General features: G+C 37.1%; 2 non-coding genes across 2 annotated transcripts; one reads left to right on the top strand and one right to left on the bottom strand.

The window, feature by feature from the left end:
* Nucleotides 1-7,265: 7,265 nt before the first annotated feature.
* LOC138803119 (U6 spliceosomal RNA) lies at nucleotides 7,266-7,372 on the bottom strand. Its single transcript, XR_011364874.1, has one exon. It is a non-coding gene; the product is annotated as a U6 spliceosomal RNA (small nuclear RNA).
* A 39,073-nt stretch (nucleotides 7,373-46,445) lies between these two features.
* Nucleotides 46,446-46,552, top strand: LOC138803121 (U6 spliceosomal RNA). The gene has a single exon (XR_011364876.1). It is a non-coding gene; the product is annotated as a U6 spliceosomal RNA (small nuclear RNA).
* The last annotated feature ends 25,537 nt before the right edge of the window (nucleotides 46,553-72,089 follow it).

Here is a 72,089-nt window from a genome sequence, read left to right as displayed (position 1 = left end):
AAAACCACACAAATACATTAGTTTTATTCATCCAAATTCTATTCAACTCATCTTTCTTAACATAGTTTGTAGTTTCACTCATTATCTTGTCCTTATTGTAATCCTAACCTAACTGGAATATTGAGGTTAACCCTCACACTAATCATACCCTAATCTTAATTTTATTAGCCGTTTCCTATTTCACATTCATTCTAATTCTAACTTGACTTCTCATTCAAAGATTTACATTCAGTTTGACCCTAAATGCTGCGAGCGCCTTCTCGGCCAGCGAGGAAGAACGACCACCACACCAGGAGTCTTCTCAGATCACACTTTATTGGAGAGCCTTCTTGTTGATAGGAGAGCTTGAGCGAGAGACCCTGTGTACAGAAACGTGGCCGCTTATATATGGAATAGGAACATGGGTTGTTCTATCATTGGTCGTCTGCCTTTCACCATCACCAGGTGCCACGGGATTGGCTGGGGACTCTACGTGGCTCATGCATGCGCAAAGCCCTGGACCCACAGTCCCGCCAAGCACTGCCTAATATGGAGTTGTTTACCTCAAAGCTGCAAGGAAGTGGGCGCCATCTTGTAATGGCGTTCGTCCCGGCTCCCCGCACCTAAATTTTCCATTTCTCTTATGCTTACACTAACCTCATCTGGAACTGAAACCTAACTTTCACCCTAATTTATAATCCAATTCTAATGTTAATGAAAAAGTCTAGTTTTTAATCATTCTCATGAATATTCCAATTTTTGCTCTGGAAATGAGTTTCAGTTTGCCCTAATTCCCACAAATTATCTGACTCTACCCCTGAAGTTATCTTGTTCCCTAACATGAACCATTATATTATTTGTCCTCAAATTGTCTTACCAGGAAAAATACTGTAGTTTCCATTGATCCTACCTTTTCCTGAACCACTGTATCCTAAAACTGTTTCAGATTTACTTATCATCTAGTACTTTACTTAAAGATAACTCTCAACCTAAACCTGGTTGGAAAACTCTCATTAATCATTACAAGAATGGTCACTGAGGAATAAACATAATGATAAACCTCTAGTTACTATTCATTCTCACATATTTGCTTCTCCTTGTTAGTGAGAACCTAATTTTATACTAAAAAATTTCTTATTCATAACAGAAATATAATCATTAGAAAATACTGACCCTAATCTTAATCCAAATTATATGACAATACTAACACTAACACAAGTACACTAGTTTTCACTCATCCTAACTTGTTTCAAATAAGCCTTCCAAACATAGGTTTCAATTTTTTTCCAATATCTTAGTCATTTTCTAACCCTAAACTTCATATTTCTTAACTGGAACATTGAGTATAACCATCAGCCTAATTGTAAGTAGATTCTAATATTAATAGCAATTCTCTAGTTCACATTCATTCGAATACTTACTAGACTTATATTAAAATTTAACTTCAATTTGACCCTCATTCTCGAAATAAATTACAGGTTTTCTGTAAACTCTACAGACTTTCTCACTCTTAACACTGAGTGTATCTTGTTCTATAATAGGAATCATTAGACCCATAGATCTCAAATATCTCCTGATATTATGAAATACATTGTACTTCCATTTTCCCAACTTTTCCTGAATTCCTGGAACCTAAAAAAAGTTCAGCTTTACTTAACATTTGACACATTTCTTTTTTTTTTCTTTTTGTCGGCCGTGGGGCTTGAACTCCAGGCCTGGGCACAATCATCGAGTTCTATAGCTCAAGGTGTAACCACTTGAGCAACAGCACCGTTACTGGGGCTATCTTTCAACTGTGATCCTCAGAAATCAGCTTCCTGAGTAGCTAGGATAAGAGGTACGAGCCACCAGTTTAACCCATTTCTTTATCCTCAACTCCGGATAACCAGAAACCTAATCCTAATCACAGATTGATTTAACACCAAATGGTTAATGTAAAGAAAATTGTCTAGATTCTATTCAATCACACATTTTTTGGCTTCTACTTCTTAGAGGAAAACTAAAATTTACCTTAAAACTTATCCTTCCCTAACCCTAACCAGAACAAAAATGTATCTCACTCTTTAAACCAAATTATATCTGAATGTTTAAAGTAACACAGATTGGTTTTCATTCATTCTTGCCATTCATTCTTCTTAAAATGTGTGGCAGTTTTACACAATATCTTACATCTTTTTCTCATCCTAACCCCAGCTCTAACTGGAACACCTTGCCTAATCCTAAGCCTACATATAACCGAACCATCATGTTAATATAAACCTCTTTTTTTCACATTTATCGTAACTCTTGCTCAGCATATAGGCCTAAATTTTACTTGCATTTTGAACCTACATTTTTAAATTGTTTTTCTATTTCCTGTTACGTTTTATTTTCATTATTTAACAAAAATTATTTTGTTGTAAAGATGCTTTAAAGAGGGATTAGTTACATGTGTAAGTTAAGGAGTTCATTTCTTGCTGAGTATTGTTACCCCCTTCTTTTTTGTTCAGCCACTATTCCATCCCTCCACTCTTCCCTTACTCCTCCCTTCCCATGGTGTAAACTTCATTTTCCACGCAGTGTCTTGTGAGTATCTTTGTTGCAATTGGTCATCCTGTGTTGAACCTAAATTTTCTATTTCTCTAACCCCAATTCTAATTCTGTCTGGAATCCTAACCCTAACCATAATAATAATGATAACTCAATTCAGAAGTTAATAAAAACTACTCAATTTTTTGTTCATCCTGTTAATCCAATGTACATCATGATTTAAGTTGCAGTTTAGCTTAAATCTTCCAAATTTGTTTATATGCACATTTATAAAAATGTAATTTTATGTGAAAAACAGAAGATCTTTGGAAGAAGGAGTAATGAGAAGGAAATGGAATATAATCACATACGTTAAATATATCACTTCTGACAAGTAATAACCATTAACAAAATAAACTAAAAATAAATAAATGACACACTGCTTTCTAATGTTCTTTACGAGAGACATGATATGTCTTATGAAAGAAATACTTTTGTTAGATAAACTTTGTTTGTGCATAATTTATATTGTTATTGGCCAATTATTTAACTTAATGAATATAAATTTATTGAATAAGATTCCATGACAAAAAATATAAAACAGTTACTTAACAATTGTTTGAGAAAAAGTTATTGTCCTGAGTTTTAGGAAACTGAATTTTTATTTCCCTTAAGCAATGAATTAGGTTTACTCATCTAGTATTTGTCATAAGTTTAGAGAACATAATTGGCATGAAAAACAACTAACTGTACATCTTCTTTCTTGAATGAGTGATATTTTAAACATTTTATTTTGTTCAAATGCATACTGCATTTCAAAATAAATGCAATTTTTTCTCCTTTCAGAACAAGTACTTACACTGAAATTAAATATACTAGCATATTAAGGTATTTAAAAGCTAAATTTTCTATGTTATATGTATAGCTCTACATATTCAGAATGACATGATATTTTTTATTCATAAACGTCTAACCTCAGATTTTTGCTTCATCAATATATTGTCTCATGAGGTTGTAGTGAAGGCTCCAGTAAGCAACGAGGTCAAAGCCGTTTCCTGAATTCTAAATTTTAAATCTAATCATTTTTAGGCTTTGATAATATCATTTACTATCTCTTCAGAGCAATTAAGCTAAAATAAATACTACTTTTTAAACTTTTCACACACATTGTAAATAATATTAACATAGGCCAAAAAGAGACTATTTCAGACTCATCATATTTGGTGATCTTACTGTGAAGAATGTAGAGAGTAGAAGGTCCTTAAACTCAATAAATAGTTTTGGTTAAATTAAACCATATATCTGGATTTCTAATTTAGAGGTTACTCACATGGAAACAGGAAAATAATAAAAAAATTTACTTTGGGATCAACAGAAAAAGATATTTGTGCATGTACCACAGTTGCTTTATTAGTCTGTAGTTGAACACTGAACTTCGATCTATATCTTGGCTGTTGTTGTAAATAATATGAATAACAATGAACTACAGATGTATTTACAAGATACCCAGAGAGAAATAATCACATGATTGGTGTATCAGATGATATTTCAACTTTGGATATCTTTAGAAAACTGCATACTACTTTCTACAACGAGAACACTAACCTGTATTTTGAACAAGAGTGTAGAAAATTTCCTTTTCTCCACAGTCTCGCCATCCAACATTATTACCGTTTGAGTTTTTTTAAAGGGCAGGTTTTTACCGTGTGAAGTACCCAAGACTGGCCTAAGACTCAAATCCTTTTACCCCAACCTACTAATCGCTTGGAATTACCTGGTTCCTTGGATATTTTTTATAAGAGTTATGATAGTTATGAAGCAGTAAGTATCTTAGTAATTTTGAATTGCATTTCTCTAATGACTTCTCTTTACAAAGAATTAAGCCAGCATAGAAGTTGTATTAAATACAAATTTGTAAACCCACACGCGATTTTCAGGGCTTTTTGGAAAACATGTCTATTCAGAACTTTTGTCCATTTTTAATCAAGTTTCTTGTTAACCTCATCTTTAATCTCTCTATACAAAATCAATAATTAGTTCAAGGTAGTAGAAAGGAAAACATTAAGCAACTCCTAACATTTTTCAATTTTTTATAACATGATATTGCTTAAATCATTTTCTGTTAACACTTGAGACTCTATAACTCAATTTAGTTAGACCTTTTACAAGGCTATATGTATTTTATTTATTTTACTTTGATTTTTCTTTCCAAAGTCTGTGTGACTAATTTCCTATGGTTTCTTTCTGTCTCATGTTGTTCAGATTTGAAAGTGAAGAATAAATGTAAGGATGCAAAAAAAAAATTATACAGTTCCCCTCCTCTGATGATTCCTCTACAAGAATGAGGAAAGTGTTCATCCTTCTAAGGACCTATGATAGCATATCAAAAAGAGAATTCATTTTCTATGTCTTCCTTATCTTTGTAAATTGAATGATGTAAACACAATATACTGCTCAGATACTTTCATGTTTTTTCAGTTTTGCACATTTTCATAGGGATTTCACCTCAGTCTACAACATTCCTTCATCGTTCTGTCCCTGATATTTTTACACTATCAAGGCATGAGATAACCAGTTTGATTTACAGCATGAGAAGTTATCTACCTGGCTTCCTTGGAAGCAGAGTATGGTCAATAGATATTACTTCTGGTTGCTCATTACATGTAATGGTTTCTGTACACATTCTGTACACATTCTGTACACATTCACATTCTGTTTAGTATTTTAAAAAGACATGGCTAAACTAAAAGTTCATTCATAGAAGTTTATGTTAAGTGTTTCATAAGTTTTATTTCTCTTAATTCTTAAGATAACATTTGCTATAATGCTAATGTTATTGCCATTTTATGGTTGGGAAAAATTGTAATTAAAGACAGTAAGTGCATGTCCCAAAGACACACACAGTGAGGAAGGAAATGAGTCAAAGTTTCCAAAAGTCTTTCAGAAATATCAAAAAGGTGGGTAAAATCTCTCCATTCTCTTACACTTTCAATTCAATATTCATATTGACCAAGAAATAATAGCATAGCAATACTTGCTATGTTATTATGGTGATTGTTTTCTATCACATTTTTTCTTCAACACAGACTATGTTTGTGATATTGGGTTATCATGCACAGAGCAGAGCTTATAAATTGAGGTCCAAACAGAGCCAAATTTTTTCTGTCCCACAGTTCCAGTTTCCTTTTTAAAAAGTCCTAAAACGTTTAAATATCATCACTTACTGTCTTTTAAGAATCCCCAAACGAAATAAATTCACATATAATCACTCTAAAATGCTTTAAAAGTAGGAGATAATAAAACAGGCCCCCATGAAGTAAATTTTCTTCTATTTTAAAAATTATTCTGAAAGCCTTGTGCTGGCTGGTCACACCTGTAATCCTATCTACTCGGGATATCTACTCAGGAGCCTGAGATCTGTGGATAACATTCCGGAGCCAATCAGGGCCAAAAAACAAAAACAAAAACAAAAACAAAAAAACAACTTCATGAAATTATTTTTCAAAATTTTTAATGAACTAACAAAAAGCCAGGAATGGAGATGTAGCTCATATAGTAGCTTACCAAGCTAGATAGGAAAGGCCTCGCAAGACCTTGAAGCTCTGATTTTAACTCTGAGTACTCCAACACACATGCATTGGGTGCGTTTGCATGCTCACGCAAGTTTACTGGTGCGCTGCCGAGATCACACACACACACACAAACACAGCACTTTCAAATTACCTTCATATCAGTGTTCTACATTAATTTCTTTGTTAATGATAATATATGGGTAAAACAGTGGAAATGAACTCTTCCATCTCAGAACATTTTTATATGTTTTTTATTTTAATAATACTGTGCAGAGGGATCACATTTACATGAGGAAGGAAATTAGTACATTTTTCTAACAAGCATTGTTACCTCCTCCTTTATATTTCCCCTACTATCCTTTCCCTCCTACCTCCACAAATACACTCCCCTCCCCATTTTCTATCCCCCATCCTAAATTGTAAAGTTCATTTTTCAACATAGTGTCTTGTGCATCTCATGGTTACAATTGGTTAAACTGCATCCCTATTTGAGCATTTTTCCCTTCCTCTCCCCAAATTTCCTACAAGATGTAGGTGCACCAACTTCAAATAGAGAGAAAACAAGGGTTATAGCGTGGGGGAGGAACATACAATGAAACAAAAATAAATGACATCGTACATTATAAGTAAGTTAGAAACAATAGCAAGAAACATAGAACCACTTGTGTCCCTATCTTGGGGTTCAATTCCCTTAACATCATCTTGTCTGGTATTATGCACATAACGTTTGAGCTTTTCAGCTTATTCCAGACATATATTCGTTATTGAAAATAAGGGAAACCATGGGACTTATGTTTTTTGGGACTTGGCTTACTTCACTCAATAATTTTTTTTTACAAGTCTTTCTACTTCCTAACAAATTGGGAGATGTCGTTCTTGCTGATAGAGGCATAGAATTCCATTGTGTATATATACCACATTTTCTTGATCTATTCATCTAATGGGGGCATCTGGGTTAGTTCCATATCTTAGCTATCGTAAGTAATGCTGCAATAACCATAGTTGTGCTGGTAGTTTTAGTATGGTCTTGTTTGTGATCATTTGGGTAAATCCCCAAAAGTGGGATTGCTGTCATAGGGGAGCTTTATGTAGAGTCTTTTGAGGAACCTCCATACTGCTTTCCAAAGTAATTGAACAAGTTTACACTCCCACCAAGAATGCATACGGTTCCCTTGGGGCCACATCCCTTCTAGCATCTCTTTTTGTAAAAATATGGAATGCTTCACGAATTTGCATGTCATCCTTGCACAGGGGCTATGCTAATCTTCTCTGTATCGTTCCAATGTTAGTGTATGTGATGCTGAATTGAGCAAAGAACATTTTTTATATAAAGTATAGTTTATTGATTTTATTAAGCTAATAATTTTTTATTAAACTAGTAAGTTCAAAACTAGTAAGTTCAAAAGAATTGTTGTGAAATTTTAGAACCATGTATTTCTTACATAAGCACACATTTAAGAATAAAATCAAGACTGACATGTCAAAACAAAGTAATTCCAGATATTTGTTGTTCAAGAAATGTGTAGGAGGAGGAATTCAATTATTCTATAAAAGGCACCTGTCATAATGAACACTCTAGCAAGTGTTAAGGTTTGTTAAAAGTTTTAATGTTTTACACATGTTTAATTTTGGGATTTTGCTTATATATGCCAAAATTAGGATTGTTTGGCAAGTATAAAACTTTTCTATAAAGTATTTAAGATTTATGGTAGCAGATATTAACTACTAAATATTTACATTTCAGAGTTTATAGAAACCTTATTAATGAGAAGTTGCAAAGTCTTTGTGTAAAGATGTAGAGTGAAGAGTTAAGACTATGTTAACTACACAGTTTCTGTTAAAACATTAGGGCTAACTTCCTTTATATGTTAGTGAGGAAAAAATGATGATGTAAGTCATAAACAAATGATGAGATGAGCCATAAATAGTCATCTTAGTGGGAAACTTTAAGACTATGCATATTCTATAAAACTCTGGTTGAACATCAATACCTTAGCCAGTGTTAAATGTACAGAAATATGAAAACATAATAAAATCTAATATGTCTACACTTCAAATACTGAAAATACTGATAATTGTTTTGTTTTTTATTTTATTAATCATTAATATTTAATTATTGGGTTTCTTTATTTGTAGAATTGTTTTCCTTGTTGTAATATAATACAACATTTGGTAAGTCATCATTAGGAGGTACTTTGAGAAGCTTACTGGGATCGCCAAACCAGGTTTTATAGGTGAATGTGAATTTACAAAGAGGAAAATTAAAAACAAAATATTTATTAAAAAATGATCAAGTAGAGTCTGAATCAGGAGTGTTGATAAATGCTTAGCCCTAGGCTGAAGCAGCAGTATTACTGAGTTAAAGCCATAAAAGTGAGAAACTTTTTGTTGTATTTTTTATTTTGACTTTGGTGGTCATGGGGCTTGAACTCTGGGGCCTCAGCTCAAGGCTAGCAGTACCACTGAGGCGCAGTACCACTTCCATCTTTTTCTGCTTATGTGGTGCCGAGGAATGAAACCAAGGGCTTCATGAATGCAAGGCAAGCACTCTACCACGATCCACCTTCCCAGCACCTGAGAGACTATGTTTTCAAAAATCATTTAAACAACATTTGATTTCTGATTTGGGTTATGTTATGAAATATATGAATATCTTTTTATATTTTTGTGAATTGTAATACTTCTAAATTTATACTAACTTTAGCCACTTTATCCTTTTCAAAGTTATGAAATATCTCTGAGAGTTTGTTTTTGTGAAGATTGTTTTTGCATTTATAATTTCTTCTGAGTCACATTTATTTTTATCAAAATAACTTTATATTTCATGTTGATATGTTGTCATACATCAAATATCTTCAAATGTACAATTAGAGTCTAAAGATAGCAGTATGAATATTCTCATACAGCTCTTGTTTATCTGTTATGCACTTTCAGTATTATGATATTTCTCTCTCACTCTCACACTCTCTCATTTCCTCTCTTTCACTTACATGCTCCATGTCTGCTACTTAGAATTTCTGCTGCTCTACTATTATCATTCAGGATCCATGGGTTTTGTGGGAACATGATAGCGACCATCACTTACCCTTGCATTCTTTAAGAGTTATAACAGTGATGTGATATTATTCTCTAACATTTAAATGGCAAAACACCAAATCTATTAATTCCTTTTCAATTTTACTACTATTATAACTTTTATCACATAGCAATCATTGGGATGGATAAGATACTGTGACCTGTGTCCTAAAAAGTTCTTTTTCTTTTACAAACAATCTTTTTCTTTTATTATCAGTAAGTACATGCAATGAAAACAAAGCTATACTATGGAAAGTAGACTAAAGATGTTCCCAAGGATGAAAACAAAGGAATGGGGGAAGTGAGTACAAAGGATGCCCATTTATCATGTACACTTTGTGAGAATGACAATATGCTGGGATCTATAGATTAAATCACTGAACAACTGATATATATATATATATGCACATATATTTATATATGTATATTTATTTACATATGCATATATGTGTGTATATTTCCTTATACATGTACACATGTATGTTACTATACTCACATACATATACACATGTATACATGCACACATGGAGAAAGACACATAATTACAGCCAATACAAGTTTCATTACTTGCTGAATATGCCTTAGACAGAATGCTTGGAACAATATATATTGAAGATGTATTTGTCTCTAAGAGTTTTTTTTACCACTCCTCTTATCTCTTAAAACTGGTAGTTTTAGAGAGATTCGACTTACAAAATGCAGTACAAGTGACAGCAAATCACTCAGAAGTCTCAGTAAGTATAGGTCATGTGTTGTCTCCATGCTCCCTACGGGATGTTTGCTCTTGTAAACACTCTAAACAACCACAGTAGCTGGAGAATACCCAGGTAAAGAATAAAGTATAAGGCTTTAAATGGCATCCTTACTTGAGCTCTTTTCCAACAGCCAGCATGAATTCCTAAAGTGAGTCCTCAGAGAACTGGACTCTACATATACATTTAACCAACCTATATGAAAAGTTCTATGACAGAAATGCTGACTGAGGTCCTGCTGATTTGCTGGCCAAGAAAATAAGAAAAAAAGAAAGTACTTTTTAATGTTTTAAAGTTTGAGAATAATTTGTAATCTGTCAATAAATGTGTAGAACACAATTATACCAACTGACATAAAAATGATGGCGTTTCATTTATGTGCTCTTGGAGTTGGCGAGTGACCTTAGGTGTGTCTACACGAGCAGAATAAGCATAAATCAAGCCAGCATTTCTTCATTTAAGATATAAAGAAAGGATACAGGTTTACCCATTGGAACAATGAGATGTACAAGACACTCGACCAGAGTGGGAGGTGAAGGGGGGAGGTGGGGAGGTGTGAAGGGAAAGGATGGTAGTGGAAAAACAAAGGAGGGGGCAACAATGCTCAATAAGAAATGTACTCATTACATTATGTAACTGTAACCCTTCTGTACAGTATATTTACAACAAAAATATATATTAAAAAGATACAAGGAAAACTTCTACACTTATATGAAGTTGTATTTGTCACTCAATATCAGTAAAGTATTGGTTTTAGGACCACAGGCTTATCACTTTGGATAATCAAAATCTCTACGTGAACACAATATATTATTTAAGTTAGAATCTGCCCACAAGCTAGTGCAGTGAACTTGCTATGAGAATTTTTACTACGTTCTATGTTTATAATGAAAAATAAAAGTATATGCACTATCAACAGATACAAATTTTATTCAGATAAATTTTGTCTGCAGTTTGTGGATGGAATTGGGAAAGCAATTTTGAAAAACAAATTTCATAAAAAAGACTAGTCTGAAAATTGTAACAAGGAGCTAATACAACATCATTGAATAATATGGAACTCCAAGAGAAGTACTTCCATTGAGACAATATCAGAAAGTGTATCAACTCAAAGACTTTTTAGAAATGCAGCTGCTAGAATTCTCATGGAGAGCTTTCATAACACTTTGTGAAGCACAAGTCAGAACCTCACTGAAGTGTAGATGGTTTTCCCTCAACTTTCTGTCATGTTCAGTCATTATTAATGAACATATAGCTAGTCTTCAATAATCCTTTAATAAAATGTTGATGGAGTGTTTATATGCAGAATGGCTGGGAAGGCTAACTTTTTCCAATTAGGACAGTCTATTCTATGATCCAGCTGAAAGAAAGCTAGGTAAGCATCCATTTATAACCTTCTGAATAATTGTGATTCTGCCCTCATCACATATCTATCCATACCTGTGACTGAGTGAGAGGATTTTAAAAGAATTTAGTTATTTAAAATTTATATTTAGGGTTCCGGGAAGATGGCGGCAAAGAACCTGGAGGCTAAACAAGCTCTTGCATAGAAAGCAGTTTTAGGGCTCCAGTGAACAGTCCTAAGCCAGAGAATCACACCAAGTGTGCCATCACAGTTCAGAGAGTTATGTCAGAGAGGGAAAATCCAGGCAAGGAGACAAATCTGAGCACTTGCCAGCAACTGCCGCTGCCACGGGAGCTGCAGCATCCATCCCCACCATACCTGAAAGACAGAGAGGCTGAGACAAACGTGCCAGATGCAGCGGGTGAGTAGATTCTACTCAACTCAAGCAAGAACTGACAAGAAGCAGTCATCTTCATCCTGTAGATCACAGAACAGAGATGACCCAGGAACCAAGACTATGGCATTAGTAGAAGGCTGAAATCCTCACTCCTCCTCATGGAGCAGAGGAGAGAAGGCCACCCCTCCCCCCCACTACCGAAGATCTCCATCTTTGATACTGACAAAGGCCTGTCTGAGCATCTAGCTCCAACTCAGGCCTTGGAAGAAAACAATACAGTCATTGAGTAGGTCACAGGAAGCTAACCTGACCTGCCAGGCTCAGCTTCACCCAGGAAAATCACCCAGCCTGCGCCACCATCCAAAGCAGTGTCTTTCTTCACTGGGTAAACAGAGCCAGAGGTTGCCCCTCCCACTAGCAGCCTTGACAATCAATTGAAATTCGGTAAACATAAATCTGGAGAATGTCTCCAGGTTGTGCTCTGTGAGTGTCTCAGAAGCTAGCCCCTCAGGGAAAAGCTACTGTTCACTGAAAGGCCTCAACTCTACCCAGAACCTAGACTCATCACAGCATCTCCAAACTAGAGAAAACAGCCATCTCCCTCTTTTGTGATACTCAAAGCAGATCTCCCTCCCATTGAACTAGCCTGGGAGGAGGATCAGAAAATCCTGTGTAAAGCATACCATTTTTCTACCTGCTCAAACAAACTGATTTAAGAAACCAGCAAAGCAACAGGAAAATCAAACACCATAAGCAGACCATAGACTCCAGCAAGAGACTGTTATGGACACAAGGGAGATACAGGATCTTCCCATCCCCCCCCCCCAAAAAAAAGGAAAGAACTCTTTTTTTTATAACTTTTATTAAATTTTTTAAAATACTTTTTAATTTTTAACTTAAAATTTTTTCTATTAACTTCTTTTTCTTCTAATATTTTTATTTTAGGGGTATATGTGTGTGTGCTTTTTTCTTTCTTTTTTTTTTTTATCTCTACTCACCTTTTGATCCTTTTTTTCTTCCTTTCTCATTCTTTTGACTTTTTCTTCTCTTTCATTCTTCTTTATGTGACTGAAATGCTGTTCTGCTCTTCAAATATACCCGTAGTCAATTAATAGACCTTACCCCCCAATGTGTACACACTTAATGCAGAAATTTATTACTCAATTCAAAACCTCTTAAACTTAAATTCCTTAATAGCAGTACAACCTCTTTATATCTATATAATATTTTAAGCATTTTTATTTCTAAGTTTTTCATGTCTCCTTTCCATCCCTCTCCTCTTATCCTATCCATGTTCTTCTCTGAATATTGCATTTTTAAATTTGCATAATTTTGAAATGTTTCACTTTTTAATTTTAATTTTTGTTTTTCTATTATTTCTTGTCTCTTTTTTTCTTTCTCCTTCATTTTCTCTCTAATATCATTTATCCAGGCTATTCCCCGCTTTGAGATTAGGACTTAGTTAACTCTCCTTCTACTTTTCCACATCCCTCTATTCCTATTTTTACCCACATCGCTCCCTAAACATTAAAATTTCTGGTTTGCCAAATTCTTCTTTGTGTTTCGTAGCCCATTAATACATAGTAGTTTGAGGTTTAATAGATATTTCTGTTGAACAACATTGTATCTGCACACTTTTGACTGTGAAACTAAAGACTTTTGTTGATGCTTGCCTAAAGATAGTGTTCTAGAACAAAACTGGTGTTACTCTCATCCCAAATGAGCAGATCAAGCCAGAAAAACATAACAAAAATGGCAAGTCCGGGTATGTCAACTCCCACTCATGGTAATCAGGGGACAGGACAGATAATGAATAATCCAGAGGAGAGCTCCCAAAAAGCTCTCTAAACACTACTGGTAAACAGGGTAAATGAAAATATTGAAAATCTGCAAAGGACTCTGTGTGAGCATGACAGGGAGAGAGAGGATGCAAAGCAAAGGTCTATACGAGAATATCCTGAGCATGAAGAAGCTATTCAAAGACTGATACAGCAATTTCATGAGCGGCTTGATAAATCTCAAAGAGAAATAAAGGAATTGCGTGAGATGGCTGAGAACAGACAAAGAGAAAATCAGGAATGGCATGAGCAGGATGAGAACACTCAAAGAGAACTACAGATATTGCATGAAAGTGAGGAAGCTAAAAAAGGAATAATACAAGAATTCAGAGAGTGGGAGGAGAATAGACAAAGATTACTAGAGGCATTCATGGAATCCACAAACAGAGAGCTGAAAGAAGTCAGGGAGACCACAAAAAAAATAGAGCACAACAGAAGGAATGGAAGTCCAAGGAAACCATAACCAATCAACTAAATGATTTGAGATTAAACACAACACCAAATTAAGGAAGTAAAGAAGTTCATACAAGATCTAAAACAAAGCTCCAACAAAGAATGTGAAGCCATAAAAACCGACCAACTATGGGGAAAAGAAAAAAAAAAGAAAGTCTTTATAGTAGGTTAGACCATGCAGAAGATCAAATTTCGGGCATTGAAGACAACGTAGATATATAGAAAAAGAACATACAACCATCCAGGACAAATCCAAGAAATATGATAGATTTAATAAAAACTTGGAAGACACCATCAGAAGGCCTAATCTGAGGATAATGGGTGTAGAGGAGAACCTAGACACAGAAGGTAATGGTCTAGGAAATGTGTTTAACAGGATCCTAGCAGAGAACATCCCAAACATGCAAAAAGAAAGACCTATTCCCATACAAGAAGCTTTTAGGCACCCAAATAGACCAGAACAGAACAGGCTATGACATCGTCAGTTTATAATTCACAAAGGATCAATTCAGACCAAGGAAATGATCCTTAAAGTTTCTCTATAAAGGAAACCAATTAGAATCACCTCAGATTTCTCATCAGAGACAATCAAAACAAGAAGAACCTGGAATGGTGTATGCCCGGCCCTAAAGACAAACAACTATCAACCAAGAATAATGTACCCAGCTAAACTCTCCTTCATAATCGAAGGTCAAATAAAACCCTTCCATAGCAAAGAAAAATGGAAGCAATATATCTCCACAAAACCAGCCCTACAAAAGATTCTTTAAAATGTCCTAAACAGAGAAAACCAACAAGGCTACAATAAAGGCCAAAAACCTCACCCAAACTGAGAATCCAAGAACCATAGGAAGAACCCAGTTGCCACAGCAACTGGGTTCTAGAAATCCCAAATACCTCTCAGTCCTATCTCTCAACATTAACGGACTTAACAATACAATTAAGGGACATAGAGTCTCTAGATTAAAAAGAAAGATCCTTCTATCTGCTGCCTTCAAGATTCACATCTTACCCATAAAAACAAACACATTTTCAATGTGAAAGTCTGGAACAAAATCTACCAAGCAAGCAGCCGCCATAAACAGGCGGTGTTGCAATTCTAATATCAGATTAATAGACTTCATATTAAAATTAGTGAGAAGAGATAAAGAAATTTGCTACATACTCATTAAGGGATCTCTCATTCAGGAGGACATTACAATTCTAAATATCTATGATCCCAAAAACGAAGTACCCAAATTTATCCAAGAAACACTACTCTCCCTCAAATCCCACATAGATCCAAAGACAATAATTGCTGGGGATTTTAACACATCACTCTCCCCACTAGATAGATCAACTCGGCAAAAACTCAACAGAGAAAACGCAGATCTAAACAAATGCATAGATCAACTAGATTTAACAGACATATACCATATATTTCACCCAGCAGCATGAGACTATACGTTTCTTTCAACAGCACATGGATACATTTTCCAAAATAAACAACATTTTAGGCCACAAAGCAAACTTGTCCAAATTCAGAAACACTGAAGTTATACCTTGCATTCACTCAGACCACAGGGGAATAAAATTAGAACTCAACACAAAAAGCACCCAAAGAAAGTCCTGTAACACATGGAGGCTGATCAACACACTATTGAATCATGATTGGATCATGGAAGAGATTAGAAAGGAAATTCAAATCTTCAAATATTCAACAAAAATGAACACACAAAATAGCAGCTTCTCTGGGACACAGCAAAGGCAGTACTCAGAGGCAAGTTTATAGCTCTCAGTTTCTACACCAACAAATTAGAGAGATCTGAAACCAACAAATTAATGAGACATCTGAGCCTCCTTGAGAAAGAGCAGTAAGATAAACTCCAATCCAGTAGACAGTAAGAAATTATTACAAGTCAATCAGAATTAAATGAATTAGAATACAAAAAAAAAAGAATGAATCAATAAAACAAAGAGTTTGTTCGAAAAAATTAACAAAATTGACAGACCCCTAACAAATCTTGTCAGAAAAATAATAGAACACACCCAAATAAATAAACTCAGAGAGGAGAATGGAAACATCGCCGCAGAAACAACCAAGATTCAGAATATCATCAGGGAAACTTTATGCTAATAAGTTTGAGAACTTGACAGAAATGGACTTTTTCCTATCAAATATTGACATGACAAAACTAAACCAAGATGAGTGAAACTATGTTAATAGGCCCAGATCAAGCATTGAAATAGAAACAGCAATGAGACATCTCATCTAAGAAAAGCCCAGGGACAGATGGTTTTACAGCAGAATTCTACAAGGCCTTCAAAGCAGAGCTCACACCAATAATCCTCCAATGCTTCAATGAAATTGAAAGAGAAAGTTCACTATCGAACTCATTCTATGAAGCCATCATAACACACATCCCAAAACCAGGGAGGGACTCATCAAGGAAAGAGAACCATAGACCCATTTCTTTGATCAACATTGATGCAAAACTTCTAAAAAAATTATGGCCAATTGACTTCAACAATTCATCCAAAAAACCATACACCATCATCAAACAGGATTCATTCCAGGGATGCAAAGCTGGTTCAATATACATAAATCAATTAGTATAATTAATCACATCATCAGGAACAAGGATAAGAACCACATGGTTATCTCAATAGATGCAGAAAAAGCATTTGACAAGATCCAACACGCCTTTATGATGAAGGTTATGGAAAAATTAGGAATTGATGGAATATTCCTCAATACAATAAAGGCTATATGTGACAAACATACAGCCAGCATTATACTTAATTGTAAGAAACAAAAGCCATTTCTTCTTAAATCAGGAATGAGACAAGGATGCCCATTCTCTCCACTTCTTTTCAATTTTGTATGAGAATGCCTAGATAAAGCAATAAGTTAAGATGCAAACATAAATTGTATCCAAATAGGGAAAGAAGAAATAAAACTCTCCCTCTTTGCAGATGACATGATCTTGTATTTAAAGAATCCCATAGACTCCACTCCCAAATTAGTCAAGCTGATTCAAATCTTTGGCAAAGGAGAAGGATATAAAATTAACCTCCCAAAATCAATGACTTTTCTGTATGCCAACAATGAGAAAAGTGTGACTGAAATTAGGAAAGCAACTCCATTCGAAACAGCCCCACAAAAAATAAAATACCTAGTAATCCACTTAACCAATGAAGTGAAGGACCTCTATGATGGAAACTTTAAAAACTTGAAAAAGGAAATCAAAACAGAACTTAGAAAGTGCCAAAAACTCCGATGTTCCTGGTTTGGAAAGATAAATATCGTGAAAATGACAACACTTCCGAAGCTATCTACAAATTCAATGCAATACCTATCAATATTCTAGCCTCATTCTTCAAGGAATTAGATAAGTCAATCCAAAAATTTATATGGAACAATAAAAGGCCCCGAATAGCAAAAATGATCCTTAACAGAAAGAACAGTGCTGGAGGAATTTCAATACTGAGTTTCAAACTCTACTACAAATCCATAGTTATCAAAACAGCTTGGTACATGAACAATGGAATAGAATTGAAAACACGGAAATGAACCTACATACCTATAACTATCTAATCTTCGATAAGGGAGCTAAAAAATAGAATGGAAGAAAGACAGCCTCTTCAGCAAATGGTGCTGGCAAAATTGGTTAACTAGTTGTAGAAAACAAAAGTAGATCCATATAGAACACCCTGCACCAGAATCAAATCCAAATGGATCAAAGACCTCATAGTCAAATTAGACACTCTGAAAACATTACAGGATGGAATAGGAGAAACCCTAGGTCTCCTTGGCACAGGCTGAAATTTTCTTAATAGAGACCCAGAAACACAACAAATCAAAGAATGTTTGGACAAATGGGATTGCATGAAATTGCAGAGCTTCTGCATGGCAAAGGACATAACTAGCAAGATCAATAGAAAGCCCACAGATTGGGAGATCTTCACAAGCCATACAACGGAAAAGGGTCTCATATCTAAAATATAGCTTGAACTCAAAAAATTAAATCCCCCAACCACAAATCTTCAAAGAAACAACTGCCCAATAAATAAGTAGGCTAAAGACTTAAAGAGAAAATTCTCTGAAGGGGAAAGGAGGATGGCCAGTAGACACAGGAAGAAATGCCCAACCTCCCTAGCCATAAAAGAAATGCAAATCAAAACAACATTGAGATACCAACGCACTCCAGTTGGATCGGCTATAATCAAGAACTCTAATAACAGATGCTGGAGGGGATGTGGACAGAAGGCAGCCCTAATGCACTGTTGGTGGAAGTGTAATCTTGTTCAACCACTTTGTAAAGCGGTATGGACGTTCCTTAAAAGACTCCACATAGAGCTCCCTTATGACCCAGCAATTCCACTTTTGGGTATTTACGGAAATGTTCACAAACAAGACCACACTAAAGCTACCAGCACGACTATGTTTATTGCAGCATTGTTCAACATAGCTAAGATATGGAACTAACCCAGATGCTCCTTAGTAGATGAATGGATCAAGAAAATGTGTTATATTTACACAATGGAATTCTATGTCCCCATCAGGAACAATGATATTGCACCATTTGTTAGGAAATGGAAAGTGTTGGAAAAAATTATATTAAGTGAATAAGCCAGGCCCAAAGAAACGTAGGTCCCATGGTTTCCCTTATTTGCAATAACTAGTATATATCTGAGTCAAGCAGAAAAGGTCAGATAAGTTGATGTTAGAGAAATGAACCCTAAGATATGTATTCAAATGAATTTTTTCTTTCATGTGATTGTATCTAACACATTTAAAAGATTATTTCTTTGTTGTTTTGTATGTCCCTCCCCCACGGTATAACCCTTGCTTTCCTTGTACTTTATGTCGGTATAATTTGTGGAGGGTAAGGGAAAAAACAAATCATTTAAATAGGGATACAGATGGACTCATTGTAACAATGAGATGTACAAGATGTTATGTCGAAAACGAACTGTACAATTTTTGTGGGGGGGGATTAAGTGGGGAAAACTGGGTGAGAATGTGTAGGTATGGGAAGGGGAAACAAAGTTAGAGGCTACAATGTTTGATAAGAAATGTACTCATTATCTTACCCATGTAACTGTAACCCCTCTGTACAGTATTTTCACAACAACAAAAAAATATTAAATTTAAATATGGAATGAAATTAGTTCCAATAATGCATTGCATTAAGATGTTTAGAAACAAGTGAGAAAATTAAAGGTCTATAAGATTTTTTTGGGAGTGAAGGGATATAGGAATTTGGTTCTCTAGTTTAAGCAATTTGCAAAAGCAATAGGCAAAACAAAATTTCAATTTACATCAGACTTGCACATTAAATGTTGTATGTTGAAAGGGACACAAGCCTCAACAATATGTCAATGCTCTCTTCTCATTTATTTCTAAAGGTTTATGCTTCTGGTCTCTTAATATCATAACTTCCAAAAATTATCTTTATCTAGTTGTGCAAAGGGGTTTTACTTCATCATGTCAGTGTTGAATAGAGTGTATATGCATTTGAATATGCATTGCCTCTGGATCATTGTCAAACTTTCCATTTTTCTTCCGCCCCTTACCCTAACCCCACTTATCCCTTCAAGTTTCCAACTTATATTGTCACATGTGTACATTAAGTACTATGACTGTATTAATCCACCATTTCCTTCTCCATTCTTCTACAGTACTCACTTTTAGCCCAGATCCCCTTTTAAGACTTGCAATATCTAGTATAGGTATGAGTCAAGCGGAAAAGGTCAGATAATGTGATGTTAGGAAAATGAACCCTTAAATATGTATTTTAATGTTTTCGTTTCTTTCATGCATGTGTTTCTAACGCATTTATAAGATTATTTCTTTGTTGCTTTGTATGTCCCTCAACCACAGTGTAACCCCCGCTTTCACTATATTTGATGTCAGTATAACATGTGGAGGAGATGGGGACAAACAAGTCGTTTAAGGATTCAGGTGGACCTGTTGCAACAATGAGAAGTACAAAATGTCATGTCAAAACCAGCTTTACAATGTCGGTGTGGGGGGAGAGGGGGGTATAATTGGGTGGGGGGAGTGGGGAGGCTGGGAAGGGAGGTGAAGGGTAAACAAAGGAGGAGGCTGCAATGCTTGGTAAGAAATGTATGCATTATCCTGCCCATGTAATTGTAGCCCCTCTGTACAGTATGTTCTCAAATAAAATAAAATAGAATTAAAAAAAAAGACTTGTTTCAACTTCATAGTTTTTTGTTAAATATCTCTAATTTGGCATTTGGCTATGGGCTTGCCCCATCCTTTCTTCCATGTTTGACCTATACAAGTGAGTATATTTCTCCACATTTCTAATCTGTGAATGGCTGAGATATGTCTCCTTTACTATTCACCTTCTGTCCTAAATTTAAAATTGTACTTTCAGGGCCATCCATTAGAGCATTTTTATTCTCTACACACTGAAGAGAATTTCCATGCTCTCAGCTTTATGTTATCTATCATGAATTTCCATCGCTTATCACTTCAGCAGTCTAAATTTAAAGTCATATTTTCTGCATTATATTCACACAGTTTAAGTGAATATCAAGGGTAATTTTCGTAGTATTGGAAGTTTAGGGACAATCTTCAATTTCTGATGATAGAAGCAGGGGTCAGTTTTAATTTTCAGATTCCACTATGTAGTGACCCCTGTAGTCTTCTAAATTTTCAATAAATTTCGAGTTAGTTTTTATTAATAATTTAAAAAGTTTTATTTCAGTATTTGAAATGCTGCTCCATGTTCCCCATGTTCCCCACTAGTTCAGGTTAAGGCTCCTTTGTCTTTATTTTTTGAGAGGCCAAGGGATGTGGGCAAACAGAGAGATGATCATTACTCAAGTATCTCCTTCTCTTCTGTTTCTGCTGTTCTTGTTGAGAGGAAGACTGGAGCAGGGAACAAGAGTGATGCTTGACTTCACCATACAAGGGAGTATTCCTGGCATGTCCATTATTGTTTCTCAGAATCAATTAAAGTGCTTACTCTTGCCTTCTCTGTAACAGTAACCTCACAGTGGCTTCCTTGGTTCAGGAGGAAGCATACTAACAGGTTATTAGCTGCAAATTGGTATTTTATATCTCAGCATACTACTACCAAATATAGAAAGCTTTGTCTACATAAATGTAAATGTACTGATTGTCCAACAATACCTTAGTGAGGAGTAGACAATTCTACTCAGCAACCCCCTCCTCTCGTATCCTGTCTTCGACTTCCCTACCTTCATTTACCCTCCCTTCCTTTCTTCATTCTTTGTGTCTCTCTCCTCCATATTCATCTTTATCTTCTCTCCTTTTCCCTTCCAGTAGCAAGTGCTTTGGTTTATCAGACAACACATAAATAATTGAACAAATATTTCTTTCTACTCTTTTTGTGATTATTTATTCTTAAGAAATGAATTCTAGCACATCACCAGTGGCTTACACCTAGATAGTAGGTAGGTTCAAATTTGACAATTGCAATTAGAAGCTATTCCAAGTAGATAAACCTAAGAGATTCTTTTCTCTACTGTGGTAAAAGGAAGAAGTGAAGGTGTGGCTCAGGTGGTATAGAGCAAACATTGAGCATTAAAGACCAGATAGAGCTCAAGGCCAGGAGTTCAAACCCCATTACCAGTACAATATTTAAAAAAAATTAGTCCTTTCTCTTTGAAAATTGGTATTTTTCCAAAAATTCATACCCAGGACAATTTTTAAGGTCCAAGACTATTTTTAAGGCTCTTTCACATCTTAAACTGATTCTTCTGCTTGATTCATATTATGGAAAATAGGAGTCAGACTTCATAGTATAAAGTATGCACATTACTGAACAGTTCTTACCATTTTTAATGTAAAGGATGCATGAGAGAGGAATTCACCACACTTGGTTGAGTTAGATTTGACTCATTGACAGACTTTTACAAGTAAATGAGGGTCTGTTTACATGTAAAGAAGTCTCTCTCTCTCTCTCTATATATATATGGTTTTCTAGGAGAGAGAACGAGCTAGCTGTTGTCCAAGTTTGAATCAGAGTAAGTTTATTCCTATGATAGGGTAAAGAGAAGCTCATCTCATAGAACACTTTGGAGGCAGTAATTTCAAAAGGATTAAAAACCCATGTCTATATTTTTGTTTTTTGTTTTTTTTGTTTTTTGTTTTGGTCGGTCGTGGGGCTTGAAATCTGGGCCTGGGCGCTGTCCCTCAGCTTTTCAGATCAAAGCAAGCTCTCTACCACTTGAGCTACAACGCCACTTCCCCATGTCTATAAATTTGAACAGACAAGTTTTTACAAACAAAAAACAGTTTTCTGAACCAAAAAAATAAGTTAGAGCAAAAGGAACTATGTTAAATAGAGTTAATGGCTGAGGGATATGTGTAAATGAATTCTGTAATCACAAATAAACTATAAGTTTTTCATCATATCCCTAACAACAATCTTCAAGATAGGCCTTGCTAAATCTGTCATAGAGGACTGGGTTTATGCTATTGTCAGTTTTTTTTAGGGTCCAATATCTTTCACAGTCGCTTGGGTTGCAAACTGCTCACACCATATGCAGTGTCTAGAAACAATTGCTGTCTAGCTAGACACCTAAGGGATTTTTTGTGCTTCTCTGGCTTAGGACTGTTCAATGGAACTCTAAAACTGCTTTTTATGCAAGACCTTGTTTAGCCTCCAGCTTCTCCTCAGCCATCTTCTAGTTTTTAATCCTTTTGAAATTACTGTCTGCATAGTGTTCTATGAGATGAAATTTTCTTTACAGTATCATAGGAATAAACTTACTCTAATTCCAACTTGGACTGTAGCTAGTTTATTCCCTCCCCTAGAAAACCATCTGTCCAGTCTTCTTTATATGTCAACAAATGCTCATTTACTTGCAAAAGTCTGCCAGTGATTCAAACCTAACTCACCCAAGTGAGGTGAATTCCTCTCCCATGTTTCCCTTACATTAAAAATGGTAAACATGTGCATGTTTAGCCATGCACATACTTTTTAATGGAAAGTGTGGTTCCTATTTTCCATAATGTGAATTAAGCAGAGGAATCAGGTTAAGAAGTGAAAGAGCCTTTGAAAGAGTCTTTGACCTTGAAAATTTTCCTGGGTATGAATTTTTGGAGAAATTTCCCCATTCAAACAGGTAGGACACATTTTTTATATTGTCCTGTTACTTGGGTTTGAACTCCTGGCCTTGAGTTATATCTGGGATTTAATTCTCAATGTTTGGACTATATCACCTCACCCCCAACTTTACTTCTTCCTTTTACCACAAATGGAGAAAAGAATCTCTTAGGTTTGTCTACTTGGAATACCTTTGAATTGCAATTGTCAAATTTGAACCTACATAGTAGCTAGTTGTAAGCCACTGGTGCTCTGCTAGAACTCAATTCTTAAAAATAAATCATCACAAAAAAGAGGAAAAAAATTCAATTATTTGTGTGCTGTCTGATAAATCAAATCACTTGCTACTGGAAGATAGAAAGCATGAAGTTAAAGATGAATATGGAGGATGGAAACACAAAGAAAGAAAAAGGAAAGGAGGGCAAATGAGGGGAGGGGAAGGGAGGATGTGAGAGGAGAAGCGTGCTGAGAAGAATTGTCTATAAGGTGTTATTGGACAATCAGTGCCTTTGCATTTATGTAGCCAAAGCTTTATACTTTTGGTAGTAATAAGATGAAATATAAAATACCAATTTACACATAATAACCTGTTAGTGTGCTTCCTTCTGCACCAAGGGTAACACCGTGAAGTACTGTTACAAAGAAGGCAAGAGGAAGCAGTTTAAATGATTCTGAGAAACTATTATTTACATGCCAGGAATGCCCCCTTGTATTGTGAAGTCAAGCATCACTCTTGTTCTCTAATCTAGTCTTCCTCTCAACAAGAATAGCACACAGAGGTTCCGGGAAAATGGCGGAGGAGAAGCTGGAATCTGAACAAGCTCTCACATAGAAAGCAGTTTTAGAGTTCCAGTAAACAGCCCTAAGCCAGAGAATCACACCAAGTGTGCCATCACAGGACAAAGAGTTAGACAAGAGAGGGGAAACCAAGGCAAGAAGACACATCTGAGCGCTTGCCAGCACCTGCTGCAGCGGCGGCAGCAGGGTCTCGGCGCCCACTGCAGCTGGAGCCATACCTGAGCACTCACACAGAGAGTCCTGGACAAAGGAGAAAGATGCAGCGGGCAAGCGGATCCTACTCAACACCAGCAAGAACCGACAAGGAGCGGACATCTTCATTCTGCAGTTTGCAGACCAGAGACGACCCAGGATCCAAGACTCGGCATGAGTAGAAGCCCAACGTCCTAACTCCTTCTCAGGGAGCAGAGAAGGGAAGGCCACCCCTCCCCGGCAGCACCAGTGATCTCCATCTTGGATAACGACAAAGCTAAGAGGAGCTGCCAGGTCCAACTTAGGCCTTGGAATAAAACAAGTCATTTAGCAGGTCATAAGAACTTAACTGCGAAGTAACCTGCCAGACTCAGCTCCATCCAAAGAAAAGTCACCCAGCTCAGGCGCCAGCCATTAGAGTGGCATTCCTCACAGGGTAACCAGAGCCAGAGGCTGCCTCTCCCTCTCGCAGCCTCCACAATCAATTGAAAAACAGAAACCCTGAGAATGGCTCCAGGCTGGGCTCTGTGAGTTTTTTCACAAAATAGCCCCAGGGAAAAGCTACTGATTGTTGAAAGGCCTCCCCACTGCATCCCCCTCTTTTGTGACTCTCAAAGCAGATCACCCTCCATTAAACTAATCTGGGAGAGGGATCTCAAAATCTTGGGTAAAGCAGAGCATTTTTCTGCCTGTTCGAACAAACTGACTTAAGAAACCAATGTAGCCACAGGACCTCAAGCTGACCAGAGACTCCAACAAGAGGCTGGTTACAGACAAAAGGGAGATACAGGATTCTTCCCACCCCACCCAAAAACATTTAAAAAACAATCAAAGAACTTCTTTTTTCTTCTTGTTTTCTTTTCTTTTTTTTTTGTTCTCTATTTTTTGGTACCTTATATATATAAATTTTTTCCTTTTCTAAAAATTTTATTAATCTTTAATTCTTGCTTTTTTGAAAAAATAATTGTTTTCCAGTAACTTTTTTTCCTCTTATAATTTTTATTTTAGGAATACGTGAATGTGTGTTTTCCTTTCTTTTCTGGTCTTCTTTCTGTTTTTCTTTCTTTCTTAACTATCTTTTTTTTTGTTTTTTGTCTAGCTCTACTGCACTTCTGATCTTTTTTCTCCCTTTCTTATCCTTTGCACCTTATCCTCTCTTTTGATCTTTTTTAGGTGACTTAACTCTTGTCTTGCACATCCTCAGATAAACCCGTAGTTAACTAGTAGACCCTATCCCCCATTGTGTACACACTTAATCCAGAAATTTATTACTGAAATCAAAACCTCTGAGACTTAAGTTCCTTAATAGCAGTACTAACTCTTTATACCTATATAATATTATAAGCATTTTTTTAAGGTTTTCACTTCTCTATATCCCATCCCTTCTCTTTACTCACATTCCTCTCTAAATAGATGGTCTTTTAATCACCATAATAATATTAATTTTTACGTTTCTATTTTTTTCTGGTCTCTTTTCATTTCCCTTTCCCTTTCTTCTTTTTCTCTCTCTCTCTACTTGCATCCTACCCAACCTATTTCCTGCACTGAAATTAGGACATAGTTAACTCTCCCTGTGCCTCCCCACACCAATCTATTCCTAATTTTTACCCACATCTCTCCCTAATCCTAATAATTTCTGGTTTTCCAAATTCTTCTCTGCGGTTCGAAGCCGATTAACATATAGTTGTTTGATGTTGAATAGATGTATCTGTTGAACTAGATTGTATTTGTAGATTATTGACTGTACAAATGCAAACTATGATTGATGGTTGCCTTAAGATAGTGTTCTAGCACAAAACTGGTGCTATTTTCATCTCAAATGGGCAGAGTAAGCTGGAAAAAACACAAGAAAAATGGCAAATCTGGATATCTCAATTCCCAATCTTGATAATCAGGGGTCAGAACAGATAATGAAAAATCCAGAGGAGAGTTCCCAAATAGCTCGAAAAACACTGCTGGCAAACATGATAAATGAGAAGTTTGACAACTTACAAATGACTCTGTATGAGCGTGAAAGGGAGAGAGAAGTGGCATCCCAAAAGCTTATACAGGAATATCATAAGCATGAGGAAGCTACTCAAAATCTGATACAGGATTTGTGTGAACAACTTGAGAATACTCAAAGAGAAAGAGAGGAATGGCGTGAGCAGGCTGAGAACACTCAAAAAGAACTTGCAGGAATCCCACGAACGGGAGTAAAGAGAACTACAGGAATCCCATGAACGGGAGGAAGCTAATCAAAGAGTAATACAGGAATTAAGAGACCAGGTAGACAATACAGAAAGATCACTAAAGGCATTCATGGAATGCATTAACAAAGAGCTGAAGGAAGTCAGGGAGACCACAAAGGGAATGCTGAATGGAACCCAACAGAAGGAATGGGAGTCCAAAGAAACCATAACCAATCAACTAAGTGATTTGAGAACAAACACTGAACACCAAATTAAGGAAGTAAAGAAATTCATACAAGACCTAAAACAGAGCTTCAACAAAGAACTTGAAGCCATCAAACCTGTCCAATAAGAAGGAAAAGAGATAAAAAACAAAGTAGAGAATCTTGACAGCAGGTTAGACCATGCAGAAGATCGAATCTCAGGGATTGAAGCAGCCTAGATATTATAGAGAAAGAACATACAACCATCCAAGACAAGTCCAAGAAATGTGATAGATCTATGCAACACCTGGAAGACACCATCAGAAGGCCTAATCTAAGGATAATGGGTGTAGAGGAACACATAGAAACAGAAGTTAATGGTCTAGGAAATTTGTTTAACAAGATCCTAGCAGAGAACTTCCCAAACATACAAAAAGATAGGCCTATTCAGATACAAGAAGCTTTTGGAACATCAACTAGACCAGACCAGAATAGGACATCCCACGATCACATTATAATCCACACAGGATCAACTCAGACCAAGATAAAGATCCTTAACACTGTCAAGGAGAATAGAGTAATCACCTATAAAGGGAAACCAATTAGAATCACCTCAGATTTCTCAGCAGAGACAATCAAAGCAAGAAGAGCCTGGAATGACTTACGCCATGACCTAAAAACAAACAACTATCAAACAAGAATACTGTACCCAGCGAAACTCTCCTTTATAACTGAAGGCCAAATAAAAACCTTCCATAGCAAAGAAAAATTCAACCAATACATCTCCACCAAATCAGCCCTACAAAAGATTCTTAAAAATGTCTTACACATAGAAAACCAACAATACCACAGTAAAGGCCAAGAAACTGCACCCGAACTGAGAATCCAAGATCCTTAGGAAGAACCCAGTTTTAGCAACCCCCAAGAAGGTGGATAACATGGCAGGAACTCCCAAATACCTCTCAGTCCTATCTCTTAACGTTAACGGACTTAACTCTCCAATTAAGCGACATAGACTGTCTAGTTGGAGTAAAAAATAAGACCCTTCTATCTGCTGCCTGCAGGAGTCACATCTTGCCCGTAAAAACAAACACATTTTCAATGTTAAAGGCTGGAATAAATCTACCAAGCAAACGGCCCCCATAAACAGGTGGGAGTTGCAATGCTAATATCAGATAAAATAGACTTCAAATTAAAAATCGTGAGAAGAGATAAAGAAGGTCACTACATACTAATTAAAGTATCTCTCCTTCAGGAGGATATTACATTTCTAAATATCAATTCGCCAAACAATGGAGCACCCAAATTTATCAAAGAAACATTACTTTCCATCAAATCCCGTATAGATAAAAAGACATTAATTGTTGGGGATTTTAACACACCACTCTCCCCACTGGATAGATCAACTCGGCAAAAACTCAACAGAGAAACTGCAGATCTAAACAGCTGCATAGATCAACTAGACTTAACAGACATCTACCAAACATTTCACCCAGCAGCATCAGAATACACGTTTTTCTCAGCAGCACATGGAACGTTTTCTAAAACAGACTACATTTTAGGCCACAAAGCAAATTTGTCTAAATTCAGAAACATTGAAGTTATACCTTGCATTCTCTCTGACCACAAAGGAATAAAATTAGAACTCAACACCAAAAGCCACCAAAGAAGGTCCGGTATAACATGAAGGATGAACAACCCACTGCTGATTCATGAGTGGGTCATGGAAGAGATTGGAAAGGAAATTAACATGTTCATGCTATTCAACAAAAATGAACACACAAATTACCAGCTCCTCTGGGACACAACAAAGGCAGTACTCAGAGGCAAGTTTATAGCTCTGAGCTCCTACATCAACAAATTGGAGAGATCTGAACCTAACAATTTAATGACACATCTAAACCTTCTTGAAAAAGAGCAGCAAGATAAACCCCAATCCAGTAGACGGAAAGAAATAATCAAAATTAAATCAGAATTAAATGAAGTAGAATCCAAAAAAACTGTAGAAAGAATCAACAAAACAAAGAGGTGGTTCTTCGAAAAACTTAACAAAATTGACAGACACTTAGCAAATCTTATCAGAAAAAGAAGAGAACACACTCAAATTATTAAACTCAGAGAAGAGAATGGAAACATCACCACGGAAACAACCAAGATTCAGAACATTATAAGGGAATACTTCTCAAAACTTTATGCTAATAAGTTTGAGAACTTGACAGAAATGGACCTTTTCCTAGCAAATATTGGCATGCCAAAACTAAACCAAGATGAGTTGAACTATCTTATCAGGCCCATTTCAAGCACTGAAATATAAACAGCAATAAGAGACCTCCCAGCTAAGAAAAGTCCAGGACCAGATGGTTTTACAGCGGAATTTTACAAGGCCTTCAAAGCAGAGCTCACAACAATACTCCTCCAACTCATCAATGAAATTGAAAGAGAAAGCTCACTACGGAACACATTCTATGAAACCATCATAACCCTCATCCCAAAACCAGGCATGGACACATCAAAGAAAGAGAACTATAGACCCATTTATTTGATGAATATTGTTGCAAAACTTCTCAACAAAATTTTGGCCAATCGACTTCAACAATTCATCCAAAAATTCATACATCACGATCAAACTGGATTCATTTCAGGGATGCAAAGCTGGTTCAATATACGCAAATCAATTAGTATTATTTATCACATCAACAGGAGCAAGAATAAGAACCACATGGTTATCTCAATAGATACAGAAAAAGCATTCGACAAGATTCAACACCCCTTCATGATGAAGGTTTTGGATAAATTAGGAATCTCAAGGAACATTCCTCAATACAATAAAGGCTGTATATGACAAACCTACAGCCAGCATTATACTCAATGGTGAAAAAATAAAGCCATTTCCTCTTGACTCAGGAACAAGACAAGGATGCCCACTCTATCCACTCCTCTTCAATCTAGTATTAGAATGTCTAGCTACAGCAATTAGACAAGATGCAGACATAAGGGGATCCAAATAGGGAAAGAAGAAATAAAACTTTCCCTCTTTGCAGATGACATGATCTTGTATTTAAAGAATCCCATAGACTCCACTCCCAAATTACTCAAGCTGATTCAAAACTTTTGGAAAGTAGCAGGTTATAAAATTAACCCCCCAAAATCAATGGCCTTTCTGTATGCCAACAATGAGAAAAGTGTGGCTGAAATTAGGAAAGCAACTCCATTTGTAATAGCCCCACAAAACATAAAATAACTAGGAATTAACTTAACTAAAGAAGTGAAGGACTTCTATGATGAAAACTTTAAAATCTTAAAAAAGGAAATCAACACAGAACTAAAAAAATGGCAAAACTGTCCATGCTCCTGGATTGGCAAGATTAACATCGTGAAAATGGCAATACTTCCCAAGGCTATATACAAATTCAACGCAATACCTATCAAAATTCCAACCTCATTCTTCAAGGAAATAGAAGAGGCAATCCAAAAATTCATATGGAACAATAAAAGACCCCGAATAGCAAAAACGCTCCTCAACGGAAAGAACACTGCTGGAGGAATATCAATACCAAATATCAAACTCTACTATGAAGCCATAGTAATCAAAATAGCTTGGTATTGGTATAAGAACAGACCGCAGGACCAATGGAATAGAATTGAAAACCCAGAAATGAACCTGCAGACCTATAGCCATCTAATCTTCGATAAGGGAGCTAAAACAATATAATGGAAGAAAGACATCCTCTTCAGTAAATGGTGCTGGCAAAATTGGTTAACTACATGGAGAAAACTTAAGCTAGATCTTTATATATCACCCTGCACCAGAATCAACTCCAAATGGATCAAAGACCTTGAAGTCAAAGCAGACACTCTGAAAACATTACAGGATGGAATAGGAGAAACCCTAGGTCTCCTTGGCTCAGGCCGAAATTTTCTGAATAGAGACCCGGAAGCACAACAAATCAAAGAAAGGTTGGACAAATGGGATTGCATAAAGTTGCAGAGCTTTTGCAGGGCAAAAGACATAGCTAGCAAGATCAATAGAAAACCCACGGATTGGGAGAAGATCTTTACTAGTCATACAACGGACAAGGGTCTCATATCTAAAATATACTTGGAACTCAAAAAATTAAATCCCCCAAAAACAAATCCTCAAAGAAACAACTGCCCAATAAGTAAGTGGGCGAAAGACTTAAAGAGAAACTTCTCTGAAGAAGAAAGAAGGATGGCCAATAGACACATGAAGAAATGTTCAACATCCCTAGCCATAAAAGTAATGCAAATCAAAACAACATTGAGGGCTGGGAAGTTGGCTCAGTGGTAGAAGCGCTTGCCTTGCAAGCCTGAGGCCCTGGGTTCGATTCCTCAGCACCACATAAGCAAAAAGGAAAAAAGCCGGAAGTAGTGCTGTGGCTCAAGTGGTAGAGCGCTAGCCTTGAGCTGAAGAGCTGAGGGACAGCGCCCAGGCCCAGAGTTCAGGCCCCACGACTGGACCCAAAAAAAAAAAAAAAAAAAAAAAAAAAAAAAAAACAACATTGAGATATCACCTCACCCCAATTTGAAAGGGAAAAATCAAGAACTCTAACAACAACAGATGCTGGAGGGGATGTGGACAGAAAGTAACCTTACTTCATTGTTGGTGGGAATGTAAACTTGTTCAACCACTTTTGAAAGCAGTATGGAGGTTCCTCAAAAGACTTCACGTAGATCTCCCCTATGACCCAGCAATCCCACTTTTGGGCATTTATCCAAATGTTTACAAACAAGACCACACTAAAGCTACCAGCACAACAATGTTTATTGCAGTATTATTTACCATAGCTAAGATATGGAACCAACCCAGATGTCCCTCAGCAGATGAATGGATCAACAAAATGTGGTAGATATACACATGGAATTCTATGCCTCCATCAGAAAGAATGACATTGCCCCATTTGTTAGGAAATGGAAAAACTTGGAAAAAATTATATTAAGTGTAGTAAGCCAGGCCCAAAGAAACATAGGTCCCATGGTTTCCCTTATTTGCAATATCTAGTATATGTATGAATCAAGCGGAAATGTTCAGATAATGTGATGTTAGGAAAATGAGCCCTTAGATATGTATTTTAATGTTTTTTTCTTTCATGCATGTGTTTCTAATGCATTTATAAGATTATCTCTTTGTTGCTTTGTATGTCCCTCCCCCACAGTATAACCCCTGCTTTCACTATATTTGATTTCAGTATAACTTGTGGAGGAGTTGGGGAAAAACCAGTTGTTTAAGGATACAGGTGGACCTGTTGCAACAATGAGAAGTACAAGTTGTCATGTCCAAAACGAGCTTTACAATGTCGGTGCGGGAGGGGGGGGATGACGGGGGGGAAGGAGACGGATTGGGATTGGGGGGGGAGCGGGGAGGCTGGGAAGGGATGTGAAAGGTAAACCAAAGGAGGAAGGTGCAATACTTGGTAAGAAATGTAAGCATTATCCTGCCCATGTAATTTTAACCCCTCTGTACAGTACGTTCACAAATAAAATAAAATGAAATTAAAAAAAAAACAAGAATAACACAAAAGGAAGAGGAAGGATATATCTGAGTAATGATCATCTCTCTGTTTTCCCTCTTCCCTTGGCCTCTCAAATAATAAAGTCAAAGGAGACTTAACCTGAATTGGTGGGGGAAATGGGAGGAAAAAGTTCAGTCTAGCTTAATGTGAAAAATTTATAATAATTGGGGTAGTGTTGCAAATACTGAAATAAAATGTTTGTAATTAGTAATAAAAAGTACCTCTAAATGTATTGAAAATTTAGACTAAAAGGCTCATTCCATAGTGGAATGTACATAATTAAACTGACTAATGTTTCTATCATCAGAAATTGAAGACTGCTCCTAAACTTACAATACTAGATAAATTACCCTCGATATTCACTTAAAGTGTTTGAATATGATGCAGAAAACATTACTCATGTAACTGTAACCTCTATGTACAATAAAAAATGGATAAATTTAAAAAATAGTTTGCTGAAGTGATAAGTAGTAGAAATTCATGATGTATAGCATAATGCTGAGAGCATGGAAATTATTTTCCTTCCATCGTCTGTGTGTAGAGAAGAAAAAAGCTTTAATTGATGACCCTGAAGGACCAATTCTCAATTTAGGACAGAAGGTCAATAGTAATGGAAACCTATCTCAGCTATTCAGAGATTAGAAAAGTGGAGAAATAGCCTCATTTATGTAGGTCAAACATGGAAGAGAGAATGTTGCAAGCCCAAAGCCAAATGCCAAAATGGCAGAGAAATTTAACAAAATACCATGAAGTTGAAATAAGTCTTAAAAGGGAGAGCTGGGCTTAAGGGGAGTAGCGCAGAAGAATGGAGAGGGAAATGGTGGACTAATACACTCATAAAACTCAATGTGCATATGTGAGAATTTAAATAGGAAACTTGAAGGGATAGGTGGGGTTGGGGTAAGAGAAGGGCGAAATGTGGAAAGTTTGACAATAATCCAGATGTATTGTACATTGAAATGCACACTTTATTCAACTGAAATGCACATACACTTTATTCAACACTGACATGATGAAGCAAAACTCCTTTGCACAACTTGCTGAAGATGAAAACCATTTTGAAGTTTTATTATTAAGAGACCAGAAGCATAAACCTTTAGAGATAAATAAGAGGATATCTTTGACATATTGTTGAGGCTTGTGCTCCTTTCAATATACAAAAATTAATGTGTTAAGTCTGCTGCAAATGTATATTTTATTTTGCCAATTTGTTAAAATTGCTTAAATTGCTTAAAATATAGAGTAGCAAATTCCACTATCCCTACACTTCCAATAAAAAAAATTCTTATAGACTTTTAGGTTTCTCAGTTGTTTCTAAACAACTTAATGTAATGCATTGGGGCCAATTTCATTCTACATTTAAGTTTAAATTTTAAAACCCTAAATTCTTTTAATATGCTCTCACTTGGACATATGTATGGACAGATAACTGATGTGGGCTGAATCAAAATTATTCAGAAGGTTTTAAATGGATGCTTACCTAATTTTCTCTCTTCTGGATCATAGAATACAGACTGTCCGTATTAGGAAAATGGAGGAGAATGGAAAATGAACAGGCCAGATTTGATCATCAACAGGTGAGGACTGTTTATTGATGAACAGCTAGGGGCACAGCCCTTCCAGCAGGTTTGGAGGTTTTGTGAGGGAACTGGGACAGGATCTGGGTTTTTATAGGAGGTCTGAGCAAGGCGGTAGAGGCTAATGAAAAGCCCCAAAGTCAAGGAATGTGGGGGCCTTTCAGTTGGGGCAACAATGGGATGTTTACAGCTGAGGTTAGGTGGATTGCCCTGCCTACACTTCAAAGGAGTTCACACATACCTGGGATTTTGTCTGGAGTCTGTATGGGCCTTTGACAGTAGGGTGGGAGTCAATCCTTCATATTCCATCTTTAGATACATAAAATGATAGGGCCAAGGGAGGAGAGGCAAGTTCTTCATATAGGATCTTTGGATTCATAAAAAGAATTGGGCTGAGAGAGCAGTATCATGGAGTTATGAGAACAAAGCAGATTCCATCATTTAAAACTCTGGAGTATAAAATGTGGAGGGGCATAGTGATCTTTTCTGGCTACTTCCAGCTGGCATGGGGGTGTCAAGGAGTTACTGGTGCTGCGGTCTTCAGGTCCAGGTCTGTGCTGTGTCCAGGGCCCTGTAAGCAAAGCCTCTGGTTGTCTGCAGTAATAGGATGGCCTTGACTTGGTCCCAAGTCTTTAGTGAAGGCTGTTATCCTGTTAGAGAGATACTTGTAAACGCTGAGATCAAGCAAAAGACTGACAAAGTGGCAGGACTAATTGATATGAGTCACATAGGAAAATACACCCTGGGAACAAGTCAGAAAAGTTCCATTTGGATCATGAGCCCAAAACCAGTCAGAAACTAGGACTGGATTGGAGTAGTTAAGGGCCTGGTGAGAGACCTCGATCATTTCCTATAAATAGCAGGTAACAAAGGCAAGAATGTAAATTCCTGTCTAGTTAGAAGTTAGACAGATATGGATATTAGATGGACAAGCTTCTCACTTGTTTCTATTGACCTCCTGGCTCTGGTTAATTTTGAAAGGGCAGGCACAAAGTGGCAGATGTGACATCATTTTCTCTTATTCTTTTCCACCTTTTCCTGGGATCTAGGTTCTTGTGGCTGGGATATGGGCTTTGAACTCAAGGCCTGAGCAATTTCTCTGAGCAATTCTGCTCCTACTCTTTTGAATCACAGGCCACATTTAGCATTTGGCTGGTTAATTTTTTGAGCCAGCTTCCAGCCTGACAATTTGCTGATTAGTTGGAAGATAGAATCTCAGAGGGACTTTTCTGCCTGGCCTGGCTTTGAACTGCAATCTTGGCCAAAAACACTTCATTATTTCCAGTTAAAGCAAAAAGGAGATCCATGGGAACAAGTAGAGCTTAGGTGCATCCCGTCATGAATTGATCAAAAAATACTTGCCAGAACTCTGCAATGACAAAACTCAATAGATGGGATGAGAGTTTGAGCATAGCTTGGCTGCCTGGAAAACCTGATAACCAAAGTGTATAAGAGGCTCTCCTGACCTATACATGTTTCAATTGCATAACAACATAGCTGGCTTTTTTTCAGGTCAGACTGGGTAAAGTTTACAGAGAGTGTCCCACAAAAGTCTTAGTTTTTGTAAATGTAAAGCAGTCTTTTACCATTAATCAGCTGTGTGTGATGGAGTCAGGCAGGAGTCCAGTGTATTGTGGTGGAGGTGGGATGGTCCAGGCAGGATCTGGGCTAAACTGCATCCCTCAGATGGATGATCAAATCTCCTGTTTAGTTGCTTAAAAAATTATACACAGACTGCTTAAGACAAGACTTTAGATGACAATAGAGAATGACATGCTAGTTTTAATGTTAAATCACAGCCAAAAATTACATACCAACATTACTCATAAGCTGTCTTTTAAGGCACATTCATACCATCTCCTACATACTCGAACTTTCTGAGGACAGAAACAGATAAGTGGAACAAACAATTTAAGTCAATTCTTACCTCCTTACTGGTGTCAAAGTCAATGTTTAAAAAAGCAAGCTTATTGAAACTTCTAGCTTTTTCCAGTAAACAATCTTATTATTTTCAAGATTAGTTTATAACTATGAGTTATTTTTAGATGTAACTGAATTTTTTAATAGAATGAATTATAATTCTTACTATTATGCAGTATTTCACAAAAATCCACTGTAATGGACTTTCCCCAAGGTCAATTATTACACACTATATCTCACACACTATTATGATTACATTGTATATTGCATATAGTGTGAAGTGAAAGTAGTTTGGACCATTTCATAGAAATTCTAGGTGCTATTTTAGCATTATAAATTCACATCTGTGGTTTTAAACTAAGGAAAAAATATTTTAGAGTTAAAATCAAATATGAATATGTAGTGTGTCTCAATTAAACCAAAAATTCTGAGTTCATACAGACAAAATTATTTTCTTTCCACTAAAGAATTTGAAGTAATGCCATTGGAAATAGTGAGGCAAGAAGTGGCAGACTTCAAATCACGTCAAACAACGTCTCTGTTATTCTGCTAACCACTCCACTAAGAAGACCTCCCTGTTCCCAGGTGCCACAAAACTTCAAGCTTCTCTCTTAGAATTCAATTGGGAAAAATCCTAAATCACTGATTCTTTTTGCATTTTCTGTTATAGGAAACAAAATATAGACACAAAACAATTGAAATAAAATGCACATATATGTTGAAGTCATCACAGCTGGAAAAACAACAAACAAATTGAAACTTGCCCAGAAACAAAAATATGTTGTGCCCAGTTTATTTTTTAAACTACAAAACATTCAAGTACATGTTAATTTGAGTAGAGCTATAAGGATAACTGTCTCTCAAAAATAAGGTTCTGTTAATTTGTAATTAAATTCATCTGTATGAACCTAATATAGCAAATCCCTTGAATGGATCAAATTGTTTAAAATGAATGTAACTGTATATGAAGTAAGATCTGCACATATTTAAATTAAAAATATTACAGTATCAAATCAAAAAGATCATGAAATACTTAAAAATTCAGAAATGCATTTAGTAAGTCCAAAATATTCATAATGAGAACTAAATACTACGGACTTAACAACAACAAAATATGGAAAGAATAGAATCTGAGAAGTGCACATGAGTGTACATAATTTAAAAGTACTCTAAATTACACTGCTTATAGAAGACTGAATGTGGGTTATCTAAAGGACAACATCAGCACATTATATAAATGAATTTAAAAATCTCATGAAAAAAGAGAATAGAAGTTTTTGGAAAATATTATTTAAATAAAGGGTGGTCAAAATCTAGTACTGACAAAATTGCATACCTATTTATTTAGATCCAAAAAAGACCCAAGCTACTCGAGGTGATTTGAAATTTTGGCAAAGTAGTAGAATACAACTGTATTATGAATGCTGACTCTGGCATGGAATTCATTTCCTCGGATCTGACAAATGAATAAATCAAAGAACATAAATTCTCCAACTAAATATCAAGATCTAACTAAACATATAACCATAAAAGTCATCATACAAGCCATATTGCAACTGGGATAAAAGAAAAATAAGTCATACTGATTCCGTATTTATTGTAAATGTTTATTTTTTCATAAATTAATTCCTTTATCTTGCATTTTAAAAACAATGTGTTAAATGATGTATATATTGATAACTAATTTTGGATGCCTCCTTAAATTTTGTTCTGAGTATAATATCTCATTTCAATTCCTAACCCATGAAATGATGTAGTTTATAAAACATGAGAATAACCACTGTTTATAATACACAAAATCTCATAAGCATGATTTCAGGAAGCATAGGTTAACATTTGGATATCGTGGTCTCATGACTTATGAGGCCTATCTGCATGAGTATAGTTGTACCTAGATTCCTCAGCCAAAATTTAGCCACTGTTAATAAATGTTTATATCTTTATCTGTCACCCATCAGAGCTTAAACCTGTGTATAAATTCTAAGGGAAATCATAAGGTACGAATTTAGCTTTTCTGGATATAAAGTAAATAAAAATGCAGCATAGAGTAACTCGTTGGTCTAAAGTCAACCTATTTCTATAAAACATGTTAAGCATTTTCTTACATGAAAGGACTTCACACTGACATGTATAATTACAAGAAGAGAAACGATCAATATTCACAGTGGCACAAAAATCTCGTAGATGTCTACAAGACTGCACCTGTCTCTAAACACTGCATGTGATGTGAGAGGTTTGCAACCCAAGTGACTGTAGATGATATTGGTCCCTAAACAAAACTGACAATTGCATAAACCCAGTCCTCTATGACAGATTTAGCAAGACCTATCTTGGAGATTCTTGTTAAGGGCATGATGAAAATTTTATAGATTGGTTGTGATTACACATGTCACTCAGCCATTAACTATATTTAACATAGTTCCTTTTGCTCTAACTTATATTTTCTTGGCTCAGAAAACTTTCTTGTTTGTAAAAACTTGGCCGTTCAAAACATAGACATGGGTTTTTAATCCTTTGGAATTACTGTCTGCATAGTGTTCTATGAGATGAGCTTCTCTTTACCATATCATAGGAATAAACTTACTCTGATTCAAACTTGGACAGCAGCTAGCTCGTTCTCTCTCCTAGAAAACCATTTCTATAGACTTCCTTACATGTAAACAGTCCCTAATTTATTTGGAAAAGTATGTCAGTGAGTCAAACCTAACTCAACCAAGTGAGGTGAATTCTGCTCTCATGCTTCCTTTATATTAAAAATTGTAAGAATTGTTCAGCAGTGGGCATACTTTCTAATGTGAAGTCTGACTCCTATTTTTCATAATGTGAATCAAGCAGTTGAATCAGTTTAATATGTGAAAGAGACTTTCAAATAGTCTTGGACCTTGAAAATTGTCCTGAGTATGAATTTTTGGAGAAATATCCCTTTTCAAGGACAAAGGATTCATTTTTTAATATTATGCTGATACTGGGCTTTGAACTCCTGGCCTTGAGTTCTATCTGGGCTTTAATTCTCAATGTTTGCTCTATACCACCTGGGCCATGACTTCACTTCTTCCTTTTACCACAAGTTGAGAAAAGAATCTCTTCGGTTTGTCTACTTGGAAGAACTTTGAATTGCAATTGTCAAATTTGAACCTACCCAGTATCTAAATGTAAGCCATTGGTTTTCTGCTAGAACTAACTTTTTTTTCAGGTAAGGGGTAGGTTTATTCAGTAGACCTGCTGGGACCTGGCAAGATTGGAACTCCACGTGGCTGGGAAAGGCCTGGGAATGAAAGAGAGCTGGGAAAGAGAGGAGAGAGGAAATAGCTAGAAAAGAGCAGAGAGAGCAGAGAAAGCTAGGAAAGAGCAGTGAGAGAGCTAGGTAGCAGAGAGAGCTAAAATAGAGCAGTGAGAGAGAGCAGAGAGAGAGCAGAGAGACCTAGAAAAGAACAGAGAGAGAGCTAGGTAGCAGAGAGAGCTAGAATAGAACAGAGAGATCTAGAAGTCACTTCTTAAGAATAAATCACAAAAAGAGGAGAAAGAAATATTTGTTCAATTATTTATATGTCGTGTGATAAACCAAATCACTTGCTAATGGAAAAGAAAAAAAAGAAGATAAAGATGAATATGGAGGAGAGAGACACAAAGAAATAATTAGGGAAGGCTGGGTAAATGAGGTGAAGGGAGTGGAAGGGAGGATACGAGAGGAGGGGGTAGCTGAGTGGAATTGTCTACTTCTTACTAAGGTATTGTTGGAAAATCAGTACCTTTGCATTTATGTAGACAAAGCTTTCTATATTTGGTAGTAGTAAGCTTAGATATAAAATAACGATTTACAGGTAACAACTTGTTAGTGTGCTTCCTCCTGCTGCAAGTTAGCCACAGTTAGTTTACTGTTACAGAGAAGGCAAGAGTAAGCGGTTTAAGTGATTCTGAGAAACAATAATTGACATGCCAGGAATGCTTCCTTGTATGGTGAAGTCAAGCATCACTCTGCTCCAGTCTTCCTCTGAGCAAGAATAGAAGAAACAGAAAAGGAAGCGGATACACGAGTAATGATCATCTCTCTGTTTATCCTCTTCCCTTGGCTTCTGAAACAATAAAGCCAAAGGAGACAATCTGAACTAGTGGGGAAAATGGGGGAAAAGTTCAGTCTAACTTATTGTGAAACTTTTAAAATAGTTGGAGCAGCATTTCAAATACTGAAATAAAACTTTTTAAATTATTAATAAAAAGTAACTCGAAATTTATTAAAAATTTAGACTACAGGGCTCAATAAATAGTGTTATCTGCATAATTAAAACTGACTCCTGCTTCTATCATCAGAAATTGAAGATCATCCAATACTACATAAATTACCCTTGATATTCACTTAAACTGTGTGAATATAATGCAGAAAATATTACTTTAAATTTAGACTGCTAAAGTAATAAGTGATGAAAATTCATGATGGCACCATAATGCTAAGAGCATGGAAATTATTTCCCTTCCATCTTAAGAGTGTAGAGAAAAAAAGAGCACTATTGGATGGCCCTGAAGGTCAAATGCTAACTTTAGGAGAGAAGGTGAATAGTAAAGGAGACTTATCTTGGCCTTTCAGACATAAGAAATGTAGAGAAATATACACATTTATGTAGGTCTAACATGGAACAGTGGATGTGGCAAGCCCATAGCCAAATGCCAAAGGTAGAGATATTTAACAAAATACCATGAAGTTCAAACAAGTCTTAGAAGGGGATCTGGGCTTGAAGGGAGTAGGGCAGAATAATGGAGAGGGAAATGGTGGACTAATATAGTCAATGTACACATAGCACTCAATATACATATGTGAGACTATAAGTAGGGATAGGGATAGGTGGGGTTGGGGAAAGGGAAGGAAGAAAAATGGAAAGTTTGACAATGACCCAGATGCACTATACATTGAAATGCACATACACTTTATACAACACTGACATGATGAAGCGAAACCCCTTTGCACAACTAGGTAAAAATACATTTTTTGAAGTTTTATTATTAAGAGAACAGAAGCATAAACCTTTAAAGATAAATAAGAGGATAGCATTAACATATTGTTGAGGCTTGTATTCCTTTCAATATACAAATTTTAATGTGTCAAGTCTTCTGCAAATGTAAATTTTATTTTGCCAATTCTTTTTGCAAATTGCTTAAACTGTAGAGTACCAAATTCCAACATCCCTTCATTCCATTAAAAAATTCGTATAGACCTTTAGGTTTTTCAGTTGTTGCTAAATATCGTAATGTAATGCATTGGAACTAATTTCATTCCATATCTAAATTTAAATTTTAAATGACTAAATTCTTTTAAAATCATCTCACTCAGGCACAAGTATAGATAAATAACTGATGTGGGCAGAATCAGAATTATTCAGAAGGTTGTAAATTGATACTTAGTTTTCTCTCTGCTGGATCATAGAATACAGACTGTCCAAAATGGAAAAAGTTAGCCTTCCACGTTTTCGGCATATAAACACTCCATCAACATTTCGTTATTAGAGGATTATTCAAGATGAGCTACATGTTGATTAATAATGACTGATCATGTCAGAAAGTTGAGGGAAAACCATCTACACTTCACTGAGGTTCTGATTTGTGCTTCAATAAGTGTTCTGAAAACTCTCCTTCAGAGAACTAGCAGCTGTATTTCTAAAAAGTCCCTGGGTTTGAATACATACCTTAGGGTTCATTTCCCTAACATCACCTTATCTGACCTTTTCTGCTTGACTCAGACATATACTAGATATTGAAAATTGTTTCTAGCACATTTATAAGATTATTTCTGTGTTGCTTTGGATATCCTTCTCCCACAGTATAATCCCTGCTTTTACTGTATTTGATGTCCGCATAATTTGTGGAGGGGAAGGGGAAAAACAAATCATTTAAATAGGGATACAGGTGGACCCATTGCAACAATGAGATGTACAAGTCGTTATGTCGAAAAATGAACTTTACAACTTTGGTAGCCAGGAGGATTGGGTAGGGGGGCGGAGGGAGAGTGGGAAGGGATGGGAAGGGGAAACAAAAGAGGAGGCTACAATGCTTGATAAGAAATGTACTCATTATCTTGCCCATGTAATTGTAACCCCTCTGTACATTATTTTCACTATAATAAAAAAAAAGTCCCTGGGTTGTTACACTTTCTGATAATGTCTCAATTCAAGTACTTCTACGTGGAGTTCCATACTATTCAATGATGCTGTATTAGCTCCTTGTTATAATTTGCAGACCGGTCTTGGTGATGAAATTTGTGCTTTTCAAAATTGCTGTCCCAATTCCACCCACAAACTGCAGACAAAATTTATTTGAAAAATTTTGTATCTGTTGATAGTGCATATACTATTATTTTTCATTACAAACATAGAATGCAGTAAAAATTATCATAGCAATTATACTGCACTAGCTTGTGGGCAGATTCTAATGTAAATAATTTACTGTGTTCATGTAGAGAATTTGAGTATCCAAAGTTTTAATATACCTCCGGTCCTAAAACCAATACTTTACTGATATTGAGTGACAAATACAACTTCTTTTTTTATTTTAATTTTTATTTTTTGTGAACATACTGTACAGAGGGGTTACAATTACATGGGCAAGATAATAAGTGCATTTGTTATCAACCATTGCAGCCTCCTCCTTTGTTTACACTTCACATCTCTTCCCAGCCTCCCCCCGCCCCCTACAACTTCTTATAAGTCCAGAAGTTGTCCTTCTATCTATCTATCTATCTATCTATCTATCTATCTATCTATCTATCTATCTATCTGTCATCTATCTATCTATCTATCTATCTATCTATCTATCTATCTATCTATCTATCTGTCATCTATCTATCTATCTATCTATCTATCTATCTATCTGTCATCTATCTATCTATCTATCTATCTATCTATCTATCTATCTATCTATCTATCTATCTATCTATCTATGTGTGTGTGTGTGCATGTATATACATAAAATATAATGTACTGAGGGGTGACAGTTACATAAGTAAAGTAATGGGTACATTTCTTTCTTTTTATTGTGAAAATACTGTATAGAAGAGTTACAATGACATGAGCAAGACAATGAGTACATTTTTTTATCAAACATTGTTGCCCCCTCCTTTGTTTCCCTTTCCTATCCCTTCCCATACCCTCCCCCCCACCTGATCCTCCCCCCCCGACCAAATTTGTAAAGTTCGTTTTTTGACGTAAAGACTTTATCTTATTGTTGCAATGGGTCCAACTGTATCCTTATTTAAACGATTTGTTTTTTTTTTTCCATTCCCCTCCACAAATTATACCAACATCAAGTACAATGAAAGCAGGGTTTATACCATGGGGGAAGGACATACAAAGCAACAAAGAAATCATCTTATAAATATGTTAGAAACAATCCCGTGAAAGAAAAAAATACATTTAAATAATTATCTTGGGGTTCATTTCTCTAACATCAACTTGTCTGACCTTTTCTGTTTGACTCAGACATATACTTGTTATTGCAAACAAGATCACATTACAGCTACCAGCACAACTATATTTATTGCAGCATTATTTACCATAGCTATGATACAAGCATATTTTTCTTGAGCACTGTTACCCCCTCCTTTGTTTTTCCCCTACCATCTCTTTCTTTCACACCTCCCCAACTCCCCCATTCACTCCCCCCCCCCCGCTGACAGAGTGTCTTGTACATCTCATTGTTACAATGGGTCAACCTGTATTCTTTCCTTATATCTTAATTGAAGTAATGCTAGCTTGATTTATGCTGATTCTACTTGTGTAGACACACCTAAAATCACTCACCAATCTAAGAGCACATAAATGAAACATCATTCTTTGTCAGTTCTTATAATTTTTTTCTACATATATATTGACAGGTTACAAATTATTCTCAAACTTTAATACATTAAAAATACTTTCTTTTTTTCTTATTTTCTTGACCAGGAAATCAGCAAGACCTCAGTCAGCATTTCTCACATAGGACTTTTCACGTGGGTTGGTTAAATATATATATAGAATCCAGTCTTCTGAGGACTCACTCTTTTGCTTAGGAATTGATGCTGCCTGTTGGAAACGAGCTCAAGGAAGCATGCCATTTAAAGCCCTATAACTTTATTCTTTACCAGGATATTCTCCTGCTGCTTTGGTTGCTGAGAGTGTCTACCAGAGCAAGCATTCCATGAGGAGCAGGGAGACACCATATGACTTATACTTACTGAGATTTCTGAGTGACTTGCTATCACTTGTACTGCATTTTACCAGTCAAATCTCTCTAAAACCACCCGATTTAAGAGATAAGAGGAGTGGTAAAGAAATCTTAGGGACAAATACATCTTCAGCATATATTGTTCCAAGCATTCCGTGTAAGGCATATTCAACAACTTGTGAAACTTGTGTTGGCTGTAATTATGTGTCTTTCTCCATGTGTGCATGTATACATGTGTATATGTATGTTTGTGAATAGTAACATACATGTGTACACATATAAGAACATATACACACATATATGCATATGTAAATAAATATACACATATAAATATATGTGCATATATATCAGTTGTTCAGTGTTTTACTCTATAGTTACCAGCACATTGTCATTCTCACAAAGTGTACAAGATAAATTGCTCTGAGGATCTGTGCTGTATGATGTGCATCCGTTGTACTCACTTCCCCCATTCCTTTGTTTTTCATCCCTGTGAACAATTTCTGTCTACTTTCCATAGGATAGCTTTGTTTTCATTACAGGAATTTACTAACTGATAATAAAAGAAGAAGATTGTTTGTAAAAGAAAAAGTACTTTTAGGTTATAGGTTAAAAGTATCTTATTTATCCCAATGATTCCTATGAGATAAGATTTATATAAATAGTAGTAAAAGTGAGATCTGTTGTTTTGCCATTTAGAACCGCAAAGAATAATATCACGTCACTTTTATAACTTTTAAAGAATGCAAAAGTAACTGATGGTCACTATCATGCTGCCACAAAACCAGTGGATCCTTAAGGATAATAGTAGACCAGCAGAAATTCTAAGTAGCAGACATGGAGCATGAAAGAGAAAGAGGAAATGAGAGAGTGAAAGAGAGAGAGAAATATCATAATATTTAAAGTGCATAACAGATAAACAAGAGCAGTATGAGAATATTTATATTTGATGTATGATAACCCATCAACATGAAATATAATGTTATTTTGATAAAAATAAAAATGACGCAGAAGAAATTATAAATGGAAAAACAATCTTCACAGAAACAAATTCTTAGAGATATTTCATGACTTGGTAAAGGATAAAGAGGCTGAAGTTAGTATAAATTTAGAAGTATGACAATTCACAAATACATAAAAAGATATTCATATATTTCATTATATGACCCAAAGCAGAAAGCAAATATTGTTTAAATTATTTTTTTTAAACACAGTTTCTCAGGTGTGGAGAAGGTGGCTCAGTGTTAGAGGGCTTGGCTTGCATGCATGAGGCCCTGGATTTGATTCCTCAGCACAATATAAGCAGAAAAAGATGGAAGAGGTGCTGTGCCTCAAGTGGTAACGCTAGCCCTGAGCTGAGGGACAAAACCCAGGCCCCATGACCAACAAAATCAACAAAACCAAACAAAACAAAACACAGTATCTCACTTTTGTGGCCTCAATTCTGCAATAATGCTGTGTCAGCCTAGGGCTAAGATTTTAGGTGTTTACATTTACCAACACTCCTGATTCAGACTCTATTTGTTCATTTTTAAATAAATATTTTATTCTTAATTTTCCTCTTTGTAAATTCACATGCACATATAAAAAATGGTATGGACATCCCAGTAACCTTCTCCATTATGACCTCCTAATGATGACTTACAAATGTTGTATTATATTACAACAAGTAAAAAATTTCTACAAATAAGGAAAGCAATAATAAAATATTAATGATTAAAAAATAAAAAACAAACCAATTTCAGTCTTTGAAGTGTACGGCATATTAGATTTTACTATTTTCTCATGTTCCTGTAAATTTAACTCTGGCTAAGTTTATTGTTGGGAGCCGAGAGTAAAGCTCCAAGGTCATCTTGACCCTTGTGCTCACTTGAAGGCACGTACAAGGAACTGGCTTTCATGAAAAGCACCGGGTGCCCAGGTTTGCTTTGTTATCTGTAGAGTTAGTTTTACTTTCTATCAGTTGACCTTGTCTTGTTTCAATCTGCACCTTGTTTTTATTAAAATTTTCCTTCTTTTTCTGCACTATGGTGACCTTAGGTTACCTCTTGAATTCTAATAGTATATAATAAGGAGAGTTAAAAATAAACGGTACTCTAGTCTTGAGCTGCAGACCTCCCGACCCCATCCTTTGTCTTATGTCTTTATTTTTCCGTCCTGGCCCCCTAATTCTGGATTCCCTTTCGTTGCCTGCAGGCTCTGGCAGTTTATGATGTTCAAAAAGAGTTTTATAGAATATGAGTAGTCTTTAAAATTAGCCACTAAGATTACCATTTATGGCTCATCTCATCATTTGTTTATGGCTTACATCATCATTTGTTTCTCGATAACAAATAAAGTTAGGAATCCCTAAAGTTATAAAAGAAACTGTGTAGTTAAAGTCTTAACTCTTCACTCTGCTTCTTTACACAAAGACTTTGCAACTTCTCATTAATAAAGTTTCTATAAACTCTGAAATGTACATAATTAGTAGTATATGTTTGCTACCATAAATCTTAAATACTTTATAGAAAAGTTTATACTTGCCAAACAGTCCTAATTTTGGCATATATAAGCAAATTCCCAAAATTAAACATAGGTAAAACATTAAAACTTTTAACAAACCGTAACACTTGCTGCAGTGTTCATTATGACAGGTGCCTTGAATAGAATAATTGAATTCCTCCTCCTACAAATCTCTTGAACAACAAATATCTTGAATTATTTTGTTTTTGACATATCAATCTAGACTTTATATTTAAATGTGTGTTTATGTAAGAAATATTTGGTTCTAAAATTTCATGACAATTATTTTGAACTTATTTTTTGTTGAATTTTCTAGTTTAATAAAATTAATTACACTTTTTATATAAAAATGGACTGTACTCAATTCAGCATCACATACACTAACATTGGAATGATACTGAGAAGATTATCATGGCCCCTGCACATGGATAACCTGTAAATTCCTGGATCGTTCCATATGTTTACAACAACAGATGCTGGAGGGCATATGCCCACCCTGGAATCGTACGGCATTGTCGGTGGGAGTGTAAACTGTTCAACCACTTTGGAAAGCAGTCTGGAGGTTCCTCAAAAGACTCCACATAAAGATCCCATATGACCCAGCAATCTTATTTTTGGGGATTTACCCAAATGATCACAAACAAGAACATACTAATACTACCAGCACAACTATATTTATTGCCGCATTATATACCATAGCTAAGATATGGAACCAACCCAGATGCCCCTCAGTAGATGAATGGATCAAGAAAATGTGGTAAATATACACAATGGAATTCTATGCCTCCATCAGAAAGAATGACATCGCCCCATTTCTTAGGAAATGGAAAGGCTTGGAAAAAATTATATTAAGTGAAGTAAGCCAAGCCCAAAGAAACATAGGTCCCATGGTTTCCCTTATTTTCAATAATGAATATATGTCTAGGATAAGCAGAATAGGTCAAAAGCTATGTGCATACGACCAGATATGATGATGTTAAGGGAAATGAACACCAAGATAAGGACACGAGTTTTTTTTTTTGTTTGTTTCTTGCTATTGTTTCTAACGTACTTATAATGTGCTATGTCATTTTTCGGTTTCTTTATATGTTCCTTCTCCACGCTATAACCCCTGTTTTCATTGTATTTGAAGTTGGTTCCCCTACATCTTGTATGTACGCTTCTCTAATTTGGGGATGGGAAGGGGAAAAAATGCTCAAATAAGGATACTGTTTGACCCATTGTAACAATGAGATGCACAAGACACTATGTTGAAAAACGAACTTTAAAATTTAGGTGGGGAGAAAGGGGGAGGGGAGCATAATTCTGGATGTGGGAGGGAAGGGATGGTAGGGGATATATAAAGGAGGACATAACAATGCTTATTAGGAAATGTACTAATTACCTTGCTCATGTAAATATAACCCCAATATTCAATATGAATATTGAATTGAGAGAGTAAAAGAATGGAGCAAATATGAATAAATGTGTATGTGCGTGTGACCTCATTTGTGCACCCACACACATATGCATGTGTGTTGTCATGCTCAGAGTTTGAAATCAGGGTTTCAAGGTCTTGCTAGGCCTTTCATCTCTAGATTGTTGAGCTACAATATGAGCTACAACTCCATTGCTGGCTCTTTGCTAGTTCATTAAAAAAAATTGAAAAATAATTTCATGATTTTTTTGCCCTGAATGGCTTTCAACTGTTATCCACAGATCTCAGGCTCCTGAGTAAATATCCCGAGTAGATAGGATTACAGGTGTGACCAACTAATACAAGGCTTTCAGAATAATCTCCTACCTTGAAAGCCTTTAGGAGTGGTTATGTGTGAATGTATTTGGTTTTTGGATTCTTAAAAGACAGTAAGGGATGATATTTAAAAGTTTCAGTACTTTTTAAAAAGGATAATGGAACTGTGGGACAGAAGAAATTTACCTCTATTTGGATCTCAATTTATCGGCTCAGCTCTGTGCATGGTAACCCAATGTCACCAACACAGTCTGTGTTGAATACAAAATGTGACAGAAAACAATCACCATGGGCAATATTTGGTATGCTATTATTTCTTGGACAATATGACTATTGAATTGAGAGAGTAAGAAAATATAAAGATTTGACCTACCTTTTTTGTATTGCTGAAAGACCTTTGGAAACTTTGACTCATTTCCTTCCTCACCGTGTGTCTTTGGGCCATGCACTTACTGTCTTTAATTACAATTTTTCCCAACACTAAAATGATAATAACGTTAGTTTTATAACAAATGTTATCTTTAGAATTAAGAGACATAAAATTCATGAAATATTTAAAATAAACTTCTATGAATGAGCTTTGAGTTGAGCCAAGGGTTTTTTAAATCCTAAATAGAATACAATAAGTATTAGAGAAACCATTACATGCAGTGAGCAACCAGAAGTAATGTTATCTATTGACCATGCTCTGCTTCCAAGGAAGCCAGGTGGATAACTTCTCATGCTGTAAATCAAACTGGTTATCTCATGTTTTCGTAGTGTAATACTATCACGGAGAGAATCATCAAGGAATGTTGTAGACTGAGCTGAAGACCATATGAAGATGTGCAAACCTGTTAAAACATAAAAATATCTGAACAGTATATTGTGTTTTACATCATTTAAGTTACATCACAAAGATAAGGAAGACCTAGAAGAATGAATTGTCTTTTTGATATTCTAACATATGTCCTTAGAAAGAGGAACTCTTTCCTCATTTTTGTAGAGGCATCATAAGATGAGAGGAACTGTATTTTTTGTTTGCTTCTTTCCATTTATTCTTCATTTTGAAATCTGAACCACATGACACAGAAAGAAACCAAGGGAAATTATTCACACAGGTTTAGAAAGAACCATCAACGTAAAATAAATAAAACACATATAGCCTTGTAAAAGGTCTAACTAAATTGAGTCTCAAGCATAAACAGAAAATAATTTAAGCAGTATCATGTTATTGAAATTGAAAAATGTTAGCAATTTATTTTTTTCTTTCTACTACCTTGAATTAATTATTGATTTTGTATAGATAGATTAAAGATGAGATTAACAAGAAACTTGATAACTAATGGACAAAAGTTCTGAATAGACATGTTTTCCAAAAAGCCCTGAATATCGCCAGTCGATTTACAAAGTTGCATTTAATAAAACAGGTTGGACCTGTTGCAACAATGAGAAGTACAAGTTGTCATGTCCAAAACGAGCTTTACAACGTCGGTGCGGGGGGGGGAGAGGGGGGAAGGAGAAGGATTGGGATTGGGAGGGAGGGGGGAGGCTGGGAAGGGATGTGAAGGGTAAACAAAGGAGGAGGCTGCAATGCTTGGTAAGAAATGTACGCATTATCCTGCCCATGTAATTGTAACTCCTCTGTACAGTATGTTCACAAATAAAATAAAATTAAATTAAAAAAAACTTCTATGCTGGCTTAATGCTTTGTGAACAGAAGTCATTAGAGAAATGTAATTCAAAATTACTATGATACTACTTCATAACTATTATAACTCTTATCAAAAAAACGAAGGAACCAGATGTGGTGGTAAAGGCTTGTAATTCCAAGCGTTTAGGGGTTTGGAGTAAAAGGATTTGAGTCTAAGGCCAGTCTTAGGTACTGCACACGGTAAAAACCTTCCCTTTAAAAAAAACTCAAAATATAATAATATTGTCTGGTGAGAGTGTGGAGAAAAGGAAATTTTCTACACTCGTTGTCAAAATACAGGTTAGTATTCTCCTTGTAGAAAGTAGTATGCCATTTTCTAAGGAAAAGTTGAAATATCATCTGAACCACCAATCATGCAATTATTTCTCTCTGGGTAACTCATAAACATATCTGTAGTTCATTGTTATTCACATTATTCACAACAACAGCTAAGATATAAATCGAAGTTCAGTGTTCAACTACAGATTAATAAAGCAACTGTGTGCATGCACAAATATATTTTTCTGTTTCATCCTTAAAATAGCAAGAGACTTCTCCCATTAGCCACAACTTAGAATGCCTCAAAGATGTATTCTATATGAGGAAAAATGTTGTCTTTTGATTTTTGTACACACACACACAGACACAGACACACACACACACACACACACACACACACACACACACACACACACACACACACACACACACACACACACACCAACCTCTAACATTAAGAGAGAATTTTTTTTAAAGTAAAGCAAAGTGGAATTTCTGGGGTATTTAGATCACAATGTAGAAGATAGTAGATATACAGAATGATGAGGAATAGAGTTGTAAGGTACGACATGAGGATACAGGGGACAACACTGGTTTTACATAGGAATGAAGCTAAGTAAGTAGGAGTTGTTCTTCCTAGTAGGGTTTGCTCTTTTAGATATTCTTCCTTCAGTAATGGATAACATTTTTTAAAAAAATATATCTGCCTATTTGCAGAAATAATAACAAACAATATAGCAATAATGTTGGATGCTCAACATAGAATAAAATGTCAAATTAAAATACATGAGATTATCCTTGATGTTAACTAATTATTACAAATAAGGAAAACCATGGGACCTATGTTTCTTTAAGTCTGGCTTATTTCACTTAATATGATTTTTCCCAAGAATTTCCATTTCCTTGCAAATGAGGTGGTATCTTTCTTTCTGATGGAAGCGTAGTATTCCATGTGTGCGTGTGTGCATCTCATTTTCTTGATCCATTTAACTACTGAGGGGAATCTGGGTTGATTCCCTATCTTACCTATGGTAAATAATACTGTGATAAACATAATTGTTCTGGTAGCTTTAGTGTGGCCTTGCTTGTGGTCACCTGGTTAAATGCCCACAAGTGGGATTACTAGGTAATAGGCAAACATTATTGTGTATATCAAGGATAAGTTTAGTGGATGAGCAGAATAGCTCTATAGCTATGTACATTTGACCATATAAGGTGATTCTATGTGAAATGAACTCCAACACATGTTCTTCGTTGTTGTTCTTAATGTACTATGTGATTCTTTTTCATCCTTTTGTGTTTTCCCCAACTATTGTTTATCACCTGCAGTCACTGTATTTGATTTTAATACCCTAGGTATTGTAAATATGTTGATCTGAACTAGGGAAGGGAATGGGAAAAAATGGTGAGACAAAGGACAAAGGAGGAACCTATGCAACAGTGATATACACAAGACAACATGTTGGAAATAATCTTGGAGGGGCCGTTTGGAGGGAAGAGGGAGAAAAATGGGTGAAGGGGGAAAAAGTTATAAAAGAAATGAACCCATTACCTTACTTATGTAACTATAACCCCTTTGTACATTAAATTGACACTAAAATTTCAATAAAAAATAAAATAAAATACATGAGAGCAGCAATATAGGATATGGAACTGGGGAAAATACTGTACTATACAAAGATTAGAACAGCTGTGGAGAGCAGTAATTTTACTTTAACATAGCAAGTAATAAACTAGCATACAGATTTTCAGTCTCATGTCAGTCATTAAAAAGGGAAAACAACATGCACAATCAGCAAACCAATAGAGAAAAAATAGAAAACTAATCAATTAAGAGACAACTTGGACCAAAAATAACAAATGACACAATTAGGAAACAAATAACAAGCTGGTAAGTGTAAAAATATTACCCATAATTCTATTAAATGTTGTTTATATCACAATTTGTTAGAACTATGGTTAAAATCACAGTTTAGTACTATATCATTTTAATAATAGATTACTTATTATTGATTTCTTAATGTTAATACTTAATATATAATTTTACTTTTAGCAGCTATAGAAAAGGAGTAAGTGAAACTAATTTTGATAATATATTTCATGCATAGTGAAATTGACAAACATTAGAATATAAGCAAATAATGTATCATTACTGCTTTAATTCTGGGAATTATTGTAATAATTCAAAGTGCATTCTACACTTAGCACTCATCTTAACATCAAATAATAAATTATTGCACATGACTCGGTATTAGGTGGAAAGGTTCAGCACTGTGGGAAAATTTACACTACACAGTACATGAGGGTATGATTCCTCTCATCTAGTTTAAATTATGGAAATTTGATTTCTACATGCATGTTAAATTCCTATGTAGGTGACATATATAAAATTACATATAATTATGTACACGAGGAGTATTTCAGATGACACATAAAAGTCATATGCATTAATTAAATTATTATTATTCTGTACCAAATAAATATTTATAAAGAGACTGAATTTCTGAGTAGATGGTGTATGTTTGCCAGATTACACGTATTGAGGCTTATTTTATATTTCTAACATTGTTTCTACAATTGAATTTAATTTTCCATAATAGGTTAAATATATTGGATATATGAAAGTAAACTGAATGTTTATTCCATTAATCCTTTGCCACTTTTCTAATTCCAATATAAATTATTCATGTGTTGGAAGTAATGAAAATAACAATGGATATAAGCAAGATAAATCATTCTGTAGTAGACAAGTATTTTCACCTTTATTTTGATAGTTGGTCCTCTTTTACACAACAGAATATTCTTGGGGAAATGTGCTCCAGGCTGACCACAACTGTAGAATATTATGGTTTTATCTATCATAAGATAAGGAAGGAAGTGGAACCTTCCTTCCAAAAGTCTGCTCTGAGGAATGTGATCAGTTTTATGGTGGTGACTTGGAAATGAACATTTTTCACAGTTAACCCTGAAAAGCCAATTTGATAGACCATTTCTGTAAGTAGTTATAGAGGATTATTTATGGCTTGGCAAGGATGCCAGATTGCCTCATTTTTAGAAAATTAAAACAGGAATTTAGTCAGCTGTTCTTTGTATCTTTAGGAGAAAAACCCATTGAATCTAGGTCAAGGGATCACTGTGGCCCAACGAAGCTACTACTTTGAATAGTAATCCTAGACCTCTAAAACAAACAAACAAACAAAACAAACAAAAAAACTCCAGTAAGCACAGCCAGTCAGGCTGCTATCACAGATGAAATGAAGTCAGGCAAGAAACAGAAGCTGAGAGTCATTTAGCTAATAACTAATATATTTTTTATGAGGCAGACTGCAGTGAGACTCCAGAGAGAGGTTCATAAAGACTGATGAGAGAGACTGAAATTGGTCATTAGAAGATTGGAAAGTAGAATTTCTTCTAGAACTAATAAATCTTAGAAAGCCTGTGTATGAAAGAACACGACAGCAGACCAAATTCCAGAAATGCACAATTTCTTAGATGTCAGCTTAGTGAATTATCAATGGAAATCGACCACATGTGGAAGGACAACTGCTGAAGAGAAAGAAAATGTCATCACTCTGTTAGGAGGTCCAATATCACATTAGGAAGTAATCAAGCAAAGATTTGTAATAAAAAGAGAAAATAATTATTCCAAATGAGGGTTTCATTTGTTTTGATGTAACAGTTCTTGATTTAGGTGCTACCAATTTACATACAATTGATCTAGTCCCACAGCTGAGTTGATATTGACTGCAGTATTCTTACATGAAGGAAAAGAGAAAATTTACAAATGTCTGATGAAATGAGTTGGGGTTGAAGTATCTTAATAATGATATCTGAGGTTTACACAAAGGTGAAGAGGTGGATTTTCTTTTCTAAAAATCCCCCATTTTTAGCTTGGTGCCAGTGGATCACAGCAGTAATCCTAGCTACTCAGGAAGCTGAGATCTAAGAACTGCGGTTCAAAGACAGCCTGGGCAGGAAAGTCCCTGTGACTCGTATCTCCATTTAAAAATCAGAAAATCAGAAGTGGCACTGTGGCTCAAGAGGAAGAGCACTCACCTTGAGTTGAAGATCTCAGGGACAGTGCCCAAGCCCAGAATTCAAGCTCCTTGACCAACAAAAAAAAATCTCCCTTTTCGTGGACTACCTACATCTTTTCCTAACATTCAACAAAGAAGCTATTTTATCACCCACTACATTTAATTCCTATCCTAGCTACTGCAAATAGAATTATTTGGTATCTTATGTCAAAAGGTTCATATTTGTGGAGACAAACCCAGCAGTGGTAACTTTTTCCATTCCTTGAGCTCTGGGCCTCGGCTCTGAACATGGTTATGCTAGTAGCTTTCATGTGAGCTTGTTTGTTATTTATTGGATTACTGCCCATGAAGAAATTACTGGGTCTTAAGGGAAATCTATATTTAGTCTTTTCAGAAAACTCCGTACTGTATTCCACAGTTGTTAAGCAAATTTAATTTCCCATTAACAGTGTAATACAATTCCCAATTGGCTACATCCATGCCAGCATTTGCTATTGTTAGTTTTCTTGATAATGGCCATTCTAACTGGGACTAGGTAGAATCTGTCTTGTTTACCTGTAGATTTGTGGGCATCTTCTAGCTATCATAAATGAATGAATCCATGAAACCTGTATTGATCTGAGTCTGCACTTCGTTTTCTATGCTCTTAATATAATTTTCCCAAGCATTTCATTTTCCTTAAGACTGGTGAAAAGTCATCCTTTCTGATGGGTGAATAGAATTTCTGTGTGTGTGTGTGTGTGTGTGTGTGTGTGTGTGTGTGTGTGTGTGTGTGTGTGTGTGTGTGTGTGTGTGTGTGTGTGTGTGTGTTTAAGATGACTAAAGGCCCATGAGGTTCACTTGAAAGCCTTCTGTTTCGTCTGTAAGTTTGTAATTCCATATTAAATTTGGATTGCTTTCTCTACTGCATTGAATAATATTGTTGGGATTTTGATGAGTATTGCATTGTCAATTGCTGGGGGCAGTATTGCGGTTTTGTCATGTTAATTCTGTCAACCAGAAGCATTAAAAGTTTTTACATTTCTTTGAAACTCCTTCAATTTCCCTTTTTAGATTTTTAAAGTTTTCAGACAAGAGGTCTTTAACATTTTTAGTTAAAGTAATTACTTTCTAGTTTTGTTGTTGTGGTTGTTGTTTTGTTTAGATTTAATTTAATTTTGAGGCTAATACATATGAGGTTGTTTTTTGGATTTCAGCCCAGATCTTGATTCTTGTGTGTTTTATACCCTGCTACATTGCTGAAATTTAACATCACATTTACTAACTTGAGGGAGGAAGCTATAGGGTCCTTTAAATGCAGAATCATTTCATCTGTAAAAAGGGATAATTTTACTTCGTTCCTATTTGTATCCCCTTTTTGTTTTGCTGGTGCGTATTGCTCTTGCTAGAAAGTCCACTACCATATTGTAGAGTAGTAGAGAGAATGGACATCTTTTTGTCATTCCTGATTTTTATGTCTTCATGCTTCCACCGATAGGTAAATGCTAATTATCTCTGTCATATACATGCTCTGTATTATATTGAGGAATGTTCCATGTATTCCTAGCTTCTAAGACCTTTTAATCATAAAGTGGTATTGGAGCTTGTTAAAAGCTATTTCTACATCCCTATAGACAATCATGTGTTTCTTGTCCCTTCTGCTGATTGTTTGTATGATGTTTATTGACAAGAATATTGAATCCAAATATATCCTAGGATGAATCTTATTTGATTATACAATATGTCTTTTGTTAGCTGCTGAAAGTGGTTGGTGAGAATTTTATTGAGAAGTACTGCATCATTGCTTGTCAAACAGTTGGGTTCATAGTTCTCCTTCTTTGGTGAGTCCCTATGTGATTTGGGGAAGAGTCTAATTCTAGCTTCATAGAATGTGTTTGATTATTCTATTTCCCTTTCTATTCCATTGAAGAGTTAGATCTGAGTATTGTAAGTTCTTTGCAGGCCTTAATTTCATAATAAAATCATTGAGTCCTAGATTTTTCTGGAATGGGAAGTGATTTATTGACATTTCATTTTCATTTCTTCTTATGTGTTACTTCTTAGTTCAGATCGAGTATAGGAAAGCATCAATTTCTCCAGGATTCTCCAGGTGATTGGCATAAGGTTTTCAATGTTCTCTCTTATAACCTTCTCAATTTTGCTTATATCTGTTGTTTTGTCTCAATTTTTTCTCTAATTTTCTCTATTTGGATGAGTTCTCTTATTGTTTTGGGTATTTTTTTAGGGAGGTGATATACAGAGGGGTGGGTTACAGTTACATAAGTAATTACTACAATTTTAACAGTGTTACCCCTTCCCCATTTGTTCCTGCTTCCCCCAACCCTGACACCCCACTCCCACAAATTTGTAAAGTTCATTTCTCACATAGTGTCTAGTGAATATCATCGTTGCTTTGGTTAATCTTTGTCCCACCATTTCGGTGATTTCCCTTCCCTTCCCCAAATCAGATTAATATGTATAAGACAAAGGGTAAAGAAATCAAAATCAGTGACTACAGGGAATAAACCAAAGGGTAAAAACTACATAGAAATAACTAAAAACAGTTCAATATACAATCATCTTGTATCCATTTCTTGGAGCTCATTTCCAAATGAGTGAAAACATGTAGCCAATGATTTTTTGTGTCTGGCTTATTTGATTTGTTATGTTTCCAAATGATTCTATTTCCTTACAAATGGGGCAATATCATTCATTCTGATGGAAGCACAGAGTTTTGTTGTGAATATCTATGACATTTTCTTGATCCATCATTGCTGGGTCATAGGGGAGCTCTATTGACGAAACTCTGTACTTCTTTACAGTGTATTTGAACAAGTTTACATTTCCACCAATAGTGCAGTAATGTTCCTTTATGGCCACATTCCACACTGGCCCAGTATCTGTTATTATTAGTTTTCTACATAATGGTCATTCTAACTAGGGTGAGGTGGAATCTCAATGTTGCTTTGATTTGCATTTCTTTTATGGCCAGAAATGTTGCATATTTCTTCATGTGTCTATCGGTCATTCATATTTCTTATTCTGAGAGGTCTCTCTTTAAATCTTAAGCCCACTTATATTATGAGGGTTGTAGTTACTTTGAGGATTTGTTTTTTTTGGGGGGAAGGGTTAACTTTTGAGTCTCTAAGAATATTTGAGATATGAGGCCATTGTTGTGTTGCAGAGCAACTAAAAATCTTCTCCCAATCTGTATGTTTTCTATTTATCTTTCTATCTACATAAGGTCTCTTTTTAGTCAGCTTTGGTAAGGGTCTGTCAAGTCTGTTAATTTATTGAAAGAACCAGCTCTGTTTTGTTGATCTTTGTCTTAGTTATTTCTGATTTAATTTTTTTATTTATTTCTCTCTACTTGGTTTTGGACTTGTTCCTCTTTTCAAGTAGCTTAAGGTACATAACTAAAATACTGATTTGAGATTTCCCCAATTGCTTGATGTAGGCATTCAAAGTTTTACATTTTCCTCTAAGTACTGCATTTAATATCTCCTAGAGGAGCTGGTATTTTGTATGTTCATTTTTGTTAAATTCCAGAAACTTTCAGATTTCCATTCTAATCTCTTCAGTGCCCCACTGGTCATACAGCAATGTGTTGTTCACTTTTCATGGGTTTGACATTTTTTTTTGCTTTAGCTGTTTAATTCTAATTTTATTCTGTTGTGGTCTGACAAGATATGAGAATTAAATTAATTTTTCTTTCAACTTGGACAGAATTTCTGTCTGACATAGGATAGGTGCTATTTTGGAGAATCTTCCATGGCCGGCTGTGAAGAATGTATAAACTGATACTGAATTTATATTCTGTAGATGTCTATTAGGGCTAGGTGGTCAATGTAGTTATTTACGTCTTCACTTTCTTGGTTGAGATTTTCCAGTATAACCAATCCATGGATGACAATAATGGGTTAAGGAGTGTTTTTAGGTTATGTAGTATTTGGTTGATGATGTGGGGTGGTCCAGGATTCAGGGCATTGATATTTAGACTGGTTATATCTTCTTAATTGATGTTGTCTTTATCAAAATATAATGTCTCTTCCTACTAATTTGAATTTGAATTCTAGTTTATCTTATGTTAGTAATTCTACTATGGCCTGTTTATGTTGTCCATTTGCTTGAAATTTTTCCTTCCAGCCTTTCAGTTTGAGTACGTTTGTTTTTGTCAATAAAATGTATCTCTTGTGGACAATGGATGGATGTGTCTTGTTTTTTGATACTACTATCTAATCTATGTTTTCTAATTGGAACTTAAAGTCCATTGATATTGAAAGTTAAGACTGTGAGATATCTAATAATTCCTGCTATGTTATACACCTACTATTAGGAGCTGTGCCTCATCTACTCTTAATATACTTAACTTGTTCTCGGGTAGGGAGCATTTTATATAACCATTCCTGTTGTTCTTCTCCTTCTTTATATAGGAACTATCCTGAATTTCTTACCTTCCAGGAGGGCGAACTTCCCCTTTCCCCACAGTGCACCAGAGTTACTCAGACTCCAAGTTCCAACCGCAGGCCTGGCAGAAAAAAAGGGGCACACATTCCAATCCAGAGAGCTTAATTAGTCCTTTTAATATTTTTAGGTTTTTCTTATTTATTTATTTATCTTTTTTGCAAATCACATGGCTTGAACTCAGGTTGTGGCAACTCTGCCTCAGCTAACATCACCCTAGGCTGGGATTATGCAGCCTCGGGACCCACAGTCCATCTTGGGATCCTAAGCCTCAGGGGATGACAGGAAAGCAAAATAAAATTGGCATCGAAAAAAAGCTGTGAACTGCGGATGGTTAGTGGTTTCTCGGGTTTCCCTTCCTTTCATGGTGACCATCCCCAGTCCAAATGGCAAGGCTGCAACCTGTAGGTCACCTGGCATTGCTGAAGGCTGGAGGGCTGACATTGAAGCCATAGGCCAACCTGGACACCTAGACCCTGAGTTTGAATCCCGGTCATGCCACTTACAAAGGGCTGGAGAACCTACGAAATTATTGCCTGTCCCTAGGAACACCAGAGGAATGTGATCAATGTCATGGTTGGATGAGTAGTTCCTCAATCAGTCTAGCATAAAATTAGACCCAATAATCACAGGACACATGTTGATTTCAATTCATAGTTAATTATTCATTAAAAGAACACTATTGATTAAATGGAGTCTTCACTAAAGACCTGAGACTCCGTGGGAATGTAGTATATGTCACTGAATACCAGATAGATTTCTGACACTTTCTAAATATCTAAATTTATATTTATTTGCATACCATCATCTGCATAGAAAGTTATTGCTACTTTGGCCAGACCTGGGGCTTGATCCCAAGTACTGGGATCCACTTGGCAGTTGAATAGGCTAATGTCTCAGTGATGACACTCACCCATTCATGAATTGGGCCTCCTTGGCCCTTAGTCTAGGTCACATCATTGAAAAAAGTTTCTTCCTGGTGTAAGATTCCATGTGTGATACCTGTTTTCCTTTTCTGTGCAAGTACTAGGTGTCAGGTATGATGTACATAATATATCTGCAAAGCTACATGAGTAAGACTCAAAATATAACTACATTGAATGCAAGATGCATACCACACCTATATGGAAGTAGAGATCCTATGTTTAAAAAAGGTGGGTTTGTTATTTTATCCAGTGCTGGGGCTTCAAATCAGGCGTTAGACCAGGCCAGACATTCTAGTCTTCAAGGATGGTGAGCTTCCCCTTCCCTCACAGTGCAATGTGGTTAAACAGACCTGAGTTCAAATGACAGCCCTGACAAAAATTTCATCCTGATGTCAGAAGCCAATTGTTGCACCTGTTTTCCTCTCGTGTGGAAGTCCTGGGTCTCAGAAAGGATGGAGAATGAATGCATACGCAACCTTATAACCATGGGAACAGGTCCTCATCCATGTCAGCAGTGATACCTGTCACCATATTCAGTAAAATACACAATACCTCCATGAATTAGACACAAATTAAGGAGAAGTGCACTGAACACAAGATGCTGTCCACACATGTATATCAATTTATATCCTATGTTTAAATGATCAATTTATGCTTATCCTGGCCCTCCCTGGTGCTCAATGTCAGGTCCTGGGAATGGCCTAGCTCCTCAGTTGCTCACAGGCCAGTGTCCTCACCTTGACCCTTTTGCCAAGTGGACCTTCTAGGTTCTGAGTTCAAATCCTAACAGTACCGAAACATGAATCCTGATGTGAGAAGCCCATCGTTCCACCTGTTTTCCTGTCCTGTGAAAGTCCTGGGTCTCATCTAGGATGGAGAAGGTATAGGCAACTCTATAGACATGGGAATAGGTTGCCATCCATGTCAACACAGTTATATCTGTCATCATACTCAATAAAATTCAAAATCCATCTCTGACTAAGACACACAATAAAATGAATAACTACACTGAAAGCATGATGCATCCACACATGTATGTAAATAGAGATCCTATGTGTAAAATAGGTGGGCATATTATTTTTGCCAGTGCTGGGGCTTCAATTCAGGCCCTGGGACCAGGCCTAACCTTGTATTCTTCAAGGATGGTGAGCTTTCCCTTCCCCCACAGTGGAACAAAGCTACCCAGAACTGAGTTCAAATCCCAGCTCTGGCAGTAAAATGGAGTGAATTCTGAGCTAGGATTCTTCCTTCGTAATTTTTTTTAAGCAGACTCAGGGCTTGAACTCAAGTCGTGGCAACTCTGCCTCAGTTCCAATCATCCTAGGCTGCAGCCTCTGGACCTACAACCCATCCTCGGATCCTAGGACCCCAGGACTTGCATGAAAAAAAAAAAGCCGCGAGTGGCAAAAAAGTGGCGGGAAGTTCACCTGGCGCTTTTATGTTCATTTTTTCATTTCCATGGTGACCATGCTGGGTTTGAAATCGGCAGCCTGCAGAGTGAAGGTGACTTGGAGTGGCTGAATGTCTGCTGTCTCTCGGAGAAGCCCAGAAAGACAGGACATCGGAGACCTCAAGGTCAAATCCCGGTGTCCCCCTCCATTGAGGGAATGGCAGGAGATCCTGAGATACTCATTTCTGGCACTTGGAAGAGTCATGGAATTCCATCAATCTCATCTTTGAATGAGTACTTTCTGCAGGATGCAAGTAGGAAATGATAGGCAAGACTCATTGGGTATCGGTTATCTTTAATGAAGAGTGATGAAGCTTGACCATAATCATCACAGTCATGAAAATTGAAGCATCGGGAAAGATCCAAGAATCGGTAGTCATGGGGTATATTGGATTCCATCACAGGTCACCATCTCTCCTACTGTATACAAATATGCAGACTACCTTCAGCTTATGAATGGATGAGTATTGTGCTCTCTCCCTCACACTCCAGGGGCTGGATCTGAGGTCTTGGGAACAGCTTAGTTCTTTATTTGCCCACAACATGGTATCCTCACATTGACCCTTTCTCCTATTGGGTCTGCTAAGCTCTAAGTTCCAACCCCAACACAGCCAAAAGAAAAATGCAGATGTGAGAATCTAATCTGTCTACTTGTTTTCCTGCCCTGTGAAAGTTCTGTGTCTCAGCTAAGATGGAGAAGGCTTAAGCAATGCTATAGACATGGGAATAAGTTGTCATCCCTGCCAGCACAGTTATATCTGTGATCATAATCAATAAAATACAAAATGCATCCCTGACTAAGACACACAATAAAAAAATAACTACATTGAAATCATGATGCATTAAACACATGTATGTAAATAGAGATCCTATGTTTAAAATAGGTGGGCATATGATTTTTGCCACAGCTGGGAGCAGGCCTGACCTTGTAGTCTTCAAGGATAGTGAGCTTCCCCTTCACCCACAGTGCTATAGTGTTACTCAGATCTGAGTTGGAATCCCAGCTGTGGCAGAAAAATGGTGCAAATTCTGAGCTAGGGTGGTTTATTATTTATTATTTTTTATTTAATTTTATTTTTTTTTTGCCAACCAAGTGATTTGAATTCAGTTCATGGCAACTCTGCCTCAGCTTCGATCACTTTAGGCTGGTGAGATGTAATGGGTGAATAGCCGATCCTGTGATCCTAGGCCCTGAAGCCTTGCAGGAGAAAAACAAAAAACCCTCACAGAAAACTAGCCATCGAATGGATATTTTACATTTTCTTCTTTTGCATGTTGACCAACCTGGGTCTGAATGACACAGCTACAATGGTACTTCACTTTGCATTGGGCAAGTCTAGTGGATTTCACGGAAGCCACAGGCCCATATGTCATCATAGGCCCTGATTTTGAATCCTGGTCCTGACACATACCAATGGGGGGATTGCCCAAGAGACTAGTTCCTATGCATGGGAATAATGATGGAATGTTTGGAAACTCATGATATAATAAGTTTCTGCAGGCATCGGTCTAATCTAAAATGGGACACAATGATCCTAGGACCCTGATTGATCTTAATGAATGGTTTATTAAGCATGAAAACCATACTATTCCTTCAATGGGGTCATAATAAATACCTAAGAGTTGGTAGGGATGTAGTTGATGTCATTGAATCCTAGGTAGATGTCTGTGGAATTCTATACAAATATATATTTATTGGCATACTGCCACCTGCCTATCAATGTATGGCCATTTTGTCCACCCCTGTGGCTCAATGTCAGGGTCTGGGAACTGCCTGGCAGCTTCCTTGGCTAGAGGTTGCCGTGTTGACACATTCATTCATGAATTGGTTCTGCTAGGCCCTGAGGTCAGATTCCAGCACTGCAAACAATTGGATTGTGGAATAAGAAACCAAGTGTGACACCTGTTTTCCTTTTCTCTGAGTGTCCTGGATGTCAGACATGATGGAGAACACATCTACAAGTTTAGATACTATGTGATGGGATGTCATCAATATAATAAATGGAATGCATGCTATCACATTCAATAAAGGGTAAATAATTGAATAAAACAAAAATACAATCAATAACCACAAGAAAAAGGATATGGACTGAACATCTATAGGTAAGTACAAACCCTATCTTTACAACATATATAAATAGTATGTTTTCCAGGGCTGGAGCTTGAATTCAGGCTTAGGGACCAGGCCCGACTTTCTTGTCTTCAAATATGGTGAGCTTCCCCTTAGTCCACAGTGCTACAGAGTTACCCAGACCCTGAGATCAAATCCAAAGCCTGGTAGAATAAAGGGCGTGAATTGCAAGCCGGGGAGCTAATTATTTTTGTTTTGTTATTGTTTTTGTTTTTGTGAAGCAAGGTCTTGAACTCAGGTCATGGCAACTCTGCCTCAGCTTCCATCACCCTAGGCTGGGGTGCAGCCACTTGAGCCATAGCCGATCCTTGGATCCTAGACATCCAGGCCTTGCGTGGAGAAAAGATATGCACTGAAAAAAAGTGGAGGAGCCAGGCGCCGGTGGCTTACAACTGTAATCCAAGCTACATAGGAGGCTGAGATCTGAGGATCTCGGTTCAAACCATTCCAGGCAGGAAAGTCCGTGAGAATCTTATCTCCAATAAACCACTAGAAACCTGGAAGTAGCAATGTGACTCAAGTGGTAGGGTGCTCGCCTTGAGCTGAAGAACACAGGGACAGTGCCCAGGCCCAGAGTTCAAACCCTATGACCAACCAAAAAAAAAGTGGCATGATTGCGTTTTGACATTTTCTTCCTTTGCACTGTGACCATTTGGGTCTGAATGACATGGCTCCAAAGGGTACTTCATCTTGCACTGCTGAAGTCTGGCGGCCTATTGGGGAAGCCATGGTCCTGGAACATAGGTCTAGAGATGGAATCCCAGTCATGCCACTTCCAGATGGCGGGAGATCCTAAAAGACTCGTTCCCATCCATAGGAATAATGATGGAATGTTATCAATGTCACAGTTGAATGAGCTGATCATGAATGCTACTCCTATAAAATTAGAGATCATAATTTCAGTAGACTGATTTTATTTAATATGAAACATTAAAAGAATACTATTTCTCACAGGGACACAATAATTTCAGTGGCTGGAGTGGAAATGAGATCCAGGGTGACCAAAATCTAGATTTATGTCCTTATTGTGGGTTAGGTAGAGGCAAACGGTGTCTTTAAAAAGTCTTAGAGCTGGAACTTAGGGCCTAGGCACTGTCCCTGAGCTTGCTTTGCTTAAATCTAACACTCTAACACTTGAACCACAGGTCACCTTTCATCTTTTTTTAGTAGTTTACTGGAGAGAAGAGTCTCACAGACTTTCCTGCCTGGGCTGGCTTCAAGCTGCTATCTTAAGAGTTCAGCCTCTTAAGTAGCTAAGATTGATGGTTTGAGCCATTGGGACCTGCTAAGGATGTTGTTTGTGTGCTTTTTTTGTGCATGAGTGTGTGTGCGTGTGTGATTGTGTGTGTGTGTGTGTGTGTGTGTGTGTGTGTGTGTGTGTGTGTTTTCCGGGGCTTGAACTCAGAGCCTAGGTGGTATCCTTTAGCTTGTTTGCATAAGGTTGGTGCTCTACCACTTGAACTACAGTACACATCAGATCTCAGCAGCCCCTAACAGTGTCTGGCCCATTGCAGTAAGTTCCATGGAACCTACACCTCCATCCGTGCACAGGGCCAAAGGACCAAGGGAAAGGACACTATGGATCCTTTTTTGTAGTCGCCCCACGATTGAGGACCTTCATTGGACCCCGAGCACTGGTGAGGAAAGCAGGGCTCTGAGCCCTGGGACTCCAGGGATAGAGAATGCTTCAAGCATCAGCAAGCCAGCTTTGGATTCCTGAGCCCACAAGTCTTTCATGAGCCCAACTCAATAACCGCTCCAGGTGGGCCTGAGAGATTCGCACTCTTGTGATACCTGTGAGCAAGCTTTACCTGCCGTGCCACCTTCTGCCTCTCCTGTCCCAGAAGCATGATCTGAGATGTTGATTTACTACTCAGATCCACACTGCACCCATGACAGATTCCATTCTGATGAGCTCGAGATGACCTCCATGCCCCAAGGCTGACACTTCTCTGATAATGTGGCTCACTCTGTAGGCAAAGGCCTCCAAATGGGCTGCTCTCAAGACTTGTAGAACACCTAGACATTGGGAGAAACTCAGGGGCCCACTGGAAAATACTCTGCTTAAAGCCAGGCCAGGTGTTGATCATGGGGCTTGAACTCTGGGCCTGGGCGCTGTCTCCCAGCTCTTCAGCTTACCAGTTGAGCCACAGGGCCACTTCCAGAATTCTGGAGGTTCCATGGATATCAGAGTCTCCTGGACTTTCCTGCCTGGGCTGGCTTTGAATCGCCATCCTCACATCTCAGCCTCCTGAGAAGCTAGGACAGGGGTAAGCCACTGGTACCCAGCTGATCTGGCCTTTCACTACAGTGGATTAGGAGCTCCTGAAAGCTTTTATTTATTTTTTCTGTGTGAGTACTGGCCTTGAACTCAGGGTCTGGGCTCCAGTATCTTAACGTTTTCACTCAAGGCTGGCACTCTACCACTTGAGCCATAACGTCATTTCTGGCTTTCGGTAGTTCACTGGCAAGAAGAGTCTCACTAAGTTTCCTCCTCTGAGCTGGCTTTGACCCACAATCTCTGAACCCAGTCTCCTGAGTAGCTAGGATTTACAGGGATTGAGCCACTGGTAGCATTGGGCTAGAAGCTTTTCTTAAGCAAGAGTTCTTCCCTGCGTTTGCCCTGACTCCTCAATGAAAAGGAGGTCTGAGAGTCAGGAGCTGTGAAAAATAGGCTTCCAGCCACAGTAAATGGCTGGGGTCCATGGTGAAAAGTCAAGATAATCTTCCCACTGGGCCCCATTCTGGGACCCTGCCCTCTTCCCTACCTGTGACTCAAGTACAAACCTTGATCCAGTCTTGAATGTCCTGCCAGACTTGTCTCAAGCCACAGAACCTTCATTCCACCCACACCACCAGCTCTACACCACACCTCAAGAACTTTGTCCATGTTGTACCTTTGCCTGAGGCTCTCTGTCCTCTTCCAAGTCTTAGAACTCCTGTGGAATTTTGGCACTGGTTATCAACTCCTGGAGCAAGTCTTTCCTTCATTTTTCCTTCGATAACTCGCAAATGCTGTATCTTGCAGTAGTGTGTGTGTGCGTGTGTGTGTGTGTGTGTGTGTGTGTGTGTGTGTGTGTGTATGTGTGTTTGTATGTGCACACGTGTCAGTCCTGGGGTTTGAATTTATGGCCTGGACACTATCCCTGAGCATTTTTACTCAAGGAAAGCATTCTACTACTTGAATCAGAACTGTACTTCAGGCTTTTGGGTGTTTAATTGGAGAAAAGTGTCTCATATAGACTTTCCTGCTTGTAATTGTGATTCTCAGAACTCAGCCTTCTGAGTAGCTGAGATTACTGGGGCGAACCTCAAGCACCTGCCCTCTAACTCTTACCTATAACCTCGGCCCTCCTGAGTCCCAGAATAATATGTTTCACCAGGCTCCCTTTTTTTGCCAGTGTTGGGGCTTGATCTCAGGGTCTGAGCATGTTCCTTTGCTTCTTTTGCTCAAGGCTAGCCACAATGCCACTTTTGTCTTTTTCTGTTTCTGTGTTACTGAGGAATCTAACCCAGGGCTTCGTACATACTAGGTAACCACTCGACCGCTAAGCCACATTCGAAGCCCAAGGCTGACTTGTAACAGGAGTTATGAGGGTGGGATTTATTGGCTTACCTTTTTGGCATAGAAATCGCTGACTATTTCATAACTTTGCTGAGATTTGGGACCAGTCTTTGACTCAGCAATGAGAAATGAGTAATGAGTGAGAGCCACTAGGCCCCTGAGGTCTAGGCTCACATCCTAGAGAGGAATAGAGAATATGGATCCATCACCTTCGACCACTCCTGGAGGCAGTGGCTGGCTGCTAGTTGTCCCAATGGGACACCTCAGGTAGAACATAATGCATCTGTTGCACACTCCAGCCCAGGCAAAGCCTTCGGGGCTTCAGTTATTAAATGGCAGAGGGATGAGCTGCTGGCTCAGACAGTACTCACTGAGGGCTTGTCCCAACTGGCCCAGGTTGGGGCGGCTGGGCATGGGCAACCTGCTGAATGCTCATCATCCATACATCATCCATCCATACACAGAGAAATGCAGTTACTGCTCCCTTTTTTTGGGGGGTAGGGTGCAAGTGTGGGGTTTAACTATGAGCCTAGGCCTTGTCTCTTAGCTCCTTTTGCTCAGGGGAAGCACTCTCCAACTTGAGCTACAGCATCACTCATGGTGTTTTTTTTTGTTTTTTGTTTTTTCCTGTGATCTCTTGGAAATAAGAGTGTTGCCGACTTTCCTGCCCTGGCTGAATTCAAATTGGCATTCTCTACATCTCAGCCTCCTGAGGAGCTAGGATTACAGGCAGGAGCTGCTGACACCTGGGTTTCTTTTCTTCTTGTTGTTCTTTTTTTAATCATGACAATCTGAAATCTTCCAGGTGAAATTCCAGTGGTTTGCAGTCGAAGCAAACTATCCAGTCCTGGAGTTCGAATGCTAGGACTGCTACCCACAAATGGAGGGAGACCCTGACAAACTCGTTCCTATTTTTGTGAATGCCAATGGGATGTTATTAAAGTAATACTTAACTTTGCAGTTAACTCATGATTCTCTTTTAGAATGCCACACAAATATTATTGGATTTATGTCTTCCGTTCTAACAACATGGTATGATTCCCCTAATGGAAGGATATTGACTAATTTTTAATTAATGCTTTTATAAGTATTCTACCATAATACTTCATTAAATAGCAGAAGAATGTAATAACTAATTATTGGTAATAATATACATAATTGAATATCCTCACATTCCCTCTCTTTCTGAATATTATATAATATATATATATATATATATATATATATATATATATATATATATATATATATATATATATATATATATACACATACACATATCTATCAATACTGGGCACTACTGTGGCTTGATCAAAGGACTGCATAATTTCCTTGCAGCTCAGTTTGCTGGAGGCTGGTGTGCTATTACTGAGATTTCATTTATGAATTGGGCATTCTAGGCTGTGAGTTAAAATCCCTGCAAGGCCAAAAATCTATTCTTGAAGTAGGAAGCCAATTTTGACACATTTTTTCCTTTTCTGTGACAGTCCTGGGTCTCAGTATGATATATAGTCCATATGCAAATACAATCTAGGTGATATGATAAAATAACTGAGGTGTTATATGTATAATTATACTAAATAAGTAATGGTAATGAAAATTATATTCAGTAAACCCATGTATGCAAATAGATCTCATATATAAATATTATTTTTTCCAGTGCAGAGGCTTTAATTCACACCCTGGGAACTGGTCTGAATTTCTTGTCTTTAAGGATGGTGAGCTTCCCCTTCACCCACAATGTCACAGAGTTACCCAGACCCTGAATTCAAATCCCAGGCTTTTCAGAAAAATGATGCAAATTCCAAGACAGGGCTTTATTTATTTATTTATTTATTTATTTATTTATTTATTTATTTATTTATTTATTTTTAATTTAATTTTTTTTTTGGCCAAGCACAGGGCTTGAACTTAGGTCTTGGCACCTCTGCCACAGCCTACCCTGGGATCCTAGGACCCGAGTTCAAATCTCAGGGCTGGCAAAAAATATAATGAAAAGGATAAAACTGAAGAGTTCAAGAAGGTGGTTTTTCTTTTTTGTCCCTTTGTATTGTGACCATCCTGGTTCTAAATGACAAGGCCCAGAAAGTGCACATGACCTTGCATTGTTGATGTTTGGCGGGCTATTAGGGAAGCCATAGCTGAAAGTGGCAACTTAGGCCTGGAGGTCGAATCCCGGGACTGCAACTAATGAATGGTGGGAGGTTCTAAGAAACGCATTCTGATGATACATCCGTAGAAATATAATGTTATAAAAGTAACATTAAATTATTAGTGTATGATTTTCATATTATAAAATTATACATAATTATATGTTGTTGACTAATTTTCAATTAATACTTTATTATTTATTCAGTCATGATACTTAAAAAAGGAAAGAATAATTTAGTTGCTAATAATTGATAGTAATATTGTATATGCAATTTCATAAAATACAGACATCTTTCTTGTTTTATACATATACATATGTCTATCTATCTTTCATCTCTCTATCAACACATTTATCTGTTTATACACTTGTCACTCCTGGAGCTCAGTGGTAGAGTGCTCTCCCAGTATGTACAAAACCCTGGGTTTGATTCCTCACTACCACATGCACAGAAAAATCTAGAAGTTGAGCAGTTGCTCATGCAATGGAGCACTAGCATGGAGCATAAAAGCTTATGTCTAGACTCATACTCAAGGCCCAAGAGTGGCACCAAAAACTAAATAAATAACGTTTTGAATGCAACAATATAAGGATAGGACTGCAGTACCTCATCACCGAACAAGCTGGAAATCTGATGCTGACAGCTCCCATCTAACCTGACATAGCCAGATGTAAACTGCTCCAACCCAGCTCCATGGAACCAGATGTTGCTGGCTCACTCACCCCTGTCATTCAAGATACTCGGGGGCTGAGGTCTGACACTGGTGGGTTTAAGACCCAGCCTTGGCAGTAAGTCCGCAAAACTCTGAGCTGTAGCTCAAAGTGGTAGAGCTCTAGCCTTGAGCTAAAAATCTTAGGACAGTAAGCCCAACCTTTCAGTGCAATCCCCGTGGCTAACTCTCCCACCCCCCCAAAAAAAAAAACATTCCTCCAAATAATTAGATGTGAACTTTTTGCAGTTTGTGACGTGTTTCTGAAAGAATGGTGATACTGATGAAAACACCCTAATTCTAATGACAGCTTGTGGGATACAGCTATCTGATGAGTCCTTCATGAGGTGATATGTGCTGAGTCCTTCACGAGGTGCATTCTTTCATCTTGTCCTTGTACGAGCTCCACAACTAAGATGATTGTGCAGATGAGAAATTTGAGGCTTAGATATGTCCCCATGTCAGGGCTAAAATTATGTATGTAGTGACTCTAATGAGTTGTCTCCTGCAGATAATTGTTTTGGTTTATTTTTCTAGGTCGTAAATGTTGAACTCAGGGCCTAGGCACTGACCCTTCCTTGTTAGGCTTATGGCTAGTGACCTATCACATGTAGCCAAGGACCCTAGGCATCTGTAGCTGAGGTGTTTCATCCTGCCTACTCAGGAAGCTGAGATCTGACCATCTTCGTTCAGAACTATCCCAGACACAAAAGGTCCCATGAGACTATTATCTTCTACTCACCACTTAGCAACTTGATGTGGAAGTAGGGCATCGCTGACTTGCCCCTGCCATCCTAGCTACTCAGGAGCCTGAGAGCTGAGGATCATGGTCCAAAGCCAGCCTGGGCAGGAAATTCCTTGAGATGGTTATCTCCAATGAACCACCAGGGCACTGTAGCTCAACTGGTAGAGCTTGCGCTGAAGAGCTCAGAGACAGCACCCGGGCTCAGACTTCAACTCCTCCAACTTACAAGAAAAGAAAGCAAGAAACCTGAAGTAGAATGCTGGGAATGTGTTGTAGGGGAAGAGTGCGTTGCATAAATGAAACCCTGGGTTTGAATCCTCAGTATCACATCACTAGGAAAAAAGCCTGAAGTGGCTCTCTGGCTCAAGTGATAGAGTGCTTTCCTTGTACAGGAGAAACTCAGGTACAGTGCTCAGGTCCTCAGTTGAAGCTCCAGGACTGGTGTATGAGCTCACGCGCATGTGCGAGCACACACACACACACACACACACACACATGCACACAGACCAGAAGTGAACTGTGACACCAAATGGTAAAGCAAAGAGCTTCTGCTCTGAGTTCATGGTCAGCACCTTGGCCCTGTTTCAATTGCAAAACCTAGCTACCCAGTTCCCAACTATGAGAGCTCAAAGGTTTCAAAACCTGATGAGCTTCACCAGCCGCAGATGACAGAAAGCTCTGTAATATTACACAGATGCTTAGATTTAGCAAGCATATGTTTCCTCCTGGAAATCTAGGAAGGTACCGTTGCCAATAATGAATCATTTCTTTAGGTTCAGCTCCCAGTTGTCTGCCAGAAGGACTCTTGAATTGATTGTAGCAGTTTGTTAGACATAGTCTAACAAAGACTGGATAAGTACAGGGAACTTGGCCTGCCCCAAGAGTCAGCACAAATGAAGGCTTCTTGTCATAAAAGAACAGTGGAGAGAGAAAGAGCTTGGGGTACAAAGCGGCCTATTTCTCCTGGACTTCAAAGCCCACCAACCCTCATCCTCACTAATTGCCCTGGATGAATTGTTTGATACACAACTGTACAGCAGTAAAGCATTTTCTCTGGCTGTTCTAACAATGAGGCAGATTTCCTATGGCAGCCTGCGGTGTGGAGAAATGCTCAAGCTACACTGGGAACAGTGAGGGGAGCCCCGGAACATGCACTGTCTTGAAAGCATTCTCTGTGTAATGAAATAATTGTATTCAAAGCAAATTTCCTAGCTGGGTGCATTTCAACATAGCAACTCTAGATGTACACTGATAGAAATACATACATACATACACAGACACATGGAGTTACTGGTACTTTTTGTGTGGCAGGTCCTGAGTCTTGAACTGTGAGCCTAGACATTTTCCCTGAGCTCTTTATGCCCAAGTAAGCATTTTATTGTGTCTTAAACCATGATTACCCTAGGCTGGGGTGCAGCTTTTACACCCACAGATGATGCAGGGATCCTACGACCCGAGTTCAACTCCCAGCACTGGCAAAAAAAAATCAAAACAACACAAATAGAGGAGGGAATAAAACAGGAAGTTTTACACAACCGTTTTACCTTTGTTTCCTTTGTACTTGACTATCCTGGGTCTCAATTACTCCACTTGAAAACTGAATGTGACCTTGCATTGCTGAAAACTGGAGGGCTGTCAGTGAAGCCTGAGCCCAACCCACACATCTAGGCCCTGAGTTGCATCCTGGGACTGGCAGCTACATACTGCTGAAGATCCCAGGAAACTGGTTCTTTTGTTTAGGAACACTAATAGAATGTTTGAAATGCACTAATTGAATTACTAATTAGCTAGTCATTATAGTATAATATTGTATGCAATAACTTCAAGTCACTGATTAATTTAATACTTTATTTTCATTATATATTTTTTGGGTGTATGGTCGTGGGGCCTGAACTCTAGGCACGGGAGCTGTCCCTCAGCTCTTCAGCTCAAGGCTAGCACTCTGCCACTTGAGCCATAGCACCACTTCTGGCTTTTTTCTTTTTGCTTATGTGGTGCTGAGGAATCGAACCCAGGGCCTCATGCATGCAAGGCAAGCGCTCTACCACTGAGCCACCTTCCCAGCCCTAATTTAATACTTTATTAAGTCTTCTACTGTGATTAATGGAGGTATAATTTTAGACCAAATAATTAGTAGTAATAGAATATATAAAAATAAGAT

This window comes from Dipodomys merriami, unplaced genomic scaffold (genome assembly GCF_024711535.1).
Source record: "Dipodomys merriami isolate MVZ:Mamm:240054 unplaced genomic scaffold, mDipMer1.0.p SCAF_334, whole genome shotgun sequence".
Classification (NCBI taxonomy): Eukaryota; Metazoa; Chordata; class Mammalia; order Rodentia; family Heteromyidae; genus Dipodomys; species Dipodomys merriami.
This window is presented reverse-complemented; position numbering and strand designations above follow the sequence as displayed.